Genomic DNA, 60798 nt, shown 5'->3' with positions numbered 1-60798 from the left:
TAGATCAGCTGGAGATCAGTCGAACTTTCACACTAACGCAGAACTCAAAACAGTCCAGGAGGTTGACATGGACGCAGGAGGTTGACATGGACGCAGGAGGTTGACATGGACTCAGGAGGTTGACATGGACACAATCATTGCTGACAATGGAGCAGCAAAGGATAGTGTGGGGGAGGTGCTGTCTCGAAAAAGGATTCGCCAGTAATGTCCTTTAGTACAGCAACTAGAGGAGTGGTCAGGGAGAGTTATATTCATCAGTAATGTCCTTTAGTACAGCAACTAGAGGAGTGGTCAGGGAGTTATATTCATCAGTAATGTCCTTCAGTACAGCAACTAGAGGAGTGATCAGGGAGAGTTATATTCATCAGTAATGTCCTTCAGTACAGCAACTAGAGGAGTGGTCAGGGAGAGTTATATTCATCAGTAATGTCCTTCAGTACAGCAACTAGAGGAGTGATCAGGGAGAGTTATATTCATCAGTAATGTCCTTTAGTACAGCAACTAGAGGAGTGGTCAGGGAGAGTTATATTCATCAGTAATGTCCTTCAGTACAGCAACTAGAGGAGTGGTCAGGAAGAGTTATATTCATCAGTAATGTCCTTTAGTACAGCAACTAGAGGAGTGATCAGGGAGAGTTATATTCATCAGTAATGTCCTTCAGTACAGCAACTAGAGGAGTGATCAGGGAGAGTTATATTCATCAGTAATGTCCTTTAGTACAGCAACTAGAGTGGTCAGGGAGAGTTATATTCATCAGTAATGTCCTTCAGTACAGCAACTAGAGGAGTGATCAGGGAGAGTTATATTCATCAGTAATGTCCTTTAGTACAGCAACTAGAGGAGTGGTCAGGAAGAGTTATATTCATCAGTAATGTCCTTCAGTACAGCAACTAGAGGAGTGATCAGGGAGAGTTATATTCATCAGTAATGTCCTTCAGTACAGCAACTAGAGGAGTGGTCAGGGAGAGTTATATTCATCAGTAATGTCCTTTAGTACAGCAACTAGAGGAGTGGTCAGGGAGAGTTATATTCATCAGTAATGTCCTTCAGTACAGCAACTAGAGGAGTGGTCAGGGAGAGTTATATTCATCAGTAATGTCCTTTAGTACAGCAACTAGAGGAGTGATCAGGGAGAGTTATATTCATCAGTAATGTCCTTCAGTACAGCAACTAGAGGAGTGATCAGGGAGAGTTATATTCATCAGTAATGTCCTTTAGTACAGCAACTAGAGGAGTGGTCAGGAAGAGTTATATTCATCAGTAATGTCCTTTAGTACAGCAACTAGAGGAGTGATCAGGGAGAGTTATATTCATCAGTAATGTCCTTCAGTACAGCAACTAGAGGAGTGGTCAGGGAAGGTTGTATTCACCAACAGGCCTGGGGAAAGATAGCTTGTTTGCCAACATCTTAATTAAGGGGGGAATATGGCAACCAAACTATTCTACTGTTAAGCATCAGTGGGTAGAAGACGCATATGAGCAGATGAAGGCATACATGGACTCATTTAGGGCCTGAACTAGTGACTGAGAGAAATTCATCAGTGTAGATGGTATGATGGTGGGTCACGGGTCAGTCCTCTGGAGTGTTAGTTGCAGATTCTGGCAGGACTGATATCAATGCATTCAATGGAGTCCCACAAACCAAGGTGTTAACGTTGCAGGGATTTGGTAGAGCAGAATTTAATTTGACTGGGGCAGAAGTAAATTAAGGAAGTGAGTCTCTGGGGAACGAAACCACTATGTATATTGTTACAGGAAATAGCTGGTAGGAAAGGGAGGACAGCTAATCATGTTAATTATAGAGACTATTATGAAGATGAATTGAATGTTACACATACCCAGATCATGGTGAAAATAGCAGAGATGGTGTTGTCATTTCAGACACTGTTGTCAACTTTCAGCAATGAGTTTATCACAGATGGCACAACGTTTGAAAGAATAGCCACAGATCCCTGTATGCAGGAGGCTAAATCGCCAGAAGGACTAGCTACAGATCCCTGTATACAGGAGGCCATATCACCAGAAGGACAAGCTACAGATCCCTGTATACAGGAGGCCAGGAGATTAGAATCTCGTTTTAGAGACCAAACTGAACGATAATTTATAGCTAATGCCATAGCCAGATGGGATACTCCTTTTTTAAGTTAAATGCCATTTGTGAAGAGTTCCTGAGATCTGTGGTTCATCATGTGAGTTGAGAGGGGTGTGTCTTGGCTATAAAAGATACTAGAATTATTTTGTAAGCACTCAGAGAATTCATTTAGAGACACTGAATTGATCTGAGAGTCAAAGAGCTATGGTGAAGCTTATATGATTAAAGATGGACTTTAAAATATAACTCTGACTTGTGTGTGGTTTGTAAACTCTCCTCATTTAGTAATACAGGAAATTACCACGACACTGGCTAGACTGTAAACTCTCCTTCCAGACTCACATTAAGCATCTCCAATCCAAAATTAAATCTAGAATCTGCCTCCTATTTCGCAACAAAGCCTCCTTCACTCATGCTGCCAAACATACCCTCGTAAAACGGACTATCCTGCCGATCCTTGACTTCGCCGATGTCATATACAAAATAGCCTCCAACACTCTACTCAGCAAATTGGAGGTAGTCTATCACAGTGCCATCCGTTTTGTCACCAAAGCCCCATATACTACCCATCATTGTGACCTGTATGCTCTCGTTGGCTGGTCCTCGCTACATATGCGTCGCCACACCCACTGGCTCCAGGTCATCTATAAGTATTTTCTAAGTAAAGCTCTGCCTTATCTCAGCCCACTGGTCACCATAGCAACACCCACTCGTAGCACGTGCTCCAGCAGGTATATTTCACTGGTCATCCCCAAAGCAAATACTTCCTTTGGCTGCCTTTCCTTCCAGTTCTCTGCTGGCAATGACTGGAACGAATTGCAAAAATCACTGAAATTGGAGACTCATATCTCCCTCACTAACTTCAAGCATCAGCTGTCAGAGCAGCTCACAGATGATTGCACCTGTACACAGCCCATCTGTACACAGCCCATCTGTACACAGCCCACTTGTACACAGCCCATCTGTACACAGCCCATCTGTACACAGCCCACCTGTACACAGCCCACCTGTACACAGCCCATCTGTACACAGCCCACCTGTACACAGCCCACCTGTACACAGCCTATCTGTACACAGCCCACCTGTACACAGCCCACCTGTACACAGCCCATCTGTACACAGCCCACCTGTACACAGCCCACCTGTACACAGCCCATCTGTACACAGCCCACCTGTACACAGCCCACCTGTACACAGCCCATCTGTACACAGCCCATCTGTACACAGCCCACCTGTACACAGCCCATCTGTACACAGCCCACCTGTACACAGCCCACCTGTACACAGCCCACCTGTACACAGCCCACCTGTACACAGCCCACCTGTACACAGCCCACCTGTACACAGCCCACCTGTACACAGCCCATCCAGCCAACTACCTACCATATTTTTTTTTTTTTTTTTTTTTCATCTATCACTCCAGTGTTAATGTTAAACTGTAATTACTTCGCCATTATGGCCTATTTATTGCCTTACCTCCTTACTTCATTTGCACACACTGTATACAGATTTTCTATTGTGTTATTGACTGTATGTTTGTTTATCCCATGTGTAACTCTGTGCTGTTTTTTGTCGCACTGCTTTGCTTTATCTTGGCCAGGTCGCAGTTGTAAATGAGAACTTGTTCTCAACTTCCTTACCTGGTAAAATAAAAAAATTATATAAAAAATGTGATTGTGTAGAAATGCAGAAAATTAGTTTTAGATTCCCAAAAACTATTGAGGTTATTTCCCCCTGACTTTTTAAACCAAAGCGCCCCTGGCTATTTTAATTATTTTAGATTACCTGTCAACGAGTGAGGCTTGCCAGGTGTGGTAATGAGGGTTGCCAGATGTAGTAATGAGGATTGCCAGGTGTAGTAATGAGGGTTGCCAGGTGTGCATCATGACAAGACACAGGTGTTGTAATGAGGGTTGTCAGGTGTGGTAAGAGGGTTGCCAGATGTAGTAATGAGGGTTGCCAGGTGTATATCATGATGGGGCACAGGTGTTGTAATGAGGGTTGCCAGGTGTGGTAATGAGGGTTGCCAGGTGTTGTAATCCGGGTTGCAAGGTGTTGTAATCCGGGTTGCCAGGTGTTGTAATCCGGGTTGCCAGGTGTTGTAATCCGGGTTGCCAGGTGTTGTAATGAGGGTTGCCAGGTGTTGTAATGAGGGTTGCCAGGTAGAGGAATGAGGGTTGCCAGGTAGAGGAATGAGGGTTGCCAGGTGTTGTAATCCGGGTTGCCAGGTGTTGTAATGAGGGTTGCCAGGTGTTGTAATGAGGGTTGCCAGGTAGAGGAATGAGGGTTGCCAGGTAGAGGAATGAGGGTTGCCAGGTGTGCGTAATAATAGGTTGCAAGGACTGTGGTTAGTAGACCTGCGACGTCGAGCACCGGAGAGGGGGAACAAGATTAGACGAAACACAGATAAACATATAACCAACTCATAACTAAAAATCTGTAACGTTCCACAAGACGTTGCTAAACATGTTCTGTCTCTTCAATTTGCTTTTCTGGATTCACAAAACTTTCATAAGAATAAATGTTTTCTTAACTGCCATTTTTTCCTTAACTACTGTACAGACTTGTTATTTTGTGAATCTGAGCCCTCTTCATACTGCTGGGTCGACAGTGAGACAGTGACGGAGGCTGCAACAACTCAGGTTTCAGTGTGTGTGTGTGTGTGTTTGCCTGCGTGTTTTTATGGAACTCGTCAGCTGCAGTGACCCCTCCTACAGGAAGCAGAGAGGGGTGGGGTGGGATAGAGAGGGTAGCAGCGGGGCAGTCTTCTCTTGAACCAGGAAGAAGAAAGTAAGCCGACTCCACCAAGTTAGTAAGACCACAGAATGTAATGTAATTTATCTGTGTGTGTCTCGTCTTTCTGTCAACATTTAATTCTTAGCCTCTGTTCCACATCTGTATTTATATACTAAACGCCAAGGGAGAATTTGTCCCACACCTCTGTTATATGGGACTCTGGTCTCCTTTAGTGTGTCCAATGTGTTTCTTGAGAGAGTGTTTTTTTTGTGCGTGTGTGTGAGAGAGAGGGAGCGAGGTATCAGTATATAACACACATGGGTGTTTCAGTGTGATTCTCCTTAGTACAGCGTCTGTTGTAGTACAGTCGGCTAAGGAACAGTTGGTGTAATAGAAGTACTGAAATGTGACTCTGGTTCCGTGCCTTCAGAAAGTATTCATACCCCTTGATTTATTCCTCATTTTGTGGTGTTACAGCCTGAATTCAAAACAGATTAAATATATTTTTTTCTCTCATCCATCTACCAACAATACCCCATAATGACATAATTTACATAAGTATTCACACCCCTGAGTCAATACATGTTAGAATCACCTTTGGCAGTGATCATAGCTGTGAGTCTTTCTGGGTAAGTCTCTAAGAGATTTGCAAACTTGGATTGTACAATATTTGCACATTATCCTTTTTTAAATTCTTCCAACTCTGTCAAGTTGGTTGTTGATCATTGATAGACAACATTTTAAAGTCTTTTCATTGCAAGACAGCCATTTTTCAAGATTGTCAAGTCGATTTAAATCAAAAGTGTAACTAGGCCACTCAGGACCATTCAATGTTGTCTTGGCATGTTTGGCCTTGTGTTTTAGGTTATTGTCCTGCTGAAAGGTGCATTTGTCTCCCAGGGTCTGTTGGAAAGCAGGCAACCAGGTTTTCCTCTAGGATTTTGCCTGTGCTTAGCTGTATTGTTTCTTTAAAAAAAATAACAAAAAATCCCCAGTCCTTAACAATGAAAAGCATACCCATAACATGATGCAGACACCACCATGCACTCTAATCCTTAATGATGACAAGCATAACCATAACATGATGCAGCCACCACCATGCTTGAAAATATGAAGAGTGGTACTCAGTGATGTGTTGTGTTGGATTTGCCCCACTGTCACTCTTTGCTCACGTGACATTCAGGGAGCATCTCAAATGATCTCTGTATCTTGTCAGCTGGGAACATCCAACCTAGCCTGTAGGCTAGTTGAAGTCTTGGGGGTTTAATGTAGTATGAATCTAGTGTGTAGACTAGTTTAAATGGTCCTATATGGCTCAGTTGGTAAATCGTGGAGCTTGCAATGTATTGTGGGTTCAATTCCCATGGGTACCCACACATAAAATGTAAGCAATGCACACACAACTGTCAGTCACTTTGGATTAAAGCGTCTGATAAATGGCATATTACAGTATGTATTATAATAAGTCTGGGTTTAAGTACTCCCACTGGGCTTTAATGAATCCTTAACTAATCACACTGCAATTGTTAGGTCATTATTGAGTAATTACCATGTAACCATTAATGACTTGGACCTCGTATTTAACTCCATGTACATGTGTGTATTAATACACATATGTGAATTGAAAATGTATTTTCTTTTATATCCCAACTCCCCCTGAGACACTCGGAGAGTGTGGTCACAGCCAGGGTCACCATTATCTAGCGCTCCTGGAGCAATTAGGGTTAAGTGCCTTGCTCAAGGGCACAACCTTTCGGTTACTTGCACAACGCTCTAGTCTAGCTGCTAGGCTATCTGACACCCACCCCTAGAGAGAAGGTATGAGACACAAGAGCTTAGCTGGAAACTGGAGAGAAGGTATGCGTTACAAAGGCTTAGCTGGAAACTGGAGAGAATGTATGAGGCACAAGAGCTTAGCTGGAAACTGGAGAGAAGGTATGCGTTACAAAGGCTTAGCTGGAAACTGGAGAGAAGGTATGAGGCACAAAGAGCTTAGCTGGAAACTGGAGAGAAGGTATGAGGAACAAGAGCTTAGCTGGAAACTGGAGAGAAGGTATGAGGAACAAGAGCTTAGCTGGAAACTGGAGAGAAGGTATGCGTTACAAAGGCTTATAGCGGGAAACTGGAGAGAAGGTATGCGTTACAAAGGCTTAGCTGGAAACTGGGGAGAAGGTATGAGGCACAAAGAGCTTAGCGGGAAACTGGAGAGAAGGTATGAGGCACAAGAGCTTAGCGGGAAACTGGAGAGAAGGTATGAAGAACAAGAGCTTAGCGGGAAACTGGAGAGAAGGTGTGAATTACAAAGGCTTAGCTGGAAACTGGAGAGAAGGTGTGAATTACAAAGGCTTAGCGGGAAACTGGAGAGAAGGTGTGAATTACAAAGGCTTAGCGGGAAACTGGAGAGAAGGTGTGAATTACAAAGGCTTAGCGGGAAACTGGAGAGAAGGTGTGAATTACAAAGGCTTAGCGGGAAACTGGAGAGAAGGTGTGAATTACAAAGGCTTAGCGGGAAACTGGAGAGAAGGTGTGAATTACAAAGGCTTAGCGGGAAACTGGAGAGAAGGTGTGAATTACAAAGGCTTGGCGGGAAACTGGAGAGAAGGTATGAGGCACAAGAGCTTAGCTGGAAACTGGAGAGAAGGTATGAGGAACAAGAGTTTAGCAGGAAAATGGAGAGAAGGTGTGACAAAGTTACGTGACTCAACATGACTTTTAATAGCCCGATTGCCAAACAGATCTGGCACCAGTGTGGAGGATGAATCAGAGTTAGTTGGGTAACATAGATAAATAAATATTATAATAAATAAGATGTTTTATTTACATAATATGCTTATGTGAGATACTTGTCATTAGAATGTCTCCCTTTGGACTATACTGTTGGCAGTTGCACTTTTCCCTTCTAAGCTTGGGCTCAGTCACTTAGGGCTCAGTCAGCTAGGGCTCAGTCACTTAAGGCTCAGTCAGCTAGGGCTCAGTCACTTAGGGCTCAGTCAGCTAGGGCTCAGTCAGCTAGGGCTCAGTCACTTAGGGCTCAGTCACTTAGGGCTCAGTCACTTAGGGCTCAGTCAGCTAGGGCTCAGTCAGCTAGGGCTCAGTTACTTAGGGCTCAGTCAACTAGGGCTCAGTCAGCTAGGGCTCAATCACTTAGGGCTCAGTCAGCTAGGGCTCAGTCACTTAGGGCTCAGTCACTTAGGGCTCAGTCACTTAGGGCTCAGTCAGCTAGGGCTCAGTCACTTAGGGCTCAGTCAGCTAGGGCTCAGTCACTTAGGGCTCAGTCAGCTAGGGCTCAGTCACTTAGGGCTCAGTCACCTAGGGCTCAGTCAGCTAGGGCTCAGACAGCTAGGGCTCAGTCACTTAGGGCTCAGTCAGCTAGGGCTCAGTCACTTAGGGCTCAGTCACCTAGGGCTCAGTCACCTAGGGCTCAGTCAGCTAGGTCTCAGTCACTTAGGGCTCAGTCACTTAGGTCTCAGTCACTTAGGTCTCAGTCAGCTAGGGCTCAGTCACTTAGGGCTCAGTCACTTAGGGCTCAGTCAGCTAGGGCTCAGTCAGCTAGGGCTCAGTTACTTAGGGCTCAGTCAACTAGGGCTCAGTCAGCTAGGGCTCAGTCAGCTAGGGCTCAATCACTTAGGGCTCAGTCAGCTAGGGCTCAGTCACTTAGGGCTCAGTCACTTAGGGCTCAGTCAGCTAGGGCTCAGTCACTTAGGGCTCAGTCAGCTAGGGCTCAGTCACTTAGGGCTCAGTCAGCTAGGGCTCAGTCACTTAGGGCTCAGTCACCTAGGGCTCAGTCAGCTAGGGCTCAGACAGCTAGGGCCCAGTCACTTAGGGCTCAGTCAGCTAGGGCTCAGTCAGCTAGGGCTCAGTCACCTAGGGCTCAGTCACCTAGGGCTCAGTCAGCTAGGTCTCAGTCACTTAGGGCTCAGTCACTTAGGTCTCAGTCACTTAGGTCTCAGTCACTTAGGGCTCAGTCACTTGGGGCCCAGAGAGGGGAGAGGTCACAATGGAAAATTGTCTTCATATGTGAATGTATCTGTTAAACCATGTGATGGGGAGATGTCGTGGAAAATTGCAAGATTATGTTATAATGCTTGTAAGATTATTTTTTAATCTTTGCATTGCATTAGAATGGTTGTTTTATTCGACAGAATAGAATCTGTTGAATATTGTGTGTGTTCCACTGAGGATGGGCCTCTATGAGATAGCACTGACAGAGGAGATTTACCATGTCTTTGGGTAATAAAGCCTAAAGAGCATTCCAGATAGTGAGGTAATGTTTTGGTACTATGAAGTACCAAGAATGAGATTAGAACCTCATTTTAGAGACCAAACTGAACGATAATTTATAGCTAATGCTATCTAGCTATGGGATACTCCTCTTTCAAGTAAAAGGCCCTTTGTGAAGAGTTCCTGAGATCTGTGGTTCGTCATGTGAGTTGAGAGGGGTGGATCTTTGCTATAAAAGATCTCAGTTGCCATTATGTTGGGGCTCATTTATAGGCACTGAATTGATCTGAGTCAAAGGGCTATTGTAAAGCTCATATTATTAAAATATGAAGTTTAAGTATAACTCTGAGTGGTGTGTGGTTTGTAACTCTCCTCATTTGGTAATACAGGAATTTGCCACGACACCAGGCTAGACATTCAAGCCAATCACAGCATTCTGAAAGAGCGTTATAAAGATGATTTAGTGTGATTTCTCTCCTTTCCTCACTCGTAATTTTCTTCTTTGTCATGCTGAGTAAAATAGTGCTAGTCAGCTCGATATATAACAAAAGTCTACAGGATCAGTGTCCCTAAACCGGGACAGTTGTTGCTCAGTATTCTTGTTAATCTAACTGCAGTGTCCAATTTACAGTAGCTATTACAACAACAAAAATACCATGCTATTGTTTGAGGAAAGTGCACAACAACAACAACAACAACAAAACACTTAACACAATGTTTGACACATTAACCTCTGAAGGTAAATAATGTACTTACATTCAGTTATCTTGCTCTGATTTGTCATCCTGAGGGTCCCAGAGATAAAATGTAGTGTAGTTTTGCTTGAAAAAAAAAAACATTTTTATATTCAAATGTAGAAACTGGGTTCACAGTTTGACCACACTGCAGTCCCTGCCATCTAGATGTGTGAAGGTTAGTGTATTTTCTGTAGGGAAACTAATGATCCATTCCTTGGAGTGTGTAAACTTACATTTTTTTAATTACCATATCATTTTTGTTTGTTCTCTATAGTTATGTACTTGAAAATATATTATTTGACCAATTCGGCACATTCGGGCAAACTCCTGGCAGACTTGATAGAAAATGTTGGGAAGTGATGTAATTCTTCACTGGATCAGTCTGAAACACTGCACACTCATTGCTGCCATCTTGTGGACAACATCTAAATTACACCTATAATCCTATCTCTATGTATGGAATTTCTCTTGCATTTCAAAGATGATGAAAAAAATAAAATGCATGTTTTTTTGTTTGTATTATCTTCTACCAGATCTAATGTGTTCACACTCCTACATTAATTTAAAAATAGTGGCAGTATGAATCTGAAGGAGACATTTATTTTTATTTATCTTCATCGTGATCTTTCTGTCTCACGGTACTATAACGTTAAACTGTGTGGGACTGAAGTTGTGTATATTTTAGTTCAGGGATATTCAATCTGGGGTCTGGCCCTCTAGGGTTCCATGGAGGTACTGTAGGGAGTCTGCAATCCCAAAATGTTTTTTTCATTTTTATTTCAATGTTTTCATGAATATTATTAGCAACAACTAAATATGTTGTTGCATGCCTACACTCTTAGAAAAACAGTTGCTATCTAGAACCTTAAAGGGTTATTCGACTGTCCCAGTAGGGTGACCCCTCTGAATAACCGTTTTTTGGTTTCAGGTAGAACCCTTTTGGTTCCAGGTAGAACCCTTTTGGTTCCAGGTAGAACCCTTTTGGTTCCAGGTAGAACCCTTTTGGTTGCATGTAGAACCCTTTTGGTTCCAGGTAGAACCCTTTTGGTTCCAGGTAGAACCCTTTTGGTTGCAGGTAGAACTCTTTTGGTTGCAGGTAGAACCATTTTGGTTCCAGGTAGAACTCTTGGGATTACATGTAGAAGCCTTTCTACAGAGGGTTCTACATGGAATCCAAAAGGGTTCTACCTGGAACCAAAAAGGGGTTGTACCTCAAACCATAAATGGTTGTCCTATCAGCACAGCTGAAGAGTAAGAAGAGCTGAAGAGTGAGTATACTGTAGAAAAGAGGAGAATATCTTTTTTCTGAGAGTTTACAGTAGAGAAGAGGAGAATATCATCTTTCTAATGATGTCAACTTTATTTCTCAGCTCCTAATATTGAGCCAATTACACTCTTTGTAGTATCTGACAGGCTTTGACAAAGCACCTGCTAATAGGCAACAAGCCTCAATTACACTACTTGGCTTTGAAAAAGCACCCGTGAGTACCTGTCGCGGTAAGTACTGCTGGCTGCTGGTGAGCGCTCTTTACTTGGACATACATTTTTACCAAGACATAACGTTTGGTTAACCTGCTAACCAGCTGCTCTTAAGGTTACCTTTCCGTACCAACGCATGGCTAACGTTTGTTTAACCAGCTAAATAGCAGCTTTTAGTGATAATGTGTTAGGAGTGACCGTTCGAGCTAATAGGCTATGTTAGAGTTTAAACTTCCCTTTCAAATTATGTGGGGAGGTCAAAATAATGAAAACTAAATATATTATCTTTTAAATGTTGATTACTTCTCCTTGCAATTATCATTCCACTGGTTGGCCTGGGAGTGGTTCCCTGGACCGCTGGTTTGCCTGGGAGGGGTCCCTGTGCCACTGGTTTGTCTTGGAGGGGTCCCTGGGCCACTGGTTTGTCTTGGAGGGGTCCCTGGGCCACTGGTTTGTCTGGGAGGGGTTCCCTGGGTCACTGGTTTGTCTGGGAGGGGTCCCTGGGCCACTGGTTTGTCTTGGAGGGGTCCCTGGGCCACTGGTTCACCTGGGAGGGGGTCCCTGGGCCACTGGTTTGTCTGGGAGGGGTTCCCTGGGCCACTGGTTTGCCTGGGAGGGTTCCCTGGACCACTGGTTTGTCTTGGAGTGGTCCCTGGGCCACTGGTTTGTCTTGGAGGGGTCCCTGGGCCACTGGTTTGTCTTGGAGGGGTCCCTGGGCCACTGGTTCACCTGGGAGGGGGTCCCTGGGCCACTGGTTTGTCTGGGAGGGGTTCCCTGGACCACTGGTTTGTCTTGGAGGGGTTCCCTGGGTCACTGGTTCACCTGGGAGGGGGTCCCTGGGCCACTGGTTTGTCTTGGAGGGGTCCCTGGGACACTGGTTTGTCTGGGAGGGGTTCCCTGGGCCACTGGTTCACCTGGGAGGGGGTCTTTGGGCCACTGGTTTGTCTTGGAGGGGTCCCTGGGCCACTGGTTTGTCTAGGAGGGGTTCCCTGGGTCACTGGTTTGTCTTGGAGGGGTCCCTGGGCCACTGGATGGTCTGGGAGGGGTTCCCTGGGCCACTGGTTTGTCTGGGAGGGGTTCCCTGGGCCACTGGTTAGCCTGGGAGGGTTCCCTGGGCCACTGGTTTGTCTTGGAGTGGTCCCTGGGCCACTGGTTTGTCTTGGAGGGGTCCCTGGGCCACTGGTTCACCTGGGAGGGGGTCCCTGGGCCACTGGTTTGTCTGGGAGGGGTTCCCTGGACCACTGGTTTGTCTTGGAGGGGTTCCCTGGGTCACTGGTTCACCTGGGAGGGGGTCCCTGGGCCACTGGTTTGTCTTGGAGGGGTCCCTGGGACACTGGCTTGTCTGGGAGGGGTTCCCTGGGCCACTGGTTCACCTGGGAGGGGTTCCCTGGGCCACTGGTTTGCCTTGGAGGGGTTCCCTGGGCCACTGGTTTGTCTGGGAGGGGTTCCCTGGGCCACTGGTTTATCTGGGAGGGGTTCCCTGGGCCACTGGTTTGCCTGGGAGGGTTCCCTGGGCCACTGGTTTGCCTGGGAGGGGTTCCCTGGGCCACTGGTTTGTCTGGGAGGGGTTCCCTGGGCCACTGGTTTGCCTGGGAGGGTTCCCTGGGCCACTGGTTTGTCTGGGAGGGGTTCCCTGGGCCACTGGTTTATCTGGGAGGGGTTCCCTGGGCCACTGGTTTGCCTGGGAGGGTTCCCTGGGCCACTGGTTTGCCTGGGAGGGGTTCCCTGGACCATTGGTTTGTCTTGGAGGGGTTCCCTGGGTCACTGGTTCACCTGGGAGGGGGTCCCTGGGCCACTGGTTTGTCTTGGAGGGGTCCCTGGGCCACTGGTTTGTCTGGGAGGGGTCCCTGGGTCACTGGTTCACCTGGGAGGGGTTCCCTGGGCCAATGGTTCACCTGGGAGGGGGTCTTTGGGCCACTGGTTTGTCTTGGAGGGGTCCCTGGGCCACTGGATGGTCTGGGAGGGGTTCCCTGGGCCACTGGTTTGCCTGGGAGTGTTCCCTGGGCCACTGGTTTGCCTGGGAGGGGTTCCCTGGGCCACTGGTTTGCCTGGGAGGGGTCCCTGGGCCACTGGTCTTCCTGGGAGGGGTCCCTGGGCCACTGGTCTGCCTTGGAGCGGTCAGTGGGCAACTGGTTTGCCTGGGAGTGGTCCTTGGGCAAGACCACTGATCTGCCTGGGAGGGGTCCCTGGGCCACTGGTCTGCCTGGGAGGTGTCCCTGGGCCACTGGTCTGCCTGGGAGGTGTCCCTAGGCCACTGGTTTGCCTGGGAGGGTTCCCTGGGCCACTGGTCTGCCTGGGAGGTATCCCTGGGCCACTGGTTTGCCTGGGAGGGTTCCCTGGGCCACTGGTCTGCCTGGGAGGTGTCCCTGGGCCACTGGTTTGTCTTGGAGGGGTCCCTGGGCCACTGGTTCACCTGGGAGGGGGTCCCTGGGCCACTGGTTTGTCTGGGAGGGGTTCCCTGGAGCACTGGTTTGTCTTGGAGGGGTTCCCTGGGTCACTGGTTCACCTGGGAGGGGGTCCCTGGGCCACTGGTTTGTCTTGGAGGGGTCCCTGGGACACTGGTTTGTCTGGGAGGGGTTCCCTGGGCCACTGGTTCACCTGGGAGGGGGTCTTTGGGCCACTGGTTTGTCTTGGAGGGGTCCCTGGGCCACTGGTTTGTCTAGGAGGGGTTCCCTGGGTCACTGGTTTGTCTTGGAGGGGTCCCTGGGCCACTGGATGGTCTGGGAGGGGTTCCCTGGGCCACTGGTTTGCCTGGGAGGGGTTCCCTGGGCCACTGGTTTATCTGGGAGGGGTTCCCTGGGCCACTGGTTTGCCTGGGAGGGTTCCCTGTGCCACTGGTTTGCCTGGGAGGGTTCCCTGGACCACTGGTTTGTCTTGGAGGGGTCCCTGAGCCACTGGTTTGTCTTGGAGTGGTCCCTGGGCCACTGGTTTGTCTTGGAGGGGTCCCTGGGCCACTGGTTTGTCTTGGAGGGGTCCCTGGGCCACTGGTTCACCTGGGAGGGGGTCCCTGGGCCACTGGTTTGTCTGGGATTGCTTCCCTGGACCATTGGTTTGTCTTGGAGGGGTTCCCTGGGTCACTGGTTCACCTGGGAGGGGGTCCCTGGGCCACTGGTTTGTCTTGGAGGGGTTCCCTGGGCCACTGGTTTGTCTGGGAGGGGTCCCTGGGCCACTGGTTCACCTGGGAGGGGTCCCTGGGCCACTGGTTCACCTGGGAGGGGGTCCCTGGGCCACTGGTTTGTCTGGGATTGGTTCCCTGGACCATTGGTTTGTCTTGGAGGGGTTCCCTGGGTCACTGGTTCACCTGGGAGGGGGTCCCTGGGCCACTGGTTTGTCTTGGAGGGGTCCCTCGGCCACTGGTTTGTCTGGGAGGGGTTCCCTGGGTCACTGGTTTATCTTGGAAGGTTCCCTGGGCCACTGGATGGTCTGGGAGGGGTTCCCTGGGCCACTGGTTTGTCTGGGAGTGTTCCCTGGGCCACTGGTTTATCTGGGAGGGGCTCCCTGGGCCACTGGATGGCCTGGGAGTGTTCCCTGGGCCACTGGTCTGCCTGGGAGGGGTCCCTGGGCCACTGGTCTGCCTTGGAGCGGTCCCTGGGCAACTGGTTTGCCTGGGAGCGGTCCTTAGGCAAGACCACTGGTCTGCCTGGGAGGGGTCCCTGGGCCACTGGTCTGCCTGGGAGGGGTCCCTGGGCCACTGGTCTGCCTGGGAGGTGTCCCTGGGCCACTGGTTTGCCTGGGAGGGTTCCCTGGGCCACTGGTCTGCCTGGGAGGTGTCCCTGGGACACTGGTTTGCCTGGGAGGGTTCCCTGGGCCACTGGTCTGCCTGGGAGGTGTCCCTGGGCCACTGGTCTGCCTGGGAGCGGTCCTTTGGCAAGACCACTGGTTTAGCTTACACATTTTTTATGAATATTGAGAAATTTCTATTTAACTCAACTGCTACTTGAGTTAAAGTCCCCCAGACGTCTTAGAATGTTGTTGTTTCCCTGAACTAACTTACCTGATTCACCTATTCAGGGACTTGATGATTAGTTGACAAGTGTAATCAGCTGTGCTAGCGTAGCAGAGTTAAGAACGTGCCATAAGCTCACTCCAAAACTAGCTTGAACTGTCATGGATGACGCCATCCAAGAGTAACATTTGGGTGGCTCAAACCCTTGGTGCATTGTCAAGGAGCAGGGTTGCTTGTGTTTGTGATCAGAGGATCACTGGTTCAAGCCCAGTATGGGGTAGTTGGACAGTGGAGGAAGCTCAACTGTTAGCGTCAGTTTCATTAACTATAGAATAGTTCAAATAAATGTTTTATTTTATTTCATTGAACCTTTATTTAACTAGGCAAGTCAGTTAAAAACAAATTCTTATTTACAATGACGGCCTACCAAAAGGCAAAAGGATTCCTGCAGGGACAGGGGCTGGGATTAAAAATGTAGGACAAAACACACATCCCGACACGACAACACTATATAAAGAGAGACCAAAGACAACAGCACAACATGGCAGCAACACATGACAACACAGCATGGTAGCACCACATGACAACACAGCATGGTAGCAACACATGACAACACAACATGAAAACAACATAGCATGGCAGCAACACATGACAACAACACGGTACCAACACAACATGGCAGCAACACATGACAACATATCATGGTAGCACCACAACATGATAACAACACAGTAGCAACACAACATGGTAGCAACACATGACAACAACACAGTAGCAACACAACATGACAACAACACAACATGGAAGCAACACATGACAACACAGCATGGTAACAACACAACATGACAACAACACGGTAGTAACACAACATGGTAGCAACACATGACAACAACACAGTAGCAACACAACATGACAACAACACGGTACAAACACAACATGGAAGCAACACATGACAACACAGCATGGTAATAACGAAACATGACAACAACACGGTAGCAACTCAACAATGGAGATGTCTATTTAACAAGGAGAGTTTAAAAAAACGCTGATTTAGGATACACAATTCATATGATTATTGAGAGATTTCTACATAACTTTGTGACTGACTGATTGACTGACTGACTGAATGATTGGCTGACTGGCTGACTGACTGATTAACAAGATTCTGCCTCTTCCACAGCTTGGCACCATGTCATCCTCTTCCTCCCTCCTCCTCCTCCTCTTCCTCCTCTCTCTGAGCGGGGTGAAGCTGATCTCAGGGTTTAAGATCTGTGCCTTTAACGTCCAAAGCTTCGGAGACTCCAAGTCACGCAACACTGAAGTCATGCACACACTAATACGGGTGAGAGTTTCATGCGTGCACACACACACACACACACACACACTCGCAGGGTCAACCAGCTATACACAAAACTACACACACACACACCCACACTCGAGGGGCAACCAGCTATACACACACACACCTACACACACTCGCAGGCTGCAGCAGAGCTTATCAGAGGGCTGTGTGTGAGTGAACCTGGATGACATATGATCTCATGACTGAAGCAGTCAGAACCTGACATAGAGACCTGTACAGACATGATAGAGAGGAGAGGAGAGGAGAGGAGAGGAGAGTTGACCCTTCCATACCACAACTGCCTTATATACACCCAGACACACACCCAGACACACACCCAGACACACACACAGACACACACCCAGACACACACCCAGACACACACCCAGACACACACCCACACACACACCCCCACACACACACCCAGACACACACCCACTATTTTCAGATTAAAGCTGAAAGTGTGTGTGTGTGTGTTTCAGATCGTGTCTCGTTGTGATGTGTGCCTGCTACAGGAAGTGAGAGACACTAAACAGAAAGCCATACCGCTGCTGATAACTGAACTGAACAGGTCAAACACACAAACACCTAAGATTCCATGTTTTCAGAGGTTGTAAATGTGAGTGTGTATATCAAGAGGCTTTTTCTCTTCTCTATCAGGTATGACAGCCAGAACCAGTATGATTATGTGGCCAGTGAGCGGCTGGGCAGGACACCTAGCTACCAGGAGCAGTATGTGTTTGTGTTCAGGTGAGCCCAGGACACCTAGCTACCAGGACCAGTTTGTGTTCAGGTGAGCCCAGGACACCTAGCTACCAGGACCAGTATGTGTTCAGGTGAGACCAGGACACCTAGCTACCAGGACCAGTATGTGTTCAGGTGAGACCAGGACACCTAGCTACCAGGACCAGTTTGCAGTCAGGTGAGACCAGGACACCTAGCTACCACGACCAGTATGTGTTCAGGTGAGCCCAGGACACCTAGCTACCAGGACCAGTTTGTGTTCAGGTGAGCCCAGGACACCTAGCTACCAGGACCAGTATGTGTTCAGGTGAGACCAGGACACCTAGCTACCAGGACCAGTATGTGTTCAGGTGAGACCAGGACACCTAGCTACCAGGACCAGTATGTGTTCAGGTGAGACCAGGACACCTAGCTACCAGGACCAGTTTGCGTTCAGGTGAGACCAGGACACCTAGCTACCAGGAGCAGTTTGCGGTCAGGTGAGACCAGGACACCTAGCTACCAGGACCAGTTTGCAGTCAGGTGAGACCAGGACACCTAGCTACCAGGAGCAGTTTGCGGTCAGGTGAGACCAGGACACCTAGCTACCAGGAGCAGTTTGCGGTCAGGTGAGACCAGGACACCTAGCTACCAGGACCAGTTTGCAGTCAGGTAAGACCAGGACACCTAGCTACCAGGAGCAGTTTGCGGTCAGGTGAGACCAGGACACCTAGCTACCAGGAGCAGTTTGCGGTCAGGTGAGACCAGGACACCTAGCTACCAGGAGCAGTTTGTGTTCAGGTGAGACCAACTATCATCATCATCACCTTTATTGGGGGCGGCAGGTAGCCTAGTGGTGAGAGCAGGTAGCCTAGTGGTAAGAGCAGGTAGCCTAGTGGTGAGAGCAGGTAGCCTAGTGGTGAGAGCAGGTAGCCTAGTGGTGAGAGCAGGTAGCCTAGTGGTGAGAGCAGGTAGCCTAGTGGTGAGAGCAGGTAGCCTAGTGGTGAGAGCAGGTAGCCTAGTGGTGAGAGCAGGTAGCCTAGTGGTTAGAACAGGTAGCATAGTGGTTAGAGCAGGTAGCCTAGTGGTTAGAACAGGTAGCCTAGTGGTTAGAGGGGCGGCAGGTAGCCTAGTGGTTAGAGCGTTAGACTAGTAACCGAAAGGTTGCTGGATCTGTTTCCCCAATCTGACAAGGTAAAATCTGTCCTTCTGCCCCTGAACAAGGCAGTTAACCCACTGTTCCCTGGGAAGCTGTCATTATACATAAGAATGTGTTCTCAACTGTCTTGTTAAATAAAGGTTACAGGTAAAATAGTCCTCTTTTTCCTGTGCAGGACTGAGTCTAACAAGCTTTTTTATATGATTAGAAAAGTCTGATTACTGTGTGTTTGTGTGTAGGATCGGCTCTGTGACAGTAACAGATCAGTACCAGTATTCTGACATGTTGCCGGGAGACGAGGATGCCTTCTCCAGAGAACCCTTCATCATCCGCCTTCACACCCCCAAGACAGGTAGCACTGCTGTTATAACACTGTTATAAGTTATCGTAGGGGTGTTACAAACAGTCGTCAGATGTTATTACAGGTACATTGGAGTGAATCAATTGAGTTGAGAACATCATGAGATAGACATGACATCATGAGATATAATTAAACAGACATGACATCATGAGATATAATTAAACAGACATGACATCATGAGATAGGATTAAACAGACATGACATTATGAGATAGGATTAAACAGACATGACATCATGAGATAGGATTAAACAGACATGACATCATGAGATAGGATTAAACAGACATGACATCATGAGATAGGATTAAACAGACATGACATCATGAGATAGAATTAAACAGACATGACATCATGAGATAGAATTAAACAGACATGACATCATGAGATAGAATTAAACAGACATGACATCATGAGATAGAATTAAACAGACATGACATCATGAGATAGAATTAAACAGACATGACATCATGAGATAGGATTAAACAGACATGACATCATGAGATAGGATTAAACAGACATGACATCATGAGATAGGATTAAACAGACATGACATCATGAGATAGGATTAAACAGACATGACAGCATATGGAGTCTTGTCTTTTCCGCCTCTCTCTCGTACATTGCGTACATTGTCAAAGTATACATATAACAACAAATGATGGGACCAACATCAATAATAATAATAGTAGTGGAAATGGGATTACCATTAACAGCAACTACAACAACAATATTAATGAGAATAATGATAGATTAAATCAATCTGTCTGTCTTTCTGTCTCTTTAACTCTGCCTCTGTCTCTCTCTCTCTGTCTCATTCTCTGTCTGTCTCTCTTTCTCTGTCTCATTCTGTCTCTCTCTCTCTGTCTCTCTGTATCTGTCTCTCTGTCTCTGTCTCTCTCTCTCTGTCTCTTTCTCTGTCTCATTCTCTGTCTCTCTCTCTCGCTGTCTCTCTCTCTGTGTCTCTTTCTCTGTCTGTCTGTCTCTCTCTCTGTGTCTCTTTCTCTGTCTGTCTCTCTCTCTCAAACTTTCTCTGTCTGTCTCTCTCTCTCTCTGTCTCTTTCTCTGTCTGTCTCTCTCTCAAACTTTACTCTATCTGTCTCTCTCTCTCAAACTCTTTCTCTGTCTGTCTCTCTCTGTCTCTCTCTGTCTCTCAATTCAATTCAATTCAAGGGCTTTATTGGCATGGGAAACATGTGTTAACATTGCCAAAGCAAGTGAGGTAGATAATATATAAAGTGAATATATAAAGTGAAATAAACAATAAAAATTAACAGTAAACATTACACATACAGAAGTTTCAAAACAATAAAGACCTTACAAATGTCATATTATATATATACAGTGTTTTAACAATGTACAAATGGTAAAGGACACAAGATAAAATAAATAAGCATAAATATGGGTTGTATTTACAATGGTGTGTGTTCTTCACTGGTTGCCCTTTTCTTGTGGCAACAGGTCACAAATCTTGCTGCTGTGATGGCACACTGTGGAATTTCACCCAGTAGAGTTTTTCAAAATTGGATTTGTTTTCGAATTCTTTGTGGATCTGTGTAATCTGAGGGAAATATGTCTCTCTAATATGGTCATACATTGGGCAGGAGGTTAGGAAGTGCAGCTCAGTTTCCACCTCATTTTGTGGGCAGTGAGCACATAGCCTGTCTTCTCTTGAGAGCCATGTCTGCCTACGGCGGCCTTTCTCAATAGCAAGGCTATGCTCACTGAGTCTGTACATAGTCAAAGCTTTCCTTAATTTTGGGTCAGTCACAGTGGTCAGGTATTCTGCCGCTGTGTACTCTCTGTTTAGGGCCAAATAGCATTCTAGTTTGCTCTGTTTTTTTGTTAATTCTTTCCAATGTGTCAAGTAATTATCTTTTTGTTTTCTCATGATTTGGTTGGGTCTAATTGTGCTGCTGTCCTGGGGCTCTGTAGGGTGTGTTTGTGAACAGAGCCCCAGAACCAGCTTGCTTAGGGGACTCTTCTCCAGGTTCAGCTCTCTGTAGGCTTTGTTATGGTAAGTTTGGGAATCGCTTCCTTTTGTGGTTGTAGAATTTAACGGCTCTTTTCTGGATTTTGATCATTAGCGGGTATCGTCCTAATTATGCTCTGCATGCATTATTTGGTGTTCTACGTTGTACACGGAGGATATTTTTGTAGAATTCTGCATGCAGTCTCAATTTGGTGTTTGTTCCATTTTGTAAATTCTTGGTTGGTGAGCAGACCCCAGACCTGACAATCATAAAGGGCAATGGGTTCTTCAACTGATTCAAGTAGTTTTAGCCAGATCCTAATTGGTATGTTGACTTTTATTTTCCTTTTGATGGAATAGAAGGCCCTCCCTGCCTCTCTCTCTCTCCCCATATCTGTCTCTCCTCTCTCTCTGTGTCTCTGTCTCTCCCTGTCTCTCTCTCCACCTCTCTCTGTGTATCTCTCTCCCCCTTTGTCTCACTCTCTCCCTCCCTGCCTCTCCCTATGTCTCTCCTTCTGCCGCTCTCCATCTCTGTTTCTCTCCCTCCCTAAAATGATAAATAACCATGCAAAAAATACCAACATGCTTAAGCTTCAAAGATGCTTTCAATCATACACATTCAATGATACACACGCACAAACACTTTTTCTCTCTCTCTCTCTCTCCCTGCCTCTCTCTCTCCCTGCCTCTCTCTCTCTCTCTCTCTCTCTCTCTCTCCATGCCTCTCTCACTCTCTCTCTTTCCCTGCCTCTCTCTCTCTCTCTCTCATACCATCTCTCTCTCTCATCATCTCTCTCTCACACCATCTCTCTCTCACACCATATATCTCTCACACCATCTCTCTGTCTCATTCTCTCTCTTTCTCTCCAGCCATACGGAACTTTGTGTTAGTACCCCAGCACACCACTCCCACCAATGCTACTAAAGAGATTGATGCCCTCTACGATGTCTTCCTGGATGTCAAGAAGAAATGGAAGACAGAGGTAAATGTTTCTGTGATTTACTGTGAAGGTGTAGACTATATTACATGGATTTACTGTGAAGGTGTAGACTATATTACATGGATTTATTGTGAAGGTGTAGACTATATTACATGGATTTACTGTGAAGGTGTAGACTATATTACATGGATTTACTGTGATGGTGTAGGTAGACTATATTACATGGATTTATTGTGATGGTGTAGACTATATTACATGGATTTACTGTGAAGGTGTAGACTATATTACATGGATTTACTGTGATGGTGTAGGTAGACTATATTACATGGATTTATTGTGATGGTGTAGACTATATTACATGGATTTACTGTGAAGGTGTAGACTATATTACATGGATTTACTGTGAAGGTGTAGACTATATTACATGGATTTACTGTGATGGTGTAGACTATATTACATGGATTTACTGTGAAGGTGTAGAATATATTACATGGATTTACTGTGATGGTGTAGACTATATTACATGGATTTACTGTGATGGTGTAGGTAGACTATATTACATCGATTTATTGTGATGGTGTAGACTATATTACATGGATTTACTGTGAAGGTGTAGACTATATTACATGGATTTACTGTGAAGGTGTAGACTATATTACATGGATTTACTGTGAAGGTGTAGACTATATTACATGGATTTACTTTGAAGGTGTAGACTATATTACATGGATTTATTGTGATGGTGTAGACTATATTACATGGATTTACTGTGATGGTGTAGACTATATTACATGGATTTATTGTGATGGTGTAGGTAGACTATATTACATGGATTTACTGTGAAGGTGTAGACTATATTACATGGATTTACTGTGATGGTGTAGACTATATTACATGGATTTACTGTGAAGGTGTAGAATATATTACATGGATTTACTGTGATGGTGTAGACTATATTACATGGATTTACTGTGATGGTGTAGGTAGACTATATTACATCGATTTATTGTGATGGTGTAGACTATATTACATGGATTTACTGTGAAGGTGTAGACTATATTACATGGATTTACTGTGAAGGTGTAGACTATATTACATGGATTTACTGTGAAGGTGTAGACTATATTACATGGATTTACTGTGAAGGTGTAGACTATATTACATGGATTTATTGTGATGGTGTAGACTATATTACATGGATTTACTGTGATGGTGTAGACTATATTACATGGATTTATTGTGATGGTGTAGGTAGACTATATTACATGGATTTATTGTGATGGTGTAGACTATATTACATGGATTTACTGTGAAGGTGTAGACTATATTACATGGATTTACTGTGATGGTGTAGACTATATTACATGGATTTATTGTGATGGTGTAGGTAGACTATATTACATGGATTTACTGTGATGGTGTAGACTATATTACATGGATTTATTGTGATGGTGTAGACTATATTACATGGATTTGTTGTGATGGTGTAGGTAGACTATATTACATGGATTTATTGTGATGGTGTAGACTATATTACATGGATTTATTGTGATGGTGTAGGTAGACTATATTACATGGATTTGTTGTGATGGTGTAGGTAGACTATATTACATGGATTTATTGTGATGGTGTAGGTAGACTATATTACATGGATTTATTGTGATGGTGTAGACTATATTACATGGATTTATTGTGATGGTGTAGACTATATTACATGGATTTATTGTGATGGTGTAGACTATATTACATGGATTTGTTGTGATGGTGTAGACAGACTATATTACATGGATTTATTGTGATGGTGTAGACTATATTACATGGATTTATTGTGATGGTGTAGGTAGACTATATTACATGGATTTATTGTGATGGTGTAGGCAGACTATATTACATGGATTTATTGTGATGGTGTAGACTATATTACATGGATTTATTGTGATGGTGTAGACTATATTACATGGATTTGTTGTGATGGTGTAGACAGACTATATTACATGGATTTATTGTGATGGTGTAGACAGACTATATTACATGGATTTATTGTGATGGTGTAGACTATATTACATGGATTTATTGTGATGGTGTAGGTAGACTATATTACATGGATTTATTGTGATGGTGTAGACTATATTACATGGATTTATTGTGATGGTGTAGACTATATTACATGGATTTATTGTGATGGTGTAGGCTATGTTACATGGATTTATTGTGATGGTGTAGACTATATTACATGGATTTATTGTGATGGTGTAGGTAGACTATATTACATGGATTTATTGTGATGGTGTAGACTATATTACATGGATTTATTGTGATGGTGTAGACTATATTACATGGATTTATTGTGATGGTGTAGGCTATATTACATGGATTTATTGTGATGGTGTAGACTATATTACATGGATTTATTGTGATGGTGTAGACTATATTACATGGATTTATTGTGATGGTGTAGACTATATTACATGGATTTATTGTGATGGTGTAGACTATATTACATGGATTTATTGTGATGGTGTAGGTCAACTATATTACATGGATTTATTGTGACGGTGTAGACTATATTACATGGATTTGTTGTGATGGTGTAGACTATATTACATGGATTTATTGTGATGGTGTAGACTATATTACATGGATTTATTGTGATGGTGTAGACTATATTACATGGATTTATTGTGATGGTGTAGGTAAACTATATTACATGGATTTATTGTGACGGTGTAGACTATATTACATAGATTTATTGTGATGGTGTAGACTATATTACATGGATTTATTGTGATGGTGTAGACTATTACATGGATTTATTGTGATGGTGTAGACTATATTACATGGATTTATTGTGATGGTGTAGACTATATTACATGGATTTATTGTGATGGTGTAGACTATATTACATGGATTTATTGTGATGCTGTAGACTATATTACATGGATTTATTGTGATGGTGTAGACTATATTACATGGATTTATTGTGATGGTGTAGACTATATTACATGGATTTATTGTGATGGTGTAGGCTATATTACATGGATTTATTGTGATGGTGTAGACAGACTATATTGCATGGATTTATTGTGATGGTGTAGACTATATTACATGGATTTATTGTGATGGTGTAGACTATATTACATGGATTTACTGTGATGGTGTAGACTATATTACATGGATTTATTGTGATGGTGTAGGTAGACTATATTACATGGATTTACTGTGATGGTGTAGACTATATTACATGGATTTATTGTGATGGTGTAGACTATATTACATGGATTTGTTGTGATGGTGTAGGTAGACTATATTACATGGATTTATTGTGATGGTGTAGACTATATTACATGGATTTATTGTGATGGTGTAGGTAGACTATATTACATGGATTTGTTGTGATGGTGTAGGTAGACTATATTACATGGATTTATTGTGATGGTGTAGGTAGACTATATTACATGGATTTATTGTGATGGTGTAGACTATATTACATGGATTTATTGTGATGGTGTAGACTATATTACATGGATTTATTGTGATGGTGTAGACTATATTACATGGATTTGTTGTGATGGTGTAGACAGACTATATTACATGGATTTATTGTGATGGTGTAGACTATATTACATGGATTTATTGTGATGGTGTAGGTAGACTATATTACATGGATTTATTGTGATGGTGTAGGCAGACTATATTACATGGATTTATTGTGATGGTGTAGACTATATTACATGGATTTATTGTGATGGTGTAGACTATATTACATGGATTTGTTGTGATGGTGTAGACAGACTATATTACATGGATTTATTGTGATGGTGTAGACAGACTATATTACATGGATTTATTGTGATGGTGTAGACTATATTACATGGATTTATTGTGATGGTGTAGGTAGACTATATTACATGGATTTATTGTGATGGTGTAGACTATATTACATGGATTTATTGTGATGGTGTAGACTATATTACATGGATTTATTGTGATGGTGTAGGCTATGTTACATGGATTTATTGTGATGGTGTAGACTATATTACATGGATTTATTGTGATGGTGTAGGTAGACTATATTACATGGATTTATTGTGATGGTGTAGACTATATTACATGGATTTATTGTGATGGTGTAGACTATATTACATGGATTTATTGTGATGGTGTAGGCTATATTACATGGATTTATTGTGATGGTGTAGACTATATTACATGGATTTATTGTGATGGTGTAGACTATATTACATGGATTTATTGTGATGGTGTAGACTATATTACATGGATTTATTGTGATGGTGTAGACTATATTACATGGATTTATTGTGATGGTGTAGGTCAACTATATTACATGGATTTATTGTGACGGTGTAGACTATATTACATGGATTTGTTGTGATGGTGTAGACTATATTACATGGATTTATTGTGATGGTGTAGACTATATTACATGGATTTATTGTGATGGTGTAGACTATATTACATGGATTTATTGTGATGGTGTAGGTAAACTATATTACATGGATTTATTGTGACGGTGTAGACTATATTACATAGATTTATTGTGATGGTGTAGACTATATTACATGGATTTATTGTGACGGTGTAGACTATATTACATGGATTTATTGTGACGGTGTAGACTATATTACATGGATTTATTGTGATGGTGTAGACTATTACATGGATTTATTGTGATGGTGTAGACTATATTACATGGATTTATTGTGATGGTGTAGACTATATTACATGGATTTATTGTGATGGTGTAGACTATATTACATGGATTTATTGTGATGCTGTAGACTATATTACATGGATTTATTGTGATGGTGTAGACTATATTACATGGATTTATTGTGATGGTGTAGACTATATTACATGGATTTATTGTGATGGTGTAGACTATATTACATGGATTTATTGTGATGGTGTAGACTATATTACATGGATTTATAGTGATGGTGTAGACTATATTACATGGATTTATTGTGATGGTGTAGACTATATTACATGGATTTATTGTGATGGTGTAGGTAGACTATATTACATGGATTTATTGTGATGGTGTAGACTATATTACATGGATTTATTGTGATGGTGTAGACTATATTACATGGATTTATTGTGATGGTGTAGACTATATTACATGGATTTATTGTGATGGTGTAGACTATATTACATGGATTTATTGTGACAGTGTAGACTATATTACATGGATTTATTGTGACGGTGTAGACTATATTACATGGATTTATTGTGATGGTGTAGACTATATTACATGGATTTATTGTGATGGTGTAGACTATATTACATGGATTTATTGTGATGGTGTAGGCTATATTACATGGATTTATTGTGATGGTGTAGACTATATTACATGGATTTATTGTGATGGTGTAGACTATATTACATGGATTTATTGTGATGGTGTAGACTATATTACATGGATTTATTGTGATGGTGTAGGTAGACTATATTACATGGATTTATTGTGATGGTGTAGACTATATTACATGGATTTATTGTGATGGTGTAGACTATATTACATAGATTTATTGTGATGGTGTAGACTATATTACATGGATTTATTGTGATGGTGTAGACTATATTACATGGATTTATTGTGATGGTGTAGGCAGACTATATTACATGGATTTATTGTGATGGTGTAGACTATATTACATGGATTTATTGTGATGGTGTAGGTAGACTATATTACATAGATTTATTGTGATGGTGTAGACTATATTACATGGATTTATTGTGATGGTGTAGACTATATTACATGGATTTATTGTGATGGTGTAGGTAGGCTATATTACATGGATTTATTGTGATGGTGTAGACTATATTACATAGATTTATTGTGATGGTGTAGACTATATTACATGGATTTATTGTGATGGTGTAGACTATATTACATGGATTTATTGTGATGGTGTAGACTATATTACATGGATTTATTGTGATGGTGTAGACTATATTACATGGATTTATTGTGATGGTGTAGACTATATTACATAGATTTATTGTGATGGTGTAGACTATATTACATGGATTTATTGTGATGGTGTAGGTAGACTATATTACATGGATTTATTGTGATGGTGTAGACTATATTACATGGATTTATTGTGATGATGTAGACTATATTACATGGATTTATTAGACTTTTTAAAATGTAGATGTTCCAAAGGTCTGCATCAGTGATGTAGGCTGTGTGTGTGAACCAGGAGACGCTAAATGTGTTTATGTTAATTAACGGTCAATTAGCGTGAGACTGCCAGTTATTGGCTGACAAAATGTCATGACCACCAACACCCTAGGGGTGATGTTCCAAGGGGATTTTAACTGTGTGTGTGTGTGTAGATGGTGATGTTCCTAGGGGATTTTAACTGTGTGTGTGTGTGTGTGTAGATGGTGATGTTCCTATGGGATTTTAACTGTGTGTGTGTGTAGATGATGATGTTCCTAGGGGATTTTAACTGTGTGTGTGTGTGTGTGTGTGTAGATGTTTCAAGGGAAGTTTAACTGTGTGTGTGTGTGTGTGTGTGTGTGTGTGTAGATGATGATGTTCCTAGGGGATTTTAACTGTGTGTGTGTGTGTAGATGATGATATTCCTAGGGGATTTTAACTGTGTGTGTGTGTAGATGGTGATGTTCCTAGGGGATTTTAACTGTGTGTGTGTGTGTAGATGGTGATGTTCCTATAGGATTTTAACTGTGTGTGTGTGTGTGTAGATGGTGATGTTCCTAGGGGATTTTAACGCTGACTGTGGCTACGTGGCCAAGAAGAACTGGCAGCATGTACGTCTCTATAGTAACCAGGCCTTCCTGTGGCTAATAGGGCACACAGAGGACACCACCGTTAGACAAACCACCACCTGTGCCTACGACAGGTACGTGTGTGTGTGTGTGTGTGTGTGTGTGTGTGTGTGTGTGTGTGAGCGCATCAAAGGCTGTCCAGTGCACTGGTCTACAATGCACCTTTGATTGAATACCCAACCTGTGGTAATCCTGTGTGTTAACCCTGTGTTTTACCCCTGTGTGGTAATCCAGTGTGGTAACCCTGTGTGTTAACCCTGTGTGTTAACCCTGTGTGGTAATCCTGTGTGTTAACCCTGTGTGGTAATCCTGTGTGTGTTGTAGGATCGTGGTCCACGGGGAGGCATTTGAAAAAGCCATCGTGCCCCAGTCTGCACAACCTTTCAACTTCGCCAAAGAATACGGCCTCACAGAGGAACAGGTAACACACCCACAGAGTCAATTCAACAGGCAACACACCCACAGAGTCAATTCAACAGGTAACACACCCACAGAGTCAATTCAACAGGCAACACACCCACAGAGTCAATTCAACAGGCAACACACCCACAGAGTCAATTCAACAGGAAACACACCACAGAGTCAATTCAACAGGCAACACACCCACATAGTCAATTCAACAGGTAACACACCCACAGATTCAACAGGAAACACACCCACAGAGTCAATTCAACAGGCAACACACCCACATAGTCAATTCAACAGGAAACACACCCACAGAGTCAATTCAGGAAGTATATTATATCAGTGTGCATGTGTGTCTTTTCCAGGCGCTGGATGTCAGTGACCACTACCCAGTGGAGGTTGAGTTGAAGGCGGGGTCAGAACATTTGGGAGGCCACACCCTTCTGATCCTCCTCATGGCCTTCTTCATCTCCACCTGAACCTGTGGCCACGTTCCAGGCCGACTATACTGCATTGCATCAACCAATGGTTGTGTCCCATGTCAAGCATCAGATGGCTATACTGTATCATATGATGTGTACTGAACAAAAATATAAACGCCACATAAAACCATTTCAAACATTTTACTGAGTTACAGTTCATAGAAGGAAATCAGTCAATTTAAATAAATTAGGCCCTAATCTATGGATTTCACATGATTGGGTAGGGGCACAGCGAAGTGAAGAAGCCAGATGTGGAGGTCCTGGGCTGGCGTGGTTACACGTGGTCTGCGGTTTTTAGTCCGGTTGGACGTACTGCCCAATTCTCTAAAACGAGGTTGGATGCAGCTTATGGTAGAGATATGCACATTCAATTCTCTGGCAACAGCTCAGTTGGACGTTTCTGCATGTCAATTGCACACTCCCTCAGAACTTGAGACATCTGTGGCATTGTGTTTTGTGACAAAACTGCACGTTTTAGAGTAGCATTTTATTGTCCCCAGCGTAATGATCATGCTGTTTAATCAGCTTCTTGATATGCCACACCTGTCAGGTGGATGGATTATCTTGGCGAAGGAGAAATGCTCACTAACAGGGATATAAACACATTTGTGCACAAACTCTTAGAGAAATAAGCTTCTTTTTTTTTTTGCATTTGAATTAGAATTTCTGGGATTTTTTATTTCAGCTCATGAGACATGGTACCAAAAATGTACATGTTGCAATTATATTCTTGTTCAGTGTAGTTAGCATAATATATTAAACACCTGTACAGGTGTTGTGAGACCTGGCAGGCGTTTGCAATGTCGTCAGCCTGGAACACGACCAGTGTGTGTGTGATGGGAGAACTCCATGAGACTTCTGATTAGAATACCAATTCAGACAAAGTGAAAAACCTGCCTGTGTGCCCTTGAGCAAGGCACTTAATCCTAATTTGCTCCAGCACAGTACTTCTATAGCTGACCCTGTAAAACATTTCACTGCACCTATCTGATATATGTAACAATAAAACAGGTTTTTTTGCTGACACACAGGATTATTCAATCAAACACCTATTTCAGTAGTTCCATAGTACCTCATAGCTCAATGAAATCACAGAACGTCCTTTAAAACCCCTACTACTACCTGAATGATCAGAATAGGAAACGTGAGCACACACTGCGCCACTAGTTTGTTAACCGACACTAACAGGTTTGACGGAATTCTAGCCTGGGTTTCAGGAGTCTGAACACCAAAGCCTTATTCACGTCAGCCATTAATACCAGGATATTTACTGTGTATGTTTTTACACTGCACAAGACATCCACTGGGGACAGTCTGTATCGATTGTATTGAATTCAAAGGGGAGAGGCTCTAAAGGACACGACGGACCTGGAAAACTACTAGCCAAAATCTAAAACGGAGTACGGAAACGGAATCAAATGTTATGTCACATGCGACAAATACAACAGGTGTAGTAGACCTTACAGTGAAATGCTGACTGACAAGCCCTTAACACAGTTAAGAATGTATAAAGGATAATTAAAAAATCAAAGTAACAAATAATTAAAGAGCAGCTGTAAAAAAACAATAGCAGAGCTATATACAGGGGGTTCCGGTACAGAGGACATTTCTGAAATGAAATCTAGTTTTGCAGGTCATGAGTGGCCATACAGTCTTTCCCAATTCAAAGCCACTGGTGCCTGGTAGCCATGTTTTATCACGTCTATAGTCACGTTAAGCTGGGCGTACACTACACATTCTGGCCCTGATATAGCTGTCCCTGACAAGTTCAGATCGGAGACAAAATCCCCATTTTGATGCCTACTCTGGGCGCGAGGCCATCACCGAGGCTCATTTAATGTGTGCATGTCAATGCCCTTGTAGTGTGAGATGTGCAACGGCTAGTTTTGAGAACAGTGATCAGCAATAGTCAATAAGTGCTCATCTGAGAAGAAGTGAGATAAGTATCACACCACCCAGAATGTATAGACTGGAGCAGGAGCCATGACTACTACTAGTATGGATGTATAGACTCAGGAGCAGTAACTATGACTACTACTAGTATGGATGTATAGACTCTGGAACCATGACTACTACTAGTATGAATGTATAGACTCTGGAGCAGTAACCATGACTACTACGTGTTTGCCTTTAACCAAAGCGTCAAATCATTACAAGCAATGGTATTGGTTACTTCGCTATGCGTGAATGTCTGACTGAAAACGCTGGAGGCTACTTAAAGCCACAGCTCGTTCTGACCATGTTAATCTAATCACATTGATTGTGAGAGCTTGGTATTGAGAATCCTCAGGACCAAGCGAAGCATCTTGGTGTTTAAACACCCGTCCATGCCACTACGTTGGCAAGACCAAACATTTGAAGAAAGATTGTTTAATGTGAGGATGTTGGAAGTGGTGTAGTGTGCGCCCGGTCTTAGGGACAAGACAAGGCTTTCAGTAAGAAGGCCTTGTAACCACCTCATTAGTAGAGAGGAAGTACCTCTAGCAACACATATCTCGGAATTGTCTCTATTTGGGTGGCAGCTATGGGCTTACACATTAATAAAGGGAGTTCCCCCAATAAATGACATAACCCCGATTTACTTTTTATCATGTTAATATTTGACTGTAAGCCATCAGGTCTGTTGCTAAACAACCCACCCGTCTATAATGCCCTTACGCAGTATGTCATCTTCACGGAGTCTTGTCCGGTTAATGAACAGGCACGTGCAGCGTTTGTAACGCAAGACAGAGCCCTTTAGTCAGAGATCACAATTATTTTGGGAGCTTGCAAAATGACCTTTTCATTCAAGACAGGATACATATATTATTTCAGGTGATAGGTTAGTTACTTTTTCCTCAACTACTTGTTTCTCCAACTTTATAGCAAGCCAATTTTCATATTCTGTGGTTTGGTGACTGGCTGGACTGAAGATGAAAAGTTTCAAAACTGTTAGGCGTCCGTCTCGCAACTGCACCTTCAACCACAGGGGGGCGTTGCGCTTCCACTCTTGTGGACGTGCCCATTGAAATGCAAGACATCCGGCGCAACGCAACAAGTGCTTATGGGTAATGTCAACATCGCTTAAAGTTTCAACCAGAGACTCTGGTCCAGAGCGCTTTAGAAGAGCTGTGACATGCCAATGACAAAACAGGCAGTTCTCATTTTGGATAGTAGTACTCAGTGGCGACCCGTCATTCAGGGCAGAGCTACATTTAGCCTGTTTTGGCAATACGTGTCGCATACCAGTTTGCAAACAATGTAAATAAATATATTTAACCTTAACTAGGCAAGCCAGTTACGAACAAATTCTTATTTACGATGACTGCCTCCACCGGCCAAACTCGGACGGCGCTGGGCCGATTGTGCACTGCCTTATGGGGAGATAATGAACATAGGGGTTGGTAATGTCCTCGTTGCGCCATGATTGGCTCAATGTTCTGCCATTCACGGGGACACTACCTCATTGCAAAATCTATGAGGTGCTGCCAGAGTTTTCCCAGAGGCCTTGGAAGCTCCAGAAAATGACAATTTTCCTACCAGGACCGCCACGCCACCTTCCTGTACAATTGAGCACAAAAATGTATTGTATGCTGCTGCATGTAATATGCCAGGGAGATCTGTATACTGTAGCAAGCGGTTAGGGTGAGGCACATGTGCTACTAATAATTGTCCATTTCCCCCTCATAACTAAGCCCACAGTTCTGACTTGGCAGTGCCTGTTTTAGACAAAGGTAATCATTGAATATTGTAAGTTCGCCTGCTTATATGCCCCCCTCTAGCCTACGGTTCTGACATGGGCCGTTCTTCGTTCACTCCCTGTACACCATGTTCTGAATTCTGTTAAGTGTGTTGAACAAATAGTTGACTACACCAGTCTACGCTCGCTCATTGTCTAAATCGAAATTACTGGTTGCCTCTTATCCACTCGTTGTCCCCTTATGCCAGTTTGTACATCTCAATTGTCAGTAGAAACCACATCTGCTATAGCAAGTCAGCCATGTTAAGACAGTAAATGAGGCTGAATGAACTATTTAACTGCCAGATAAGGCTTCGGTGTAGCGGTGGTAAGGATTCACTCAATGCCGCTGAAAATAAATCTTTGCTGTTAGGACAGCTTTATGTCGGCCCAGTTAAACTGCAATTAATGTTATGAAATGTAGCGGCTTGCTGGCATGCATCCCAAGATTAACATGCTAAAATCACCACCGGCAGTACTTCATGTACAATACTGGCGTTCCTAGTTAATATTTCAGTAAAAGATAAATTAGCTCATTATAAAGTCCTTCCCCCTTACTCACCTTGCCCAAGTCAACCCCTCATCTAAAGTCAGAATCAGCAGTGAAATGACAACAAGAGCAGGTCAGATTAATATTTTATTTGCCGACTATTCAGATGTATTCATTCACCATGTCTGACCTCTTGTGAAGCCGAGGACCAGACAGGCATCCTATGGGATGTTGAACCTGTCCAGACCGTCTGTAGTTGGGTGTCTAGATGGCGTAATCTTCTTCCAGCGAGCCAGAGGACCAGACCGTCTGTAGTTGGGTGTCTAGATGGCGTGAATCTTCTTCCAGCGAGCCAGAGGACCAGACCGTCTGTAGTTGGGTGTCTAGATGGCGTGAATCTTCTTCCAGCGAGCCAGAGGACCAGTCGAAGGGATGTACTTCACCCCACAGCCATCAGGAATCACACGCTTTTCAGCCATCATTTGGTCAAAGTCCACCGCGTTGAACTTGGTGAAGCCGTACTTCTTAGACATGTGGATCTGAGGGAGGGAGAGGTGAGTGATCAGAGGTCCTCTACAGACAGCAATGTTTCTCAGTGTAAAGGAACGTGGCCCTTAAGACGTGTAAAACCCCATAGCCGGAAATCTAATTTGCATAATAAAACGATCCATAAAAATCTGCCAGGAAGCTAGAGATCTGTTCCCATTGGCCGAGTCTCGATCCACCACTTCCGCCTCTGCAGTGAAAGGTGGCATAGCTAGAGCAGTGTTTGGTCAGACCATGAGACATCCTTGAAAATCAGTCTCAAACAAAACATCTAACGTATGAACGGTTTGGCTACAAACTATTATGACCTGGATGGAAAGGAGACTCAAACACAATGGTGTTCTCCGTTTACGCTAAAACATCAAGTGTCTTGGACTCCTCCAAAGTCATTACAGTTGATCTGACAACTTCTATTGAGTCCAAACAGTTTGGGCTACACTATTAAGACCCCTCTGGAAAGGTCTCAATGTTGGTTGTTTAGCATTATGACACCTCCAGGCTGCAAGGCTCACCTGAAGTCTGGAACCAAGCAACATTTTTTGGGAAGTATAGGTGAAGACTGTTTAGTGCCAAAAATAAGGGGTTAAATGTGTTGTTTTTAAATCCGATCTTCCGTCTCTCAGATATAGGACAGACATTTCAGAACTTTTGGGGCCCATCTGTTGTAGTGAATCTGTTATTCAATGTGTTGGTATCACATTTGATCAGTTATCCCCTGTGTGTTTGTATTTCAAGTGTGTGTCCAGGTGAGTGTTACCTTCTGGCGTCCGGGGAACTTGAACTTGGCTCTGCGGAGAGCCTCGATAATGTGCTCCTTGTTGCTGGCCTTGGTGCGGACAGACATGATCACCTGACCGATTCTAACACGGGCCACGGTGCCCAGGGGTTTACCGAACGCACCACGCATCCCTGTCTGGAGCCTAGAAACAGAACAAAACACGTCTCACTGACGAACAGACAGAACACATCTAATTATGGGACGACACACATCTAATGTTCTTGGACACATGGAATGGAGTCTAATTGCACCCTCTAATGAAGGTCACCAACTGGTCGATCTTCAAGACATTCCTAGTCCATCACTGAACTGCAGAAAAGCCAAACGTTTAAGGCTCTTTGTGTGTGTCTTGCACCGTTGACAGTAGGTGCACTTGACGCCGAGGCCCTGCAGGTCAGGTAGACAGTGGTCACAATTTTGGGGATAGTAAAATGTTCATTTTATACTGAAGACCTACCAAATATAACGTATAGACGATAATGAAGCTTTTTAAATAAGATCTGGGAGAGCTAAGAACCAAAATAAACTAGACAGGCTGAGGTTCAGAAAATGTCATGTGAGCAGCTCAGACAACATAACAAGGCATCATCTTTGCCCCAAAAAGTGCAGCAGAGCGAGAACTAACTAACAGCAACATTTTGCCAAGAGGACTTCTAAAACAGTAACCCCCCCCCCCCCCCCCAACGGTTTTTAATGACATCTGAGGTAGTTTCCTACTTGCTTTTTGACTCAGAAAAGGTTGGTGACCACTGTACCACATAGTTCACTACTGTTGACCAGAGGCCTATGGGCTGGTCATTGACACGTAGCAGCACCTTGTCCATATTACCCCCAGCCCGGGTCTACAACCCCCAGCCCAGTCAGTCCTGGTCTGAAACACAGCACCAGTTGTAAAGTGTTGTCTCAGCGGTCCCTTAAAGGGGCCAGCACCTCCCAGCTGGCCTCATACACAACCACAGAGTTACTGTCTGCAGCCATTGCACACCAGAACCGCACGTCAGCGGGACTGGTCGGCTTAATAAGCTGCAGGTGTGTTTTATGAGTTTAGAACAGTGCTGTACCTGTCAGCCCCAGCGCAGGACAACATCTTGTTGATACGGATGACATGGAAGGGGTGCAGGTGTGTTTTATGAGTTTAGAACAGTGCTGTACCTGTCAGCCCCAGCGCAGGACAACATCTTGTTGATACGGATGACATGGAAGGGGTGCAGGCGGACCCGGATGTGGAAGCCGTCCTTTCCACAGGTCTTCACCATGTACTTGTTGGCACAGATACGGGCTGCCTCCAGAGCTAGAAGAGAGATGGGAGAGTTCACACAGGCTGCTGCCTCCAGAGGAGAGATGGGAGAGTTAACAGACTGCCTCCAGAGCTAGAGATATGGAAAGTAGATTTAATGTGACATGGCAATCTGACCTTGCATTTTCAGAAGACAAAGTGTTTAACATTGTCAATGAGTGAGAGAGTGTCAGAGCAAGGCTGACCGTCTCCAGAGATGCACCCTCACCTTCAGAGGACAGCTGCTCGTACTCGTCAGAGACCATGTGACCACACAGAGGGAACTCGTCCACCCTGGCCTTCTTCCTGCCCAGGTCAAAGATCCTAATCTTAGGATCTAGAGGTAAATAACAAGAGAGAGTTTACAAGAGGTAATTGTTCATGTTGGTCTGAATGTCGTAAAAAAAAAAAAAAAGTACACTTTGCAGAAATCACTCCATTTCCTGTTTGCTACAAGTCTAACAGGTCACCTAATTTCACTTGGTGACTAAACTAGTGCAGAGCAGAGCTTCCCAAACTCGGGTCTGGCCCCACCGGGTGCACGCTCTAGCACTACACAGCGGATGTAAATCAAAGCTTAATGAGTTGGTTGTTTGAATGAGCTGTGTAGTGCTCGGGGGCAAAACCCAAAACGGGCCCACGTTTGGGAAACCTTGGTGCACCAAATCATTGTAGCATCTGAACAGCTATGAAATATATTTTCCATAACCAGACATTTTATTTTCAGCCGGTGTACAAAAACAACAACTTAAGGGATAGGAATAGATCAGCCCCTGCTTATACCTGCTTTTAATGAGTGACATCTATACGGAATAAAAATATAAACGCAACGATTCAGTCAACTAAAATCAACTCATTAAGGCCCTGATCTACGGATTTCACGTGACTGGGAATAGAGCTATGCATCGGTTCATTAGATACCTTACCAAAAAGGTAGGGGCCTGGATCAGAAAACCAGTCAGTATGATCACCATTTGCCTCATGCAGCACAACACATCTCCTTCACATAGAGTTGATCAGGCTGTTGATTGTGGCCTGTGGAATGTTGTCCCTCTCCTCTTCAATGGCGGTCAAAAGTTGCTGATATTGGCGGGAACTGGAACACTGTCGTGCACATGGATCCAGAGCATCCCAAACATGCTCAAATGGGTGACATGTCTGGTGAGTATGCAGGCCACGAAATAACCGGGACATGTTCAGCTTCCAGGAATTGTGTACAGATCCTTGTGACAGGACAACCACTTGACCAAAACGCTGTTGTTTTTTTAGTTGTCCATACCACAAGGAACTCTTCACAACGATGACATCAGCAAACCACTCGCCCACACACGCCGTCTGCCCAGTACAGTTGAAACCGGGATTCATCCATGAAGCGCACACCTCTCCAGCGTGCATCGAAGATCAGTTAAGACACCAAACTACAGTCAGTTCCAGGCCCAGGTGAGGACGACGAGCACAGCTTCCGAGACGTTTGTGCAGAAGTTCTTTGGCTGTGCAAACCCACAGCTGTCCGGGTGGCTGGTCTCAGACGATCGCGCAGGTGAAGAAGCTGGATGTGGAGGTCCTGGGCTTGCGTGGTTACACGTGGTCTGCAGTTGAGGACCGGTTGGACGTACTGACGATTTCTAAAACTACGTTGTAGGCAGCTTATGGTGGAGAAATTACAGAAATTGACAAATTCTCTGGCAACAGCGCTGGTGGACTTTCCTTCAGTCAGCATGCCAATTTGGACGCTCCCTGAACTTGAGACATGTGATAGTGTTGTGTGACAAAACGTCACATTTTAAAGTGGACTTTTATTGTCCCCAGTACAAGGTGCACTGTGTAATGATCATGCTGTTTAATCAGATTCCTGATATGCCACTCCTGGTAGATGGATTATCTTGGCAAAGGAAAAATTCTCACCAACGGGGATTTAAAAAGTTTGTACACAAAATTGCAAGAAATAAGTTTTGGGAGAGTTGGGATCTGTTATTTCAGCTCATAAAAACACAGGACCAACACTTTACAAGTTGCGTTTACATTTTTGTCCAGTATATAAGTCACTTCTGCGAATTTGGTCTGGTCACTCAAAAAGTGTCATATTACAGCTGTAAGTGACCAAGTAGACAGAAGAGTTAACTAGCTACACCCTCAGTAGTTGTCAAAACTAAACGTTGTAAAGAGTTGTCTCAGCGGTCCCTTAAAGGGGCCAGCACCTCCCAGCTGGCCTCATACACAACCACAGAGTTGCTGTCTGCAGCCATTGCACACCAGAACCGCACGTCAGCGGGACTGGACGGCTTAATAAGCTGCAGTTAAGAACACTTCATGTTCCTGTTTAGTATTTAATAGATTCCCCCATTAGCCACTGCCAAGGCAACAGCTACTCTTCCTGGGGTCCAAACAGGAATAAACAATTACACAAAACGCAACAGCCTCCATCAAATAAAAAACATTACAGATGTACAATACAACGGGTGTATTACTAGTGGGTCTTCACCAGTCCGTGTTGTCCTGAGAGGTATATATCTAATCTTACTGCGTGCGTTACTTGAGGAATAGAGTTCTGTGTAGTACTGCGAGTTTCCTAGCCTCTGTTCTAAATTGTGAAGAGACCCCTGGTGGCATGTCTTGTTGGGTACGTATGGGCGTCTGAGCTGAGCCATTTGAACAGGCAGTCCGGTGCCTTCAACACATCTCAAAGACTAGTGATGCAGTCAATTTAGCATGCAATTGACATTGGCCCCTAAATGTACACTGAAGGTTAACAGCTCTGTTCTGGGCCAACTGAAATTAGCTTGTTTGAGTGGGAATAACCTCAAGGTAAAGGAGAGAACTTACCAGGCACACCGCGACAGAAACGGGACTTGGGGTAGGGCTTGTTCTTGCAGTAGCGGTAGCTGAGGGAGACAGATGGTTTATTCAAACAATTATCAGCCGACTAGCTGCAGTAACAAACGGATATATTTTGGGTATAAAAATAATCTTTATGGAACAAAAGGAACATTTGCTGTCTAACTGGGAGTCTCGTCAGTGAAAACATCCGAAGATCAAAAGGTAAACATTTAATTTGATTGCTTTTCTGATTTGTGACCAAGCTTCCTGCTGCTAGCTGGACATAATGCTATGCTAGGCTATCGATAACCTTACAAACACTTGTCTTGCTTTGGCTGTAAAGCATAATTTCAAAATCTGAGATGACAGGGTGACTAACAAAAGGCTAAGCTGTGTTTCACTATATTTCACTTGTGATTTCATGAATATACTCTAGTAATATTTTTACTAGTACACACACCATTCTATCCTACGTGTTCAGAGAAATGATGGATATAGTACACATCCCACCCTTCCTTACAAACATACAGTGCCTTTGGAAAGTATTCTGACCCCTTGACTTTATCCACAATTTGTTAGGTTACAACCTTATTCTAAAATTGTGCGCCCCCCCAATCTACACACACAACCTCATAATGACAAAGCAAAAAACACATTTGAAAAATGTACAAATGTATGTAAACTGAAATATGACAGTACATAAGTACTCAGACCCTTTAGTACTTTGTTGAAGCACCTTTGGCAGCTATTACAGCTTGAGTCTTCTTGGGTATGACGCAACAAGCTTGGCACACCTGTATTTGGGGAGTTTCTCCCATTCTTCTCTGCAGATCCTCTCAAGCTCCGTCAGGTTGGATGGGGAGCGTCGACACACAGCTATTTTCAGGTCTCTCCAGAGATGTTTGATCAGGTTCAAGTCAGGCCTCTGGCTGGGCCACTCAAGGACATTTAGAGACTTGTCCCGAAGCCACTCCTGTGTTGTCTTGGCTGTGTGCTTAGGGTCGTTGTCCTGTTGGAAGGTGAACCGTCACCCAGTCTCAGATCCTGAGTGCTCTGGAACAGATTTTCACCATGGATCCCTGTACTCAGTCCGTTCATCTTCGATCCGATCCTGACTAGTCTCCCAGTCAATACCGCTTAAAAACAACCCCACAGCATGCTTCTGCCACCACCATGCTTCACCATAGGGATGGTGCCAGGTTTCCTCCAGATGTGGCACTTTGCGAGGAGGAGTGAGGAGTGGCTTCCGTCTGGCCATTCTACCATAAAGGCCTGATTAGTGGAGTGGTGCAGATATGGTTCTCCTGTCTCCACAGAGGAACTCTGGAGCTCTGCATGAGTAAACATTGGGTTCTTGGTCATCTCCCTGACCAAGCCCCCCCCCCCCCCCCCGATTGAGCAGTTTGGCCACGTGGCCAGCTCTAGGAAGTCTTGATGGTTCCAAACTTCTTCCATTTAAGAATGATGGGAGGCCACAATTCCTTAGACCTCATGTCTTGGTTTTTGCTCTGACATGCACTGTCAACTGTGGGACCTTATATAGACAGGTGTGTGCCTCTCCAAATCATGTCCAATCAATTTAATTTACCACAGGTGGACTCCAATCAAGTTGTAGAAACATCAAGAATGATCAAAGGAAACAGGATGCACCTGAGCTCAATTTCGAGTCCCATAGCAAAGGGTCTGAATACTTGTGTAAATTAGGTACCCATTTTTCATTAATTAGCTAATGTCTAAAAAAAAACAGTATTTTCTTTGTCATTAGGGGGTATAGTGTGTCGATTGAGGTTCCCCCCCAACCCATTTTAGAATACGGCTGTAGCGTAACAAAATGGGAAAAATGGGAAGGGGGCTGAATATGGTCTGAAAGCACCGTATATCCATCACTGTATCTACACTACACATCTACCACAACCCTTCAGGATAGCACTCACTGGCCTGGGAGACGATCTTTATATGAAAATGTATCTTTCCTCTATTTCTATCAAATGTTTGTATCCAAACTTGCATTTATTTTTTTTATTTACATTTTTAGTGTAACTTAGACACCTATCTGGAGCGACTTAGTCATTGCATTCAAGTGTAATGTTTCTAAGCAGTCTCTCATCCTGTTTCTGTCTCTGTGTAGAGAGATAAGTGGGTAAGGACCAGGAAGTTGAACTATTTCTACATTATTCTCTATTTGTGTATTGTTAGATATTACTGCACAGTTGGAGCTAGGAACACAAGCATTTCGCTACACCCACAATAACATCTAAATAAGTATATAAATTAGATACTAAGGACATTCACGTATCTTTATTCTGTACAGTAAAAACCTCACTATGCTGTGTATTGTACCAATAATCACAGACCAAAGTAATACACCAATAAACTCCATAAGTATGTTGAGCAACCCACAAGTTGCAGAGGCTAGTTATGCTACCTAATGCCATTAGCCTTCTATTCTAGCTAGCTACATTAGCTACTGTTAGCCAGGTGAATGACAGGGATGTAGACATCGCGGACAGTGTGTAACATACCATCAAGCTAGCTAATTTAATGACAACACAAATTGACGTTACGCCATATAAATAATTTGTCATCAACCCTGTGAATGTAGCTAGCTGGCTAATTACTGCACATGGTGCAGACATCCGCCATTTTGTATTTTCACCCAGTGTCAGACTTTATTTGAGCAAAAACCATGCAACAAAAACACTCACCATCGGGCTGGCCGGCGACCCATGGCTGCGATCTGTTAAAATAACACAAACACTTATTACGAATGGAAAGTAGCTATGGTCCTAGAGTGGACGAATACATTATTTTCTATAATTTTTTAGAAGAGCGGCAGAGACCACGATGTCACCGTGTACTCACCGAATGGAGGAAAGGAAGTCAGACAGACTTCCGCTGAGTCATATGGGTGCGTTCGCGTGGAGAAAATATACGGTAAAAACACACCTCTTTTATTTTTGATTTGGGTAAGCACTTTTGTAATCACACGTGAATTATGGTTAATAATCGTAAATGTTTTATTGAATATTTTGTCTGTAAAAATTTATTCGCAACAACTAGCCAACCGTGGAGCATCTTGGGAAGAGTAGTTTTACCAAAGACATTTATAACTAACCCAAGATCGTTCATCTCTGTCGTTTACAGTAGGAGCAAATTAAGCATAGTCGGCAGAACAAGCAAGGAGGTGGGCAAAGCCAAGCATTGCAAGCGGCTAGTGGGGATCCATAATAAATACAAATACAATATAAATATTGGCACATTATAGCATTTATTTGCATAGTTCCATTAAGGATCGCCTCCTCTAATGTGCGAGTGTGAACAAACTCAATTCGACCTTGCGCTCAAACAAAAAAAATTTTACTTTAGCAAAGTGTCAAGTCTCTAAAACTTCGTGCACTGTATTCGTAAGCGATTCCTGTTTTGGGAACAGATCACTGAGATCATTTGTTTCCTCAATGAGAAAATTGGCAGAATGTCGACCCAGTTTCAGCAAGTTCCATCTTCTCCCACTACCTGCGACTAGACTTCCTCTCACTAACATATTTGGTGGTGAGAAGATGTTCTAACGGGATTCTACAACTTGATAGCCATTGTGATGTGTTTGGGTTTTTACCACAGATACAACAATGACACAGATATTTCACCAGATGTATAAATGTCACTCACTACCAAACATCGCATTGAGAAGAAACCCAGTGGCCGGCAGTGGGAGAAGATGGATTTTGTCCGAGATTCTGCAAAAATCGATGATCGATTTCATCGATTATCTCATCGATGAAACAAAGTACGTGTTCCCTCACAGAAATATGAAAATATATGCTAGAACACGCCAATAATATCTCGCTAGCTCGTGCTTGGCACTGCCCACTTCCTTGCTTGTTCTGCCCACTATGACTCATTTGTTCCCGTTTGAAACGACGGGCTTTGGTCTATCTTAGTTATAAAAATCTTAGCTTTTACTGAGAACATGGGAGGGCAAGAGGAAGATCACAGAGTTTGGGATGAGATGAGATGAGGTGGTGGAGGAGGAGGAGGAGGAAAAAACGGAACACAACTGAACATGTTGATAATATTAGTTTGGGTTGGTGATGGTGGTGTTATTTTATTTATTTTTTATTGGTTAGTGACGACAGAGACTGTAAAACCGGCGATATTTTGCGTTTTAGAAGCTTCTATGGCCCATTTTAACAGGGGGAGTGACAAATACCAGACTACCTAGGTGTCTGGCTAGAAACTGTAAACTCTCCTAGACTCACATTAAGCATCTCCAATCCAGAGTTAAATCTAGAATTGGATTCCTATTTCGCAACAAAGTATCCTTCACTCATGCTGCCAAACATACCCTCGTAAAACTGACTATTCTACCGATCCTTGACTTTGGCGATGTCATTTACAAAATAGCCTCCAACACTCTACTTAGCAAATTGGATGCAGTCTATCACTGTGAAATCCGTTTTTTTCACCAAAGCCCCTTATACTACCCACGAGTGCGACCTGTATGCTCTTGTTGGCTGGTCCTAGATACATATTCGTTTCCAAACCCACTGGCTCCAGGTCATCTATAAGTCTTTGCTAGGTAAAGCCCCGCCTTATCTCAGCTCACTGGTCATCATAGCAACACCCACTCGTAGCACGCGCTCCAGCAGGTATATTTCACGGGTCATCCCCAAAGCCAACACCTCCTTTGGCCGCCTTTCCTTCCAGTTCTCTGCTGCCAATGACTGGAACGAATTGCAAAAATCACTGAAGCTGGAGACTCATATCTCTAACATCTATAACTTTAAGCGTCAGCTGTCAGAGCAGCTTACCGATCGCTGAAGCTGTACATAGCCCATCTGTAAATAGCCCATCCAACCACCTACCTCATCCCCATATTTGTTTTTGTTTTTCTGCTCTTTTGCACACCAGTATTTCTACTTGCATATCCTCCTCTGCACATATATCACATATATCACCCCTGTGTATATTGCTAAATTGTAATTACTTCGTCACTATGGCCTATTTATTGCCTTACCTCCTTACTTCATTTACTTAATTTGCACACACTGTATGCAGATTTGTTCTATTGTGTTATTGACTGTATGTTTGTTTATTCCATGTGTGTAACTCTGTGTTATTTTTTGTCGCACTGCTTTGCTTTATCTTGGCCAGGTCGCAGTTGTAAATGAGAACTTGTTCTCAACTGGTCTACCTGGTTAAATAAAGGTGATCTGGTCTACCTGGTTAAATAAATGTGATCTGGTCTACCTGGTTAAATAAAGGTGATCTGGTCTACTTGGTTAAATAAAGGTGATCTGGTCTACCTGGTTAAATAAAGGTGATCTGGTCTACCTGGTTAAATAAAGGTGATCTGGCCTACCTGGTTAAATAAAGGTGATCTGGTCTACCTGGTTAAATAAAGGTGATCTGGCCTACCTGGTTAAATAAAGGTGATCTGGCCTACCTGGTTAAATAAAGGTGATCTGGTCTACCTGGTTAAATAAATGTGATCTGGTCTACCTGGTTAAATAAATGTGATCTGGTCTACCTGGTTAAATAAATGTGATCTGGTCTACCTGGTTAAATAAATGTGATCTGGTCTACCTGGTTAAATAAAGGTGATCTGGTCTACCTGGTTAAATAAATGTGATCTGGTCTACCTGGTTAAATAAATGTGATCTGGTCTACCTGGTTAAATAAATGTGATCTGGTCTACCTGGTTAAATAAATGTGATCTGGTCTACCTGGTTAAATAAAGGTGATCTGGTCTACCTGGTTAAATAAATGTGATCTGGTCTACCTGGTTAAATAAAGGTGATCTGGTCTACCTGGTTAAATAAATGTGATCTGGTCTACCTGGTTAAATAAAGGTGATCTGGTCTACCTGTTTAAATAAAGGTGATCTGGCCTACCTGGTTAAATAAATGTGATCTGGTCTACCTGGTTAAATAAATGTGATCTGGTCTACCTGGTTAAATAAAGGTGATCTGGTCTACCTGGTTAAATAAAGGTGATCTGGTCTACCTGGTTAAATAAAGGTGATCTGGTCTACCTGGTTAAATAAAGGCGATCTGGTCTACCTGGTTAAATAAATGTGATCTGGTCTACCTGGTTAAATAAATGTGATCTGGTCTACCTGGTTAAATAAAGGTGATCTGGTCTACCTGGTTAAATAAAGGTGATCTGGCCTACCTGGTTAAATAAGGCTGATCTGGTCTACCTGGGTAAATAAAGGTGATCTGGCCTACCTGGTTAAATAAAGGTGATCTGGTCTACCTGGTTAAATAAATGTGATCTGGTCTACCTGGTTAAATAAATGTGATCTGGTCTACCTGGTTAAATAAAGGTGATCTGGTCTACCTGGTTAAATAAATGTGATCTGGTCTACCTGGTTAAATAAATGTGATCTGGTCTACCTGGTTAAATAAATGTGATCTGGTCTACCTGGTTAAATAAAGGTGATCTGGCCTACCTGGTTAAATAAATGTGATCTGGTCTACCTGGTTAAATAAATGTGATCTGGTCTACCTGTTTAAATAAAGGTGATCTGGCCTACCTGGTTAAATAAATGTGATCTGGTCTACCTGGTTAAATAAATGTGATCTGGTCTACCTGGTTAAATAAATGTGAAATAAATCAAATAAAAAATACTCGTAGCATCCCTGATAACACAGTGATAACACAGTGATAACACAGTGATAACACAATGATAACACAGTGATAACACAATGATAACACAGTGATAACACAGTGATAACACAATGATAACACAGTGATAACACAATGATAACACAGTGATAACACAATGATAACACAGTGATAACACAATGATAACACAGTGATAACACAGTGATAACACAATGATAACACAGTGATAACACAGTGATAACACAATGATAACACAGTGATAACACAATGATAACACAGTGATAACACAATGATAACACAGTGATAACACAGTGATAACACAGTGATAACACAATGATAACACAGTGATAACACAATGATAACACAGTGATAACACAGTGATAACACAGTGATAACACAATGATAACACAGTGATAACACAATGATAACACAGTGATAACACAATGATAACACAGTGATAACACAGTGATAACACAGTGATAACACAATGATAACACAGTGATAAGACAGTGATAACACAGTGATAACACAATGATAACACAGTGATAACACAGTGATAACACAGTGATAACACAGTGATAACACAGGAGCCTAAAACACAGCCGTAAGGGACAGATCTAAATGTACGGAATGGGTACCGGGAGGAAAATGGGGAGGGTCATGCTTTCCAATTTCAGTCAAGGGGGGGGGGGGGGGGGATTAATCATTTTAAAAAATCTAGTCCAGTGGAGGGTTATGTAATTTGTAATTGATGAAATTTCAATGTTTCTCAGTGTTTTAGAATAGTTGCTCATTAGATGATATATTGATGTGTGCCCAATGCTGGCCCTCGTCTCTGATTCTCCGCTGAGCGGCAATGTAAAGTACACCTATAGTATATTTAGTGTGGTCTCAATCAAATGATCCACAGCCTATACGCTATAGGCTTCGAAGTGCATACTCAGAGAAGCCCAGAGCTAAGTTATATCTCTAAGATAGCTGCTGGGATGGTCTGAAATACAAGTAAGCTGCCTTACACACTGCAATGGATTTTCCAACCCTGAGCCCTGGCCTGTTCTGTTCTTACTGATAAAAAAATAGCTAGCTAACCAACAACTGCAAGGATGTATTTGAGAGAGCTCACTGTGCAAATGTATTTATGTTTTCAATAAACATTGAAGATGAGAGTTTACATGTTGTCAACAATCTAAGCCAACCCGTCTGTTTTGCCACATAGTTACACACACCTCGATTGTAAACGACCAGCCCTCTATATCTCACTCCATACAAAACATGGATTTAATATCTTTATGAAATGTCAATGTTTTTTATGTAGGACCACCTGCACCTGGATATTGACATTTTGAAGATACTTTTCCCCACCAAATCGAGAAGGAACATGTTGAAAAATATATGGCGGTGTTCCTGTAACGCCCAGAAATGGACACCAAAAATCTTGAGTTATGTTAACATATAACGGGACGGCAGGGTAGCCTAGTGGTTCGAGTGTTAGACTAGTAACCGGAAGGTTGCAAGTTCAAATCCCTGAGCTGACAAGGTCGTTAACCCACTCTTCCTAGGCCGTCATTGTAAATAAGAATTTGTTCTTAACTGACTAAAATAGACATGATGTACAAGACTGGTGTACAATCTGCAGCTTCAAGTTGGACTACTGCTCCAAACTGTCTGATGACACTGTTAACAACTGTGTTTGGACATTATTTTACCAACACGCCACTTAGGACAGATGAAAATGATCAAGGATAAATGGACACAAACTACATTGGAAGGTTTTCATACTGAGTTGTTATGGGGGCTTTTAGATACTCCCAGGTCAAACTGTTTCCTACTGTGGCCAGCAGGGAGCGGCCTTGTACCAGGAGAGCAGCTCCTGTATTGTCTCTGTTCCTCTGACGTCCTTTCTGTTCTGAGTAGATGTTGTCTTTCTGTATTGTCTCTCTGTTCCTCTGTAGTCCTCTCCATGGAGTGATTCGATGTTGTCTTTCTGTTCCTCTGTAGTCCTCTCCATGGAGTGATTAGATGTTGTCTCTCTGTTTCTCTGTAGTGATTAGATGTTGTCTCTCTGTTCCTCTGTAGTCCTCTCCATGGAGTGATTAGATGTTGTCTCTCTGTTTCTCTGTAGTGATTAGATGTTGTCTCTCTGTTCCTCTGTAGTCCTCTCCATGTAGTGATTAGATTCAGTCTGACTCAGAGCTCCAGTATGAGGTCATACTAATGCAGAACAAATGTTTTAACGACGAGGGAGGCTGGACAATGTTAGGAATTCTAGCCTTGGTTTGACTCCACACATAGAACATACCCAATATAGACCTATACTGTTCCCTGTTTCAATGAAACAGCAGGCCTTTACTTGTTAATTTATTAAGATATATATAACCTTTATTTAACTAGGCAAGTCAGTTATGAACAAATTCTTATTTACAATGACGACCTACCCCGGATGACGCTGGGCTGATTGTACGCCGCCCTATGGGACACTCAATCACGACCGGTTGTGAAACAGCCTGGAATCGAACCAGGGACGGTAGTGACGCCTCTAGCACTGAGATGCAGTTCCTTAGACTGCTGCGCCACTCGAGAGCCCTAAACGGGCCATGTTAAATGGGGAGGCTCTTTAGGTACTGCACAGTAACCTCTCATAGAACTAGCCTACTCCAGACACTGCAAGCTGAGCGTTTAGTTTGAGAAAAGGTCTGTGTGTATGTGTGTGTGTGTGTGTGTGTGTGTGTGTGTGTGTGTGTGTGTGTGTGTGTGTGTGCATAGGCTTTCACACAGCTCGGTCCACACTGGCGACTCTTATCTGATGTTCAGCTGTAGAGAAGTGTTTATTCAATGACTTCTGCTGACCACTGTTATACTGATATCACTCTTGTACCTTATATTTACCTTTATAATACAATACAATATGGCTTCACCACGGCAGTCAATGGTCACTCCGTCAAGTATGTGATAAGAAGATAAACGCGTGTATGTGTGTGTGGGCGGTCGGGTGTGTCGCGCGTGTGTTTGTGTGGAGCTCACCTCCTAAACACTTCCTTTCTGAGAGCGATGGTCATGGTGTTACTCACCACACCCTCAAACCCTCACTCACACTCACACACACACACACACACACACACACACACACACACACACACACACACACACACACACACACACACACACACACACACACACACACACACATACTCACACGCACACACACACACACACACACACACACACACACACACACACACACACACATACAAACACATACACATTAGTCTGAAAGCCGTGCTGTGATGTGTTACTACATACCAAACCCTCACTGTTACTACACACCAACCCCTCACTGTTATTACATACCAACCCCTCACTGTGTTACTACATACCAACCCCTCACTGTTACTACATACCAACCCCTCACTGTTATTACATACCAACCCCTCACTGTGTTACTACATAACAACCCCTCACTGTTACTACATACCAACCGCTCACTGTTGTTACATACCAACCCCTCACTGTGTTACTACATACCAACCCCTCACTGTTACTACATACCAACCCCTCACTATTACTACATACCAACCCCTCACTGTTACTACATACCAACCCCTCACTGTTACTACATACCAACCCCTCACTGTGTTACTACATACCAACCCCTCACTGTTACTACATACCAACCCCTCACTGTGTTACTACATACCAACCCCTCACTGTTACTTCATAACAACCCCTCACTGTCACTACATACCAACCCCTCACTGTTACTACATACCAACCCCTCACTGTGTTACTACATACCAACCCCTCACTGTGTTACTACATACAAACCCCTCACTGTGTTACTACATACCAACCCCTCACTCTGTTATTACATACAAACCCCTCACTGTGTTACTACATACCAACCCCTCACTCTGTTATTACATACCAACCCCTCACTGTTTTACTACATACCAACCCCTCACTGTTACTACATACCAACCCCTCACTGTTATTACATACCAACCCCTCACTGTTACTACATACCAACCCCTCACTCTGTTATTACATACCAACCCCTCACTGTGTTACTACATACCAACCCCTCACTGTTACTACATACCAACCCCTCACTGTTACTACATACCAACCCCTCACTGTGTTACTACATACCAACCCCTCACTGTTACTACATACCAACCCCTCACTGTTACTACATACCAACCCCTCACTGTGTTACTACATACCAACCCCTCACTGTTATTACATACCAACCCCTCACTGTGTTACTACATACCAACCCCTCACTGTTACTACATACCAACCCCTCACTGTGTTACTACATACCAACACCTCACTGTTACTACATACCAACCCCTCACTGTGTTACTACATACCAACCCCTCACTGTGTTACTACATACCAACCCCTCACTGTTATTACATACCAACCCCTCACTGTGTTACTACATACCAACCCCTCACTGTTATTACATACCAACCCCTCACTGTGTTACTACATACCAACCCCTCACTGTCACTACATACCAACCCCTCAGTGTGTTACTACATACCAACCACTCACTGTTACTACATACCAACCCCTCACTGTTACTACATACCAACTCCTCACTGTGTTACTACATACCAACCCCTCACTGTGTTACTACATACCAATCCCTCACTGTTATTACATACCAACCCCTCACTGTTATTACATACCAACCCCTCACTGTGTTACTACATACCAACCCCTCACTGTTACTACATACCAACCCCTCACTGTGTTACTACATACCAACCCCTCACTGTGTTACTACATACCCCTCACTCTGTTACTACATACCAACCCCTCACTGTTACTACATACCAAGCCCTCACTGTGTTACTACATACCAACCCCTCACTCTGTTACTACATAACAACCCCTCACTGTTACTACATACCAACCCCTCACTCTGTTACTACATACCAACCCCCCACTGTTACTACATACCAACCCCTCACTGTGTTACTACATACCAACCCCTCACTCTCACTGTGTTACTACATACCAACCCCTCACTGTGTTACTACATACCAACCCCTCACTGTTACTACATACCAACCCCTCACTGTGTTACCACATACCAACCCCTCACTGTTACTACCTACCAACCCCTCACTGTGTTACTACATACCAACCCCTCACTGTGTTACTACATACCAACCCCTCACTGTTACTACATACCAAAAACTCACTGTGTTACTACATACCAACCCCTCACTGTTACTACCTACCAACCCCTCACTGTGTGTGTCCAGGTGTCTGTGTGTTTGAAGTTCTGAGTCAATAATAATAATTTTCATATTTTCCTGGTGTGAAACTATGACATTACCATGGAAAACATGCCCAACACACACACACATTGTGAAGCAGCATCCCCTGCAGTAGCATTCACCCTGCAGTAGCATTCACCCTGCAGTAGCAGTCACCCTGCAGTAGCATTCACCCTGCAGTAGCATTCACCCTGCAGCAGCGTTCACCCTGCAATAGCATTCACCCTGCAGTAGCATTCACCCTGCGGTAGCATTCACCCTGCAGTAGCATTCATCCTGCAGTAGCGTTCACCCTGCAGCAGCGTTCACCCTGCAATAGCATTCACCCTGCAGTAGCGTTCACCCTGCAGCAGCGTTCACCCTGCAATAGCATTCACCCTGCAGTAGCATTCACCCTGCGGTAGCATTCACCCTGCAGTAGCATTCATCCTGCAACAGCATTCACCCTGCAACAGCATTCCCCTGCAACAGCACTCACCCTGCAGTAGCATTCACCCTGCAACAGCATTCACCCTGCAGTAGCATTCACCCTACAGTAGCAGTCACCCTGCAGTAGCATTCACCCTGCAACAGCATTCACCCTGCAGCAGCATTCACCCTGCAGTAGCATTCACCCTGCAGTAGCATTCACTCTGCAGTAGCATTCACCTTGCAGCACCACCACCTGCAGCATCCCCCCCCGCAGCACCCCCCCTGCAGCACCTCCCCTGCAGCACCCCCCACTTCAGTATCCCCCCCTACAGCAGCCCCCCTTGCAGCATCCTCCCCTGCAGCAGCACCCCCCCTGCAGCAGCACCCCCCCTGCAGCACCCCCCCCTGCAGCACCCCCCCCCCTGCAGCATCCCCCCCCCTCCCTGCAGCATCCCCCCCCTGCAGCACCCCCACCCTGCAGCAGCACCCCCCCTGCAGCAGCATTCACCCTACATCAGTTATACCCTCTTCTAAAAGTTCTTCTTCTAAAAGTTGGACCTATCCAGAGTGGACCTATCCAGAGTGGGTCTGTCCAGAGTGGGTCTGTCCAGAGTGGGTCTATCCAGAGTGGGCCTATCCAGAGTGGGTCTGTCCAGAGTGGGTCTATCCAGAATGGGTCTGTCCAGAGTGGGTCTGTCCAGAGTGGGTCTATCCAGAGTGGACCTATCCAGAGTGGGTCTGTCCAGAGTGGGTCTATCCAGAGTGGGTCTGTCCAGAGTGGGTCTATCCAGAATGGGTCTGTCCAGAGTGGGTCTGTCCAGAGTGGGTCTGTCCAGAGTGGGTCTATCCAGAGTGGGTCTGTCCAGAGTGGGTCTATCCAGAGTGGGTCTATCCAGAGTGGGTCTGTCCAGAGTGGGTCTATCCAGAGTGGGTCTATCCAGAGTGGGTCTGTCCAGAGTGGGTCTGTCCAGAGTGGGTCTGTCCAGAGTGGGTCTATCCAGAGTGTGTCTGTCCAGAGTGGGTCTGTCCAGAGTGTGTCTGTCCAGAGTGTGTCTGTCCAGAGTGGGTCTATCCAGAGTGGGTCTATCCAGAGTGGGTCTGTCCAGAGTGGGTCTATCCAGAGTGTGTCTGTCCAGAGTGTGTCTGTCCAGAGTGGGTCTATCCAGAGTGGGTCTGTCCAGAGTGGGTCTGTCCAGAGTGGGTCTGTCCAGAGTGGGTCTGTCCAGAGTGGGTCTATCCAGAGTGTGTGTGTGTGTGTAGTAATTGACCAGTCTTTAAAAGGTTGTATTGAATGAGGCAACAAATCTAACCCCAGCTTGTGGTCTGTATATACACACATACACACACACACACGGTTACATGGACACAAACACAAACTGACACACACACACACTTACACGTTTCTCCGATGAGGTCTTTGTAAATAATTAGATGGATTAACGACTAAGCCCCGCCCCCTCACCCCTCCAAACACAAATACAAATACATGTTCAAGGATGTAGGCACAAAACATTAGGAACACCTGCTCTTTCCATGACAGACTGAGGGGACAAAACATTAGGAACACCTGCTCTTTCCATGACAGACTGAGGGGACAAAACATTAGGAACACCTGCTCTTTCCATGACAGGCTGAGGGGACAAAACATTAGGAACACCTGCTCTTTCCATGACAGACTGAGGGGACAAAACATTAGGAACATCTGCTCTTTCCATGACAGACTGAGGGGACAAAACATTAGGAACACCTGCTCTTTCCATGACAGACTGAGGGGACAAAACATTAGGAACACCTGCTCTTTCCATGACAGACTGAGGGGACAAAACATTAGGAACACCTGCTCTTTCCATGACAGGCTGAGGGGACAAAACATTAGGAACACCTGCTCTTTCCATGACAGACTGAGGGGACAAAACGTTAGGAACACCTGCTCTTTCCATGACAGGCTGAGGGGACAAAACATTAGGAACACTTGCTCTTTCCATGACAGGCTGAGGGGACAAAACATCAGGAACATCTGCTCTTTCCATGACAGACTGAGGGGACAAAACATTAGGAACACTTGCTCTTTCCATGACAGGCTGAGGGGACAAAACATCAGGAACATCTGCTCTTTCCATGACAGACTGACCAGGTGAATCCAGGTGAAAGCTATGATCCCTTATTGATGTCTCCTGTAAAAATCCACTTCACTCAGTGTTGATGAGACAGGTTAAAGAAGGATTTTTAAACCTTAAGAAAATTGAGACATTGATTGTGTATGTGTGCCATTCAGAGGGTGAAAGGTCAAGACAAAAGATTGTAATGCCTTTGAACGGGGTATGGTAGTAGGTGCCAGGCGCACCGGTTTGAGTGTGTCGAGAACCGCAACGCTGCTGGGTTTTTCACACTCAACAGTTTCCCGTGTGTATCAAGAATGGTCCACCACCAAAAGGTCATCCAGCCATTTTGACTCAACTCTGGGAATCATTGGTGTCGACGTGGGCCAGAACCCCCGAGGAATGCTTTCGACACCTTGTACAGTCCATGCCCCGACAAATTTAGGCGGTTCTGAGTGTAAAGGGGGGGGGGGGGGGGGGGGGGGGGGGGGGGTGCAACTCAATATTAGGAAAGTATTCCTAATGGTTTGTCCCCTCAGTTTACATACATACACACACACACACACGAACACAGACACACAGATACACACACTGTTGCCTTTTTCTGTATCTACAAACACAGCCTTATAAGGTAAACTCTCTCTCCCTCTCCCTCCCTCCCTCCCTCCCTCCCTCCCTCCCTCCCTCTCCTTCTCTCTGAGAATGTGCTACTAGATTCCCCCATGAACATGTCTCTGGGTGCTCAATGTATTTGTTCATGAGTCTGTGCGTCTCTGTTTGTACTCTGTAAAAGTCTTCTTCTCAAAGTTTAATTTTGGGTTCATTTCATTGTACTGTAATCTTAGACAGTGAGAGAGATAGAAAGAGGGAGAGATGTGAAACTGAGAGCGAGAACAAGGGAGAGAGAGAGAGAGACAAGCAGAGAGACAGAGGTAGCAGGGCTACAGTAGTTCTGTCCTTATATGGCGGGACAGAGGAATGCGGAGTGAGGGAGCAGCTATGAATGACTGATCTCTCTCTCTCTCTGTCTCTAAATCAACACATTCCCTAAACCCCTCTCTCTCTCTTACACACACACGTACACAAACACACGTACACACACACACGCACACACACACACACACACACACACACACACACACACACACACACACACACACACACACACACACACACACACACACACACACACACACACACACCTCTGTGAGATCAGAGATGAGAGTTGTGCATGATCAAACATGACATCATCATGACTGTTGTGTCTGACTGTGTGTGTGTGTGTGTGTGTGTGTTTGTGTTTGTGTGTGGTGCTGTGTGTGGTGCGCGTGTGGTGTGTGTGGTGTGTGTGGTGTGCGTGTGAGTGTGGTGTGTGAGTGTGGTGTGTGTGGTGTGCGTGTGAGTGTGGTGTGTGTGGTGTGCGTGTGAGTGTGGTGTGTGTGGTGTGTGAGTGTAGTGTGTGTGTGTGTGGTGTGTGTGGTGTGCGTGTGAGTGTGGTGTGTGTGGTGTGTGAGTGTAGTGTGTGTGTGTGTGGTGTGTGGTGTGCGTGTGAGTGTGGTGTGTGTGGTGTGCGTGTGAGTGTGGTGTGTGTGGTGTGTGAGTGTAGTGTGTGTGTGTGTGGTGTGCGTGTGAGTGTGGTGTGTGTGGTGTGTGAGTGTAGTGTGTGTGTGTGTGGTGTGTGTGTGTGGTGTGTGGTGTGTGGTGTGTGGTGTGTGGTGTGTGCGTGAGTGTAACAGAAATGGTCGTACTTCCTAACTCTCTTGCGTTGTGTTTTAAAGGAAGGACTGCCCAGTCAGGGTCCTAGTTGATTGGTGTTTATTCGCTTGCATGTCGATATCAAACTAGGGCTCTTTTATAATCAATAATAACAATGACAAAATATGGATGGTTGGAGGACCTATAGGAGGATGGGCTCATTGTAATGGCTGGAATGGAATTCATGGAACGGAGTGTGGTTTCCATATGTTTGACGTGTTTGATACAGCCAATACACTGAGCCTGTCCTCCTATAGCTACTCCCACCAGCCTCCTCTGGTACCCGACAAAGGATAGGATGTACAAGGCTTTATGTTGTTGATGGCTGTAGATAGCAGGAATCTCAATCTGTAACAGGACAATTCCACGGTAAAGGACTACAATTTTTTACTTTTACTACTGTATGCCAAACAAACATCTTTGATTTCAAAGTTTAACAAACCATACAACTCTACGCACAATGACTACTTTGAACTAAGTTGTCTAAGTTTGGTAACAGAATTACGGTAAAATCTTCCTCAGTTTGATTCTGTAAATGTGTTTTTGTCCATTTTTTGGTGGAAATGTTTCAACATCGAGGAGGCTCTTATAAAATATTGACTCAGAAACATCCAACACATCACCTTCCTCTGCTCCATGTCCCCACCATCCAACACAGCACCTTCCTCTGCTCCATCTCCCCACCATCCAACACAGCACCTTCCTCTGCTCCATGTCCCCACCATCCAACACAGCACCTTCCTCTGCTCCATGTCCCCACCATCCAACACAGCACCTTCCTCTGCTCCATGTCTCCTCCATCCAACACAGCACCTTCCTCTGCTCCATGTCCCCACCATCCAACACAGCACCTTCCTCTGCTCCTTGTCTCCTCCATCCAACACAGCATCTTCCTCTGCTCCTTGTCTCCTCCATCCAACACAGCATCTTCCTCTGCTCCTTGTCTCCTCCATCCAACACAGCATCTTCCTCTGCTCCATGTCCCCACCATCCATCTGGCCTCACCTCCATGTCCCCACCATCCATCTGGCCTCTCCTCCATGTCCCCACCATCCATCTGGCCTCACCTCCATCCAACACAGCACCTTCCTCTGCTCCATGTCCCCACCATCCATCTGGCCTCACCTCCATCCAACACAGCACCTTCCTCTGCTCCATGTCCCCACCATCCAACACAGCACCTTCCTCTGCTCCTTGTCCCCACCATCCAACACAGCACCTTCCTCTGCTCCATGTCCCCACCATCCATCTGGCCTCACCTCCATGTCCCCACCATCCATCTGGCCTCTCCTCCATGTCCCCACCATCCATCTGGCCTCACCTCCATGTCCCCACCATCCATCTGGCCTCACCTCCATGTCCCCACCATCCATCTGGCCTCACCTCCATGTCCCCACCATCCATCTGGCCTCACCTCCATGTCCCCACCATCCATCTGGCCTCACCTCCATCCAACACAGCACCTTCCTCACCTCCATGTCACCTCCATCCATTTGGCCTCACCTCCTTGTCCCCACCATCCATCTGGCCTCACCTCCTTGTCCCCACCATCCATCTGGCCTCACCTCCATCCAACACAGCACCTTCCTCACCTCCATGTCCCCACCATCCATCTGGCCTCACCTCCATGTCCCCACCATCCATCTGGCCTCACCTCCATGTCCCCATCATCCATCTGGCCTCACCTCCATGTCCCCACCATCCATCTGGCCTCACCTCCATCCAACACAGCACCTTCCTCACCTCCATAGCCCCACCATCCATCTGGCCTCACCTCCATGTCCCCACCATCCATCTGGCCTCACCTCCTTGTCCCCACCATCCATCTGGCATCACCTCCATCCAACACAGCACCTTCCTCACCTCCATGTCCCCTTCATCCATCTGGCCTCACCTCCTTGTCCCCACCATCCATCTGGCCTCACCTCCATGTCCCCACCATCCATCTGGCCTCACCTCCATGTCCCCACCATCCATCTGGCCTCACCTCCATCCAACACAGCACCTTCCTCTGCTCCTTGTCCCCTCCATCCAACACAGCACCTTCCTCTGCTCCATGTCCCCACCATCCATCTGGCCTCACCTCCATGTCCCCACCATCCATCTGGCCTCACCTCCATCCAACACAGCACCTTCCTCTGCTCCTTGTTCCCTCCATCCAACACAGCACCTTCCTCTGCTCCTTGTCCCCACCATCCAACACAGCACCTTCCTCTGCTCCATGTCCCCACCATCCAGCACAGCACCTTCCTCTGCTCCATGTCCCCTCCACCCAACACAGCACCTTCCTCTGCTCCATGTCCCCACCATCCAACACAGCACCTTCCTCTGCTCCTTGTCCCCACCATCCGTCTGGCCTCACCTCCATGTCCAGGTTCCTGATCTTCGGCCTTTGTCCAGATTCCTACATGACAGAAAGATTCCTACATGACAGAGTCACCATTCCTTCCCGACCCCACGATTCTGCCAAAACCAGATGCCATCACAGTCCGACCCTTTCATACATCATTGATTCAAAAACAGCCCAACCTCTGCTCAGGTAACTCCTCACATTATTTCACAGCGTTATCATCTTACTATTACAGATAACCAATTTCCCTGTCAGTAATAATCTTGTACCAACAAGTTGAATTCCACTGCTACCTTTGTAACTGTAAAACCAATTGGGAAGCCCACTGTGGTCATCATCTCGTCATTAAGATACATGTTAAACATTTTTCTCCACAAGCTTTTCTTCATGATGTGTATTACTCTGCCGTCTCTATCCGCTGCATCCGGACCCTGAATTAGCTCTGGTTCACGTCTCTCTGGCAGCCTTTAAACACCTTAGAGTTAAAAATAGAACACATCCTTCAATCTCTGCAGACCTTTCAGATCTTATGATGAGATATCAGGCCTGGGCCAAGGCTAGAAAAATGTAACTTCCGCCAGATGACAATGTAGTGCATGCTAGTGCCCCCACAGATGACCAGGCTCGGTCAGAGCTTAGTGCCCCCACAGATGACCAGGCTCGGTCAGAGCTTAGTGCCCCCACAGACAACCAGGCTCGGTCAGAGCTTAGTGCCCCCACAGATGACCAGGCTCGGTCAGAGCTTAGTGCCCCCACAGATGACCAGGCTCTGTCAGAGCTTAGTGCCCCCACAGATGACCAGGCTCTGTCAGAGCTTAGTGCCCCACAGATGACCAGGCTCTGTCAGAGCTTAGTGCCCCCACAGATGACCAGGCTCTGTCAGAGCTTAGTGCCCCCACAGATGACCAGGCTCTGTCAGAGCTTAGTGCCCCCACAGATGACCAGGCTCGGTCAGAGCTTAGTGCCCCCACAGATGACCAGGCTCGGTCAGAGCTTAGTGCCCCCACAGATGACCAGGCTCTGTCAGAGCTTAGTGCCCCCACAGATGACCAGGCTCGGTCAGAGCTTAGTGCCCCCACAGATGACCAGGCTCAGAGCTTAGTGCCCCCACAGATGACCAGGCTCAGAGCTTAGTGCCCCCACAGATGACCAGGCTCTGTCAGAGCTTCAATCTGCCTTTCTTTGCACTGCAGAAAGCCTTTGATGAACTGAAATAGGCACTGCATGGTAAAACCAATTACATGATCTTTTCCAAATCACATAAAATGTTTGATGCAGCACCCATTTTCAGTCTTATGTAGAAACATTTGAAATTGTTTTATTTTATTTTTTACATCGGATAAAAGTACAAGTCTTAAGCCTTAGCCCCACCCATCTCTTTAAGGATTCACATGTTCATGTACTGGAGACATATACCTACTGGAGAGCTGTCCTTTGTCTTCACTCATTCAGCATCATTCACACCCTCTTAAGCCTTAGCCCCACACATCTCTTTAAGGATTCACATGTGAAGCCATGTGTTAAACAGAGTGAGTAAGATAGTAAACAACCAAAGATTGCAAGACTATAAGTGGTGAAAGTGGGAGCCTACAATAAGGAAAAACTAGAATATACACTTTATCTAGTCCTTGGCCTGTATCCTAAGCTGACTTTGGTGCAGGTCATGTTGTTCTTCACATTACCGTCTCTTGTAAAAACACACTATATCAAATAGAATCAGTTTATTTGTCACATGAACAGGATACAGGAGGTGTAAATATAATATATATAATATAAAACAACAGAAAGTGTCCAGATAAAAATGATTTATAATATTTTATAGTTATTAGATGATGCTAACCAGACACACTACATTACCCAAAAACACTACATTAACCAGACACACTACATTACCCAGAAACACTACATTACCCAGAAACACTACATCACCCAGAAACACTACATTACCCAGAAACACTACATCACCCAGAAACACTACATTAACCAGACATACTACATTACCCAGAATCACTACATTACCCAGAAACACTACATTACCCAGAAACACTACATTACCCAGAAACACTACATTACCCAGAAACACTACATTACCCAGACACACTAAATTACCCAGAAACACTACATTGCCCAGACACACTACATTAACCAGACACACTACATTACCCAGAAACACTACATTACCCAGAAACACTACATTACCCAGAAACACTACATTACCCAGAAACACTACATTACCCAGAAACACTACATTACCCAGACACACTACATTACCCAGAAACACTACATTGCCCAGACACACTACATTAACCAGACACACTACATTAACCAGACACACTACATTACCCAGAAACACTACATTACCCAGACACACTACATTACCCAGAAACACTACATTACCCAGACACACTACAGTACGCAGAGACACTACATTACCCAGAATCTCTACATTACCCAGACACACTACATTACCCAGAAACACTACATTACCCAGACACACTACAGTACCCAGACACACTACATTACCCAGAAACACTACATTGCCCAGACACACTACATTACCCAGACACACTACAGTACCCAGAAACACTACATTAACCAGAAACACTACATTAACCAGAAACACTACATTACCCAGACACACTAAATTACCCAGAAACACTACATTACCCAGACACACTACATTACCCAGACACACTACATTACCCAGAAACACTACATTGCCCAGACACACTACATTACCCAGACACACTACAGTACCCAGAAACACTACATTAACCAGAAACACTACATTAACCAGAAACACTACATTACCCAGAAACACTACATTACCCAGACACACTAAATTACCCAGAAACACTACATTACCCAGACACACTACATTACCCAGACACACTACATGACATAATGACTATACCCCATAATGACTCAATACCCCATAATGACACAATACCCCACAATCACACAATACCCCACAATCACACAATACCCCATAATGACACAATACCCCATAATGACACAATACCCCATAATGACACAATACCCCATAATGACCCAATACCCCATAATGACTCAATACCCTATAATGACCCAATACCCCATAATGACTCAATACCCTATAATGACTCAATACCCCATAATGACACAATACCCCATAATGATTCATTACCCCATAATGACATAATGACACAATAACCCATAATGACACAATTCCCCATAATGACTCAAT

At 44.4% G+C, this 60798-nt stretch overlaps 2 protein-coding genes and 2 non-coding genes across 11 annotated transcripts; 1 reads left to right on the top strand and 3 right to left on the bottom strand.

Annotated features, from left to right (window-relative positions):
• The first annotated feature begins 4793 nt into the window (after window positions 1–4793).
• On the top strand, window positions 4794–29555 carry dnase1l1 (deoxyribonuclease I-like 1). Of its 4 annotated transcripts, none has more exons than XM_036947853.1 (9): window positions 4794–4900; window positions 16392–16553; window positions 17036–17124; window positions 17214–17303; window positions 18675–18787; window positions 21635–21747; window positions 28444–28601; window positions 28852–28948; window positions 29298–29555. In XM_036947853.1, exons 2-9 carry the CDS (start codon window positions 16401–16403, stop codon window positions 29409–29411), a joined length of 927 nt encoding a protein of 308 aa, XP_036803748.1. In that variant the 5' UTR covers window positions 4794–4900; window positions 16392–16400; the 3' UTR covers window positions 29412–29555. The 4 variants fall into 4 exon arrangements, with proteins under 4 accessions (XP_036803748.1, XP_036803749.1, XP_036803751.1 ...); XM_036947854.1 differs by having other exon boundaries at window positions 4826–4904; XM_036947856.1 differs by having other exon boundaries at window positions 4842–4882.
• A 4201-nt stretch (window positions 29556–33756) lies between these two features.
• Window positions 33757–41929, bottom strand: LOC110532872 (60S ribosomal protein L10). 5 transcript variants are annotated; one of them, XM_036947859.1, is made up of 8 exons: window positions 41745–41929; window positions 39046–39104; window positions 36452–36559; window positions 36099–36237; window positions 34926–35088; window positions 34044–34161; window positions 33924–33983; window positions 33757–33864 (listed from the first exon to the last, which is right to left on the bottom strand). In XM_036947859.1, exons 1-7 carry the CDS (start codon window positions 41765–41767, stop codon window positions 33946–33948), a joined length of 648 nt encoding a protein of 215 aa, XP_036803754.1. In that variant the 5' UTR covers window positions 41768–41929; the 3' UTR covers window positions 33757–33864; window positions 33924–33945. The 5 variants fall into 5 exon arrangements, 4 of the variants coding, with proteins under 4 accessions (XP_036803754.1, XP_036803752.1, XP_036803753.1 ...); XM_036947857.1 differs by having other exon boundaries at window positions 33757–33924; window positions 33999–34161; XM_036947858.1 differs by having other exon boundaries at window positions 33757–33983.
• On the bottom strand, window positions 35843–35975 carry LOC118939606. Its single transcript, XR_005036639.1, has one exon. It is a non-coding gene; the product is annotated as a small nucleolar RNA SNORA70 (small nucleolar RNA).
• On the bottom strand, window positions 38387–38519 carry LOC118939607. Its single transcript, XR_005036640.1, has one exon. It is a non-coding gene; the product is annotated as a small nucleolar RNA SNORA70 (small nucleolar RNA).
• Window positions 41930–60798: the final 18869 nt, after the last annotated feature.

This window comes from Oncorhynchus mykiss, chromosome 16 (assembly GCF_013265735.2).
Source record: "Oncorhynchus mykiss isolate Arlee chromosome 16, USDA_OmykA_1.1, whole genome shotgun sequence".
Taxonomy (NCBI): domain Eukaryota; kingdom Metazoa; phylum Chordata; class Actinopteri; order Salmoniformes; family Salmonidae; genus Oncorhynchus; species Oncorhynchus mykiss.
The sequence above is the reverse complement of the archived record's forward strand: the minus strand, read 5'-3'. Positions and strand labels throughout refer to the sequence as shown.

Bases quoted from the DNA above. Each gene is read 5' to 3' on its own strand.
- LOC110532872 (XM_021617027.2), bottom strand. From the start codon at position 41,767: ATGGGTCGCCGGCCAGCCCGATG. The intron at 39,105-41,744 runs GTGAGTGTTTTT...TGTCTCCCTCAG, and splicing joins GGTCGCCGGCCAGCCCGATG to CTACCGCTACTGCAAGAACA. The intron at 36,560-39,045 runs GTAAGTTCTCTC...ATTTACCTCTAG, and splicing joins TTTCTGTCGCGGTGTGCCTG to ATCCTAAGATTAGGATCTTT.
- dnase1l1 (XM_036947853.1), top strand. From the start codon at position 16,401: ATGTCATCCTCTTCCTCCCTCCTCCTCCTCCTCTTCCTCCTCTCTCTG. The intron at 17,304-18,674 runs GTGAGCCCAGGA...GTTTGTGTGTAG, and splicing joins CAGTATGTGTTTGTGTTCAG to GATCGGCTCTGTGACAGTAA. The intron at 21,748-28,443 runs GTAAATGTTTCT...GTGTGTGTGTAG, and splicing joins AGAAGAAATGGAAGACAGAG to ATGGTGATGTTCCTAGGGGA.